Source organism: Meleagris gallopavo, chromosome 1, assembly GCF_000146605.3.
Source record: "Meleagris gallopavo isolate NT-WF06-2002-E0010 breed Aviagen turkey brand Nicholas breeding stock chromosome 1, Turkey_5.1, whole genome shotgun sequence".
NCBI lineage: Eukaryota > Metazoa > Chordata > Aves > Galliformes > Phasianidae > Meleagris > Meleagris gallopavo.
Genome location: NC_015011.2, coordinates 108349555 through 108410041, shown reverse-complemented (window position 1 = coordinate 108410041; position 60487 = coordinate 108349555). Strand labels below are relative to the sequence as shown.

The window sequence follows — 60487 nt, the reverse complement described above, 5'->3', positions numbered from 1 at the left end:
AGACTGGCAGGCAGGAAGATGAAAATAAAAGGCATGGAAGGAAAAAGCTTTTAGTCATGCTTTCATGAGGTCAGCATGAATCAGAAAACCAAAAACTTGCACCCAATTTTTTTCCAAAGGATTTACTAAATTGTTGCCTTGCTGTCTGTGAGGCTGAGCTGCAGCATTTCTCCATGGGAAGTTGTGTCTCCTTATCACTGTTGGAGCTGATGATGGAAAGGGATTCCACGGACCCTCAGTCCAGGAACCAGCAACAGGAGCTGTTCTATGAGAATAGCCACTTCTGTGGTGGTGCAGCACTGATCATCGCTCTTTTTTTTTTTTTTTGTAATACTTACTCAAATGACTTAAGTTATCCAGTGTGCCCAGTGACCAAGGATACACTGGCACAAAATGGCAGAAAATGCATTCTGTTGTCTGGTTTGGGGCAGTTGCCATATCTTCAGATTATACCACACTCTGCATTTCCCAGGAGAAAGTAGAATTCTTTTCTCAAGAGGTTTGCAATTTAAATAGTGAAGAAGATGTAGTAGAAAATAGCTACTGATCTCATTTATTGACAGAAAATGGGGGGAAAAAAGAGAGACTGGCTGTCTTGTGGGGATAGATCAGATGTCACAATTTTTAATATTGTTCTTTGACAATGTGACAGTGGGAATTGCTTAAAAATTCCCATCTGAGCAGACAGTTTCATGCTTAAAGCCATAGTCATTTTCACTGTCCATCTTAGTCCATTTTCTCCCTTGGATGCTTTTACATTTCCCCTTATGCTTTAATGGGTAATTCTCCTCACCCCTTTTCCAGGTTGCAGGTGTCATTATTAAATAAGCCAACAAATAAAAGAATTTGCCTCAGCCCACCAAACATTTTTCCTTACAACTCAACACAGCATGATTTGTTGCTGCACCACATTTATGCTCCTCCAGTGAGAGTTTGGTCTCTTGGTCATTTCAGGTACAATGTGATCTGAACTTATTTCTCCCCAAATTCCAGCACATGGCTTTATTGAAGGCTGGCTGAAGATTGTGCATACTAACAACAAACACATAAATGATGTATGGCAAATGGAACAAACAACTTCAGCTGTAAAACTGTATTACACATTTTCATTTGGAATATGCAGAATAGAGAATTGCAAAAATTGTGTTTTCTGTGAGATGCTTTTGCTAAAATTATAAGCAACTAAATGCAAATGGACTGTTGTGAACAATGAAAAGATAATGCTCCTGATGTTTGAGTAATTAAAAATGCATCTTGTGTTCCTAACAGTAGAGTTGTTACATCTCCTTAGCTTAAGCCACTCAAAGGTCTTCCTTGGTAAATTTCTCTGATGCAATAATGCTGATCTTCAGTACCCATTTCACTTTCGTGTAGACTGATTTAAACTGAAAGGTTGATGCACCGTTACCAAGAAAGTTTTGTAAAGATTAATGTTGTATTGAGCTTTGAAGGAATCTGAAGGCTTATGTAAAAAATGAAAGGAAAGCCTTGTGTTTTACTGCTGGTTTCATTAGTTGGTCTGTTTGTTTCTGAAGTCTAATTAGTCATGGGATAGAGCTTGTTGTGCTCTTAAACTGGATTGCATCCAACAGTATATCTTGGCTACTGACTGAGTAAATTTGAGCTGATAAATTTCCTTATTTGTAGCTTTTTCAACATCTGAAAGATAAAAGTTTCTGGTTGTCTGTTCCTCCCGAACACTACTGAGTACAAGCTGCTGAAGAGGGCAAAGTTGTTTCAGGTTCCTTCTGGAGCCAACTAGCCAACACCAAATGGCATCTGCAAATTATGACACTTTGGTTATTCCCAGCCTGTGTGTCGAGTCTTGAGAAATGGCAGCATACTATTTTTTGGGGGGGCTCACTTCTAATAAGCACTGGATTCTTTCCTCTCCCACTTCTAGACCCGGATACAGAAGTTTGTCTTCACGTTCTGCGGCTCCTCCAGTCTGTGGTTCTGGAGCCAGAAGTATTAGCCAAGTCAGCCTGTGAGATGCGTGATACTTTGCCATTTCAACGTATCATTACACTGTCAAAGAGCCGCAATGCGGAACTGCAAGCACTTGCAAAAGAACTACTTGAAGATCTTAAAATACTTGAGTATGAAGCATAGAAGAATCTATGACACCAACTGCTTATGTCTTTCCTGTATTTCCGTGCTGCGGGAGTTATTGGAAATTGTCTTGACTGAAAAGTTCTCTACGTAAGTTTCTCTGACAAAATTTCTTTATGAAATTAGGCAATCCAGGTACAATAATGCTGAGGAAAATATTTTGGGTTGTAAATGTCCAAGTAGGCAATCTGGTAGAGATGGGAAATGCTTCATTTCTAGGAGCAGAGTTTCGTTGATGATGGATTTCCAAAGTGCTACAGGTTATGTTGTCTATTTATCACATACAGTAGAGTGGTCATCTCATCTGTTGATGACGTGTTGTTTATTGGAGTAGTAAGTAATCATTTTGGTCCACCCTTAAGAATTATTATACTGGAAGAGAACTTTGTTGCTTTTCATAATTCTGTGTCAGAATGCATCCCAAGTTCTAGTTTTATTGATGTTATTGCTCCTCTCTTTTTGCATTTTAATAAAATAAATTTCAAATTCTTTAGCATGTGATGGATTCTGTTTTGGAAATCTGCATTCAGACTCACTGGAACTGCAAGTCAATCCATTTTATGGCTGCCAAGCATATTAGAAATTGAGCCATTCTTTTTTTCAAAAGCCCTGAAAAAAGGATATTAATTACTGTTGTTTGTGTTGTGTACCCAGTGTGCAGAAGATGCTAGAATTAACAGCTTCTCTGTCATGAGCAGCATAGCATTCCCTCAAAATTGTGCTGTTAGAGCTGCTTTGTATAACTTGCTTACCTCAGTGCTACATACAGACATTTGTGTGCTTTATACTGGTAGAAGTTACACGTGTATTTTAGAAAAAAATGTTGTCCATTTCTTTGATGATAGAAACACAGCCAGTTAGGTGATGCTACTTGAAGGAGTAGCAAATGAGAAATGCAATGCTGTGGTATCAAAATACTAAAGTTATGGCACATCAACTGTGTATCTGACATACCAACAAAACACAGAGTGGACATCTTTTAATCCAACTGTACAGAAAACATATAGGATTTAAATATTGCCTAAGTATAGGTATGAAAGCATTTCTATTAGGCTTTTTGCCGAATGATGAATATTCACAGTTGGAAATGTCATATACCAGCTTAAAATTACTGGAAGCAATTGGCTCAAGCATTACAATTGATTACTGATTTGTGACTGTTTCACATGAAGATACAGGTCTCACGCAGAAGGATTGCATGGGGTTCTGCAGTGTCTGATTCAAGGGTACATTGAACTTGCCAGGTGCCCATTTTTGGAAGACTTTAAATCTTTTTTAAAGTGTGCTTTCTTTGGATTTGTTTCCTTATCTTGCTATCCTAACTATATCTCCTAGAGTTTAATCCTAAAAGGATCGGAGTGATAACCTGTAATTTCCCAGAATATCAACTCATGAAAGCGTTCTGTTTTAAGAAACACTATGGGACGTCCACTTTTAATTTAATGGATATCTGTTCATAAAAGTCTTTCATCAAACTTTTGGAAGCCAATAAATAGCATTAAAAAGAAGAAAACTAGGTCAGTGAGCAGAACCGGTGAAGCCTCACGTCCTGTAGATTTGAGACTTTCCTTGAACATCTTTCCATCCCTTCCAGCCCTTCCACTATGAAACCACATCCACCCAACTGACTGCATGGAGTGTGCTAGGTGAGGGTGACGTGGATGCTCATGGTCAGGTTAGTAACCTGTGGCAATGGGCTGTCAGGCTGCTGCCAAGGTGGGTGCACCCCAGTCTGCCAGCTTTGCCTTTAGAAAGTTTTTATAGAGATCTCTACTGCTGTTTACCCAAACTGTTCATGGAGCTCACAGGAGCTTCTTTGAGAAGTCATCTCCTCTGTCAGATTTGCTGGGAACTGACCAACAGATATAAATGTTGTAAGAGGGACTGGCAATGCAATTGCACCTCAGTTCCCTATGAAATCAGTAAAACCAAACAGTCAGGACTTTTCATTAGTTGTATGCCCACTGAAAACCTCAACTGTGCTCAGCACTTAATAGCCAAGTTAAAATAGATGATTCCCAGCAGGCTGCTCAGATCTGATAAGAAGTTTTTAACTGTATCTCAGATGCTTTATTTTTCAGGCACAGCTCACCAGGACCGTTTCTTCAAAATCAAGCCATCAGTGATCCAGCTACCTTAAGAAGGTCATTTTTTTTCTGTCCTGAGGGTTTTATTATGCAAAATGGATGAAAAAGAAAGACTCACTCCATCTGTGAAACGCTTCCAAGTTGAACATGGAGCACGGTATGACACTGGCGTGGTCCAAGATCAGTTAACACAAGCATTATAAATCTTAGGTTCTATTTTGCTGAAAAGTTTCAACTTGAAACTGAGAAACTAGGAAGTTTGACTGGTTTAAAACCAGAGTTCAATTTATGGTTTGGAAATGCTGGGTTTAGAATGTTGCTTTTTCTGCATCCAACTGAAAAAAAGATGTGATTATTCTGAATAGTAACTAATCACTCTGATCACCAGCTTGCAGGAGAAAAGGCAGTTCAGACAGCCAAAGCAGCAGTTTCTGTAGCCCTGTTCAAAGTCTGGAGTTATTCCATTGAGCATTTCCTCCATTGCACAATCTCAGAGTTTCAGTGAAGAAAATACGAGTTTGGTGTTGGATTGAGATTATCCGAGTTACTCTAAATTTATAAGTGATTTATAGATTTATAGCTGAAAGTAAAATTTGACTCTTACGCTAAGCTGTCCCAAAAGATTAAAAATGTGTTTTAAAAGTCTTTAGAAGAAAACGCCTGTTTACTCCACGGTATCAGCTGCACAATTAAAATTGAACTTTACTCCTTTGAGTTTTATATACTGCGTACAAAGCTGCTGAAATTGCGTCAGTTCACTGACACTCCTGGGAAATGTTCACTTTTCTTATTTGATGCTGATGATTGACGCAGAGGAGAAAGAAATGAGGATCCCCTAAACATATCGCCTGCAAGTTAAGAAATTCAGCTATGCAACATCCTGCCCCACGGTTTGTTTGTGGAGGTTTTTAGGTAGGTTTTAAAAGGAGCTGGAAAACCTCGGTAGAAGAAAGTAAGAACCAGTCTGAAGGCAGGTCTCTGACTTTCCTGGAATCTCTGTGCCTTGTGCTGAATGGCAGATGTGGCAGCATGAGTGCCCTTACATCTCTCAAGGGGGGACTGCGATCTTGTATGAGAATGGCAGCCAGTTGCCTGGTTCCTGAGGGAAACAGATGTGTGGTTGCATGCTGACACTGACCTCTCACAGAAGTTTATGGTGGATTAGGGTTCACAACACATCATCTTGTTACGTTTGTTTAAGAGTGGAAGTAACCAGTAGGACGAATGGCAGAGGGTGGTGATTTGTTCGTGTGGCCACGAGTGAACTTTCAGATGATTAAATTTCATCTTATTGCACCAGTAATTTGGCTGCTCCTTTGGGTTAACATTTGCACTTGTGATATGCCCTGATTAGCACAAATTGGACTTCAGAATTGATAAGATTTTACAAATCTTGCAAATGCTGTATGAATCATCTCTTCTACTGCTTTCAGTCTAGAAGGATTCTGGAGGTGAGAAGGAAGGAGTTTTATGGGGGAGTAAGAAAACTCCATTTCCTCTGTATTTGCATGCTACCAGCTACAGGTTGTACTCCTTCCATACACAACATCAAATGTGCAGCTGCATTGTGCCATGTGTACATTGTTCCATAGGCAATTCTCCTGATACATATGCAAGACCTTTTGCAACTGCTGATTTCTTATGCATATGAGTTACAAGATACCGCTGATAAAAGTCATCAGAAAACTCTTGAGGTCATACAGATTTTAACTTCTCCAGTGCTTTTATGATGACCTTTACAATGTATAACTTGCTAGGTCGGAAACTTCAAAAAGACCTTGACCATATTATAGTTCCACATGTAATTTATAGGACTATAATTTTTACTGTGGGCGCGACTGCGGTTAAAGCACTTCTGATGCCAGGTGCTCAATCTCTTTGAATATGTGTGTTTTTCATTTTCTGTGCTGTTTGGCTGCAGTCATAAGAGGCAGCAATCGCTGAGGGAAGGGGAGGTGAGGGCCTCTAAAAGGGCTGGAGAAGGCAGGATGTAACACAACCAGCCAGTTCCAAATGAACAATGGTGGTCAGGTCCTACTGAGCTCCTTGAGTGGCTATCGTGCCACTTAGGTCTTGATTTGAGCTAAGGCAGAGAAAAGGGTTGGATGTTGAAAAAAGCAGGTGAGTGTTTTGAAGCTTTCTGCAGAGAGAGGAAAGCTCGCTTTCATTCTGTAGTTGTGTCGCCAACGGTGCCAAAGAGTAAGAGTTACCTTTTATTACCATAAAGCAAAACTGAGAGTGCAGGAAAAAAGCCCAGTACCTGACTCTGCACCCTTTTATCCTGTGCAGGATATGTCACTGTCTGGAATCAGTTTCACAGGAGGCCACCTGGCCCAAGCCCTGCTCCAGGAGGGACACCCAGAGCAGAGTAACCAGGATTGTGTTCAGGCAGTTTTTGAAAATCTCCAAGGAGGGAAATATTCACTTTATCTTAGCTATAGCATGTTTGAAATCTGTTCATCTCAGTCAACTCCAGGGGACTTGTTGCTGTTGTTCCTGGCATTTTTCCAGCTCCCCTGGAGCTCTCTGGGGCCTTTAGTGCAGCACAAGGTTAGGTCTTCAAGAGAGCTTCTTCTGTTTGCTCAGCCTGTAGGTTTCCAGGAACTGCCGGAATGAGGAGGGGGGTGGTAACTGTTCAAAGACCAAGGACAGTCATCTCTGGGTCATAGTCTCATAGAATCAGAGAACCGTTTTGAGTTAGAAGGGACATATAAAGGGGCCATCTGGTCCAACACCCCTGCAATGAACAGGGGGCACCTACATCTACATCACGTTGCTCAGAGCCCCGTCCAGCCTAACCTTGGATGTCTCCAGGGATGGGGCACCTCTCTGGGCAACCGATGCCAGTGCCTCACCACCCTTATTGTAAAAAAACTTTATATCCAAACTAAATCTCCTCTCTTTTAGTTTGAAACCATTTCTCCTTGTCCTGTCACAGCAGACCCTGCTAAAGCGTCTGTCTCTTTCCTTCTTACAGCCCCTCTTCAGATAATAAGAGATCACTGTGATGGGAGTTCAGGACAAGGGGAAATGGTTTTAAGTTGAGGGAGGGAATATTTAGGTTAGATGTCAGGGGGAAGTTCTTTACTCAGAGAGTGGTGAGGTGCTGGCACAGGCTGCCCAGAGAGGCTGTGGATGCCCCCGTCTCTGGAGGTGTTCAAGGCCAGGTTGGATGGGGCCCTGGGCAGCCTGGTCTACTATTAAATGGGGAGGTTGGTGGCCCTGCATGTGGCAGGGGGGTTGGAGATTCATGATCCTTGAGGTCCTTTCCAACCCGGGCCATTCTGTGATTCTGTGAGTCTGGATGCTGTAAGTTCTGACCAGACATGTGCCAGAACATTTAATTAGAAGCGGAATATCTTTGAGGTGAAACCACAGTTGTGGCAATAGAAGAAAAACAGAGGAAGGGTCTTCAGTCTGATCAAAGAGGGAAGCAAAGCATGGGGGTGCTAACGGGACAGGCAATGCTGGTCCTGCTGGCAGTGTTCCCAGCGGGGCTTGATTGGTCTGGCAGAGGGGATGCTGAAGATGCTGCAAGAGACATGTTTTTTTGTGGAAGTTCCAGGCAGCTGTTGACAGCACTTGGAGGAAACACTGGGGCAGCTTTCTGTCAAAAAGACAGCTTGACAGGCGGGCAAGCTGCCTGCAGCATTTCAGGCCAAGCATCCCCTGCCTCTGCAGTACAGACGTGTCTGCAGAAGATTGTAAGAGGAGGCTTAATCAGCCCAGCAGAGCTTAGTGAGGTCTGCAGCACAAGGCAAGAGACTCCCGCTGTGATACAAAGCCAAGGGAAAGGAGGCAACATGCTGCTTGGAAGCAGGCCCAGTGCGAGCGATAAAGACAGCGAAAGCTCTGACGGCAGCAGCTGCAGGCAGGGCAGGGCAGCAGCTTGAGGTGAGGGACAGACATCTGAGCAGACGCTCCTTGCTCTTCTGCCCAAGCTGCATGAGTTTTGACTACAGGGAAGGAATGACCAAAGGCACCAGAACTTCATTTGTGCCAAAAGTAGCACTAGTGTTGTGCAAGATGTCTTTACTGACTAACAAACCTGATGTGAAGGATGGTGTGGTGAGGAAAGGCTCCCCTGTCTGCCGTGCTTGCCCTCAGCAGGCCCGCTACCTTGCTGCCACTGGAGATGTGAGGGCAGAGCTGCTCACAGCACCTGGCTTTGCTCCATGAGGTGATGCTGGTGAGCCGAAGAGGGTTACACTGGCTTCCCTTGGGACTGGCTCAGTCCTTGCCCCTTTGGTGCCTGCATCCCTTGAGGTATGTCTGCTTGTGGTCATCCTCACAGTTCAGAACTTGTTTCCTTCAGCTTGTGAGGAATGAGGCAAGAAAAAGCCAGTTTAAAACTCGCTTAAGAGTGTCCCCACAAGAGTTTGCTCCTTTTTAATCGAGACAATTTTAAATTCAGATACAGTGTGAACTGGGGCTGCGTGGAGGAGCTCTCATTGTCTGCAAGCCTGCATTTTATGGACATTGCCTCCAATGTGTGTGTGTGGGCATGCCATTAATGCTTGTTGGATCCCCGGTACACATGTGCAGAAATACATGCGCTTCTGTGAGTGCTTATTGCATTTTGCAGCTTGGCTGAGCACAGCTGTGCTTTGGAAGCTGCAGTGGACACTTCATGCTGTGACTGATGCGAAGCAGCACAGAGCTCTCCATGCGCTTGCAAATTGCTCAGCAACAAGAAGTTACCGATAGCGATTGCTTCTCTTCCCAAACATACAGTTTCTCTTCTTTTTATTCCAGTAACAGTTTATTCCTGCAGAGTGATTTTCATGAACATCATTACTACCCTGTTGCAGCAGAAACTTAATCTCTCTGAACAAGAGCAGCTGAGCAGCAATGAGTCACCCTCTGCTTCCAGTAAGGAAGCCCCTTCAGGAAGCCTCTCTAGCAATGATGTCCTGCGCAGCCCTGACCAGCCTCTGAGTTATTCAGCCCTAACAATGTTGACAGCATGTAATACTGCCTCGGAAGCATTCAGAGATTGCTTGTCAGGCACAGCCAGTGTCTCTAGTACCCAAGCAGCTAATCTAGTAGCAGATAGATCTTGGGCGAGGAAGCCAAGGGAAAGGAGGAACCCTCTTGGCTATCAAAGAAACCAAAAGGCACAGGAGTCATTTCTTGAGCACCAGTGGCAACCTGGCATGCAGTCAGAAAAATTAGAGACTGCTTCTGGAGACTGTGAAGTCAGCTGAGTTGCTGAAAACAGTGGTGCTGCTAGATGTGGCCTGGGAGAGAAGAGGCTTTAAGGGCAGATTGTGAGCATGAGCGCACAGTAGAACTGATATGCGAGTTGCCACAGAAGAGCATCTTTGGAGTACTGTACTAAGCCTGTAATGAAAAAGGCTCGGTATCCCAGAAGCCTTTTATCCCAGGATGATTCACATTTTTCAGGATGGAGAAAGGGAAAAAGTTCATTGGTCATTAATTTTTAATTATAATGGAGTGTTCTGTAGCGATAGATAGTTTCTACTGTATTGGCTGCCTACAGCATGCAGTGGCTCAGTGGAAACCTGCTCACTGATAAGGCTTTCACAAGAGGAGTACAGAAGAGAGTGGAAAATAAAATACTGTTACACAAGCAAAGCATTTCTGTTCAAGTGCTCTGCTGCTACTAAGTCATAGGTTATTAGACGTGCATTATAGTTTATTAGAACCTGCATTATAGTACAGTAAGGACCTCAAAGATCATCTAGTTTTAACCCCCTGCTACATGTGGGGTCACCAACCACCAGACCGGGCTGCCCAGAGCCACATCCAGCCTGGCCCCAGGGCTGGGGCATCCACAGTCTCTCTGGGCAACCTGTTCCAGTGCGTCACCATCTCTCAAAACTTCCTCCTTACAATCTTCTCTGACTTAGTTTAAAAACATTCCTCCTTGTCCTATCACTATCAACGCATGTAAAAAGCCGTTCTGTCTCTTGTTTATATGCTCCCTTCAAGTATTGGAAAGCCTCAATGAGGTCTCCTTGGAGCCTTCTCTTCTCCAAGCTAATCAAGCCCAGTTCCCTCAACCTTTCTTCATAGGAGAGGTGCTCCAGCCCTCTGACCATCTTAGTGGCCCTCATTGTGCTGCTCCCACCTTCCTGCAGTCCAGCTTGCACCTTGCAGTCTGAATTTGGGCAGTGTGAGTTCTGGGGTGCTCGTGCTGTGAAAACAGGCTGCAGGTACTAAGAAGAGCAGCCCCTATATTCCTAGAACTGGTGTTGCTGCTCTTATCACTGTAGTTTGTGAGAGAGAAATACTTCATCTCTGTGCTGCTCACACTTCCAGATGATTTAGGACTTTAGATTCTAAAGTCCTAAATGGGAGAAAAAAAAAGAAAGAATTTAAGCAATGCATTCTGGATTCTTTGAGGGAAATCATAAAGGGCAAAGGGTATCCTGGCACTGAGAAGATTCAACCTTTAAGCACAGTGACATAGAAAGAAGGATATTCTGTTTATGGAAGAAGGGAGGAGGGAAATTAAAGACTGGGGAGCAAAAAGAAGCAGCTCACTAATGAAAGCCTGTGCTTTGGGGTAGGACAGAGAGGCCTGTTGCCTCCCAGAAGCAGAAGCCACCCTCTGTGGTACACAGCCCATTGCACGGCCTGTTGCTGCTGGTGAGGAGGCCTGCATGGGTCTGGCCTGGCTCCCTTCCCCCCCGGGGGTTTTGGGGCTGGATACCTTTTGAATATCTGAACCATCCATTTTTGAAGGTCTCTGCTTCCTTGGAAAGTAAAGTATATGATCAAGAAGTGTGTGACCCAATCCTTGGAGGTATCCCATGTGCCTTGTTTCTGCTGCTAGTAGAAGCCCAGAGAAGCTGACTGGGTCTATGGCATCTTTCTGGCTGGGGATATCTCTCATGCCCAGCATGGCCCCCACAGCTCTCTTCTCCCTGTGAGCTCTCAAAGAAAGTCCTTCCTTCATTTCGCAAGGTCTCAGAGCAGCCTCCCCACGCCACAGAGCCTGCTGGTGGCTCTGGGCATTGTACCTAATGAGCTGACAGCAGGTTAGCTGCAGCAAGGCTGTCCCTGTGGGGCTGCGAATCCTTCCTTAACCAAGCTGACTGGTACTTCTGCTTCTCTGCATCTGCAATGAGCCCTGGATTGCTGCAGAGGATACAGCGGAACTGAAAGGAAAACAGCAGCAGCAGTGCCTGGAGTGCTGCAGGATGTCACCAGGAGCTGCCTAGGCTGGGCTGATGTCCTCTGTCTGCTGCATGACCATATCCTGCAGAGAGGAAGGGAGGCGGGCAGGTAGGTGCCATGACTTTCTGTTTGCCCTGACCCTCCCTAAGGACTCTCTGTGATTTCCTTCCTTCCTCTACCCTGCAGGGGATGGTTTGTTTGTTTGTTTGTTTGTTTGTTTTACTCTGAAAATGTCATTATCCTTGAAATCAGAATGGCCTAAGATGCAGCAAGGACAGGGCAAAAGGTCTCCTGGGTGTCTGTGACTGAAGATGGCAATCTTTTTTCATGCTTTACCCTTTTCACTTCTTTCCACAAAAACAGGCACATTCCTCTGTTCTACCCTCTCTGCGCTTCCAGAGATTAAGCACTAAAAAAGCATACAGGCCTTTGTACTGAGAAAAGACTGGAAACTGCTGTAGCCTCTAGAACCTCTCTGTTATCAGCAGCGCCAGACCTGATGCTTGCCTGATGGGAACTACTGCAAAAGGCATGCAAAAAGCACCTTCGCTATCATGCAGATGATGCTATTGATATCAGGGCTTTGGGTGCCTGTGCCACTATGGGAAGAGATGAAGAGATCAGTACCAATGAAACGTTAGGGAATTAGCAGCATTTATGTATTGTTTAACAGATTTTCTTCATAAGGCCAGAACTAATTTGTAGCTGAGTAGCAGAGGAGCTGTCTGCGGGCAGCTGGCTGGATTCATGGGTGACTCAGCTTGCTACGCATGTGTTCCCTCAGATCCAGTCATTTCCCTCATCCCTCCTGGCTTTTCTATCTTACAGAAATATTCAAAGAACTAACTGAAAGTGTGTGCCTAGCAGTATGATACAGGGTATGGATTTCTATGAGCATCTGAGTACTTTTCTTGGGAAAAGCAACGTGGCAAGTTTGAAAAAAAGTTGGATTAGATTTTTTTTCTTTCTTTGCTTTCATGGGGTAAGACTCATGATATGGAGCAAAAGCAACAGTACAAAAGGACAGAAATGGGAGTTGATACAAAACATAACCTCTGTGCTAATGATGATATTTTTCATATGAGGAGCAGTGCAAATGCACTACTCTTTGTCTGCTAGATATCTGGAGTCAGCCCCTTGTGTGAGCATTCCTAAGCAGATCTCTGCTTGCGTTTCTGAAGTACCTGTGTCTCTGCATTTGTTCATGTATGCTTGGAGCATATCTGATGGCTCTTTGGGTTGAGATGCTCTTTCCCCAAAAGGAACTTGTTCATCCTTTTAAGAAAATATTAGTGGGAGACTTTCAACACTTGATTGAACTTCCCCACTTTCTCTGTGAAGGCAGGTAGATCTGTGCCCTTGGCTTTGCCAGCTAGCAAAGCTTCCCAGACCAGAGTTCTTCCATGTGGAAGGCTGGAGGAGTAAGAACAAAACTCACGTAGCTGCCAAGAACACAGTTAACGTTCATAGACCCAGCTTATGATGGCCCATGTTCACAACAGCTGACTCCTCAGAACTTTTCATAGTACGTAAAAACACGTCCTTGTCCAATGAGTGGAAATGGGCTTCTTGCACCTGTAAAAAGATAAGGCCTCTTCTTGCAAGGCAGGAAGAATTAAAAAACTGGAAAAGCTGGTGTAGCGTACGGAACATCTGGTGTACACCAGCACTCATCTTTGCTCCAGCAGAACTAATATTTGCTTCATCTGTTTTGAGATGAACAAGAAATTCCAGCAGCTGCCATCTCTGAGGAGAGCTGCAAAAGGGTATGGTTAAATCCAGCACTGTGTTGAGCTCCTGGGATTGCCAGGCAAGGAGTATCTCCACTGATGATGACATTTTTTAAAAACATGCTCAAAGTTTGATCTTGGTCCCATTGGGCATTTTGCCATAGATCTTAATGGCTTTGTGGCTGATCTCTTAATCTCTAATGCACCTGTGCAAACTTGACAGTTTATTGCAATTTCATGCTTTTTGGAAATCGTCTCACACTAATACCATCAGAGAGAACAATTTTTAAGGTCATTAGTTCAGGACATATCAAATAAGTACTGTGAGAAAACAATGTGTAAATGTCATATTTGTTTAACACACAAAGTAGCTCCTGAAGAGCAGTTATCCTTATGTCTGGAGCCAGCATGAAAATTACATTCTGTGCCTAGAAAATGTGGATCTGATGACAGTGAAGAGTGTAACATGGTTGCTTGTCTTCTCTACTCTATTCCCCTTCTCCTCATTGCTCGCCATGCATGCATTTGTTTGACTCATTCACCCATACCTTTAAATTCCTGGACTGCAAGCCAGGGCTCAAAGCATAAGACTTCAGGTTGTCCTGCAGCTGAATGCTGATAGCTGTGTTTTGCTCTTAGGATAAACACTGCTTTCTAGCTACTATTTCCAACAAAAGGAATTGTATTGAGTGGGCAGTTATTCCTTTTCCACAGCAGTAGAAAATGCACAGGCCCACTGAGCGTAACCTGAGGCAGAAACAGGTGAAAGCTTTATCATTTGTCTGTTCTATTGATAGTTACACTTGAAACTCAGTTCCAAGTCTGCCAGCATTTTGCTTATGGAGGCAACCTTGAACCCATAGCCAAAAATACCACTGGACTGTCTGAATCAATAGCAAGACACATAGATATTCATTTTTCTAGGGATTAGGATGGGGAACAGGATGAGTGGAGGCAAGAGGACTGGAAGGCCTCTGCCTTTCTGTGTCCCAATAATATCTGCCCAGTGGGGTGCTTTGGCACATCTTTTGATGAGGAGAGGCCACTCACCCTAGCCACTGCTGGAACAACATCAGGAGCCTTCAGCCTTTGAGATGGATCCTTAGTAAATAGTCTCCCTGCCCCATTTCAGGCATCTGACTGAGTTGATAGCTTTGTCAGCTCTCCAAAGATTAAGCAGAGCCCCAGGTGAGTCATTCAAAGCACCCAAGCGTTTCTTGGTTTATGCTTGGCGTACAGGAAGCTGGACCTTCTCAAGCAGTAGTGGATTAAGTAAGAGTGGTATCCAGATTAGATGGGGTTAAATGCACAATCCTTTATGTGCTCCAGGAATGCCAGGCTATCAGCAAGCCCAGATAAACTTCAATAATGGATAACTACTGCAAGACATTATGTCAAACTTGGGTTAAGCATGACAAGAATTTCCCCAGTGTAAGAAGATGACGTTTGCTGAAAGTATGTAGGCTTTCTTTTTTTTTTGCTTGCTTAAAATATTTGCTTGTTCATTCTGGAGAAAGTTAATACTGTGGATTTACGTTTTACAATGTAAATGTTAGTCTGTTAGCTAGTTTTTCTTTTTGGCCAGGTTTCTCCGGGTATTAGCAAAATGTTTAATGGTTATTTAATTAACTACAATTTGATATGTTTCTCTTATTGATCTTGTAACTCAGCAGAGTGGCAGGGGCTTGAAGCAGGGCTTTGCTCTCTTTATGATGACGTCTGTTTACTTCTATCAAGCCCAGTGACTCAATTTCAATTGATTTGTACACCCAGAGTTTCAGCCACGCTAGTGTGTGGATATAATTTAAAATAAAGAGAGGTGAAACAAAGTGAATATAGAAATGCTGATGGTTTCATTATGTGGGAGTATTTGATGTCTTTGGTCCAGTGGAAATGTGAAGTGCCAGGATTTGTGTCCAAGTGGCAGGTGCAAGATGTTGGGAGCCTTCTGGGAGCCTACAACACAACAAACTGCTGTAACTCATGTCACTGTTAATCCAGACATTCAATCAGCACTGAAGAAACAGCAAGAATGGCATCTTCTGCAGACAGGTCATTTCCACTTTTGTGCAAAGAGAGCAGTAGCTGTATCAGACAATCAAAATGACAACCCTTAATCCAAAATCTCATCTCCAGCCATGAATACTACCCAGTGAGCTCAAGATAAATGCTGAAGATCCTGAAAATAGGTACATTTCTCTAGGAGGATGATGAACACTTCTTTCTGAGCTTCTTGTTTACTCTCATCTGTGTTCTGAAGCATGAGTTGTTCCCCTGGCCTTTGCCATGCTCTCCTTGGCCACTACCCAGGGAGAAGGCATTGTGGTTTCCCTCCTGCCTGATAACTCCCCCTTACCATTATGCCTGGTGCAAGGGGCCAGCCTGACCCATGGTCTAGGCCATATTGCCAGGAGGCACACGCTCCCTGGCTGTGGCTGTGGTCCTCCTCCATCCCATGGCTGGCTGGTTCCATCCCATGCCCTCACAGTGGAGCAGCTCTCTCCCTTTTGGTATTGTTGATGCCAAGGGAGCTCATACATATCTAAAAGAAAGTTAAACAAGTTTGTGGTGAAAAATCCACTAAGCATCACGAGAAGAGCTCAAAACTGGCTCAAGAAATCCCTGAAATGCAAGTGATTGGAGGCTGGAAAGGCAGGCTGCAGAAGCAGCATATAGACTTGCCCTGGAGATTTATGGTTGCTCAGCAAGGCCAGGCATTCACAATGCTGTGTCTTGATGCCCTCAGCTCTCAATCTCTGCTTTGCGTTGGGACTCACTTTCCCTCTACCGTGCCTCTCATCTACTTTTGGCCAATGCTGTCAGGCAGGTGGGACACGTCAGCTGGGTTAAACCCAAAGATGTTGTGTCTTTTCTAATGACTTATCTGCTGAATCCATTGCCTAAACCAGTTCAAAACTTCTCTCTTCACTCTGTGGTGCTACGTAGTGCGGGGGAATGGCACAGAGGGAAAGAAGGGAGGACTGTGTTAACTGCCTGAGCCAGTGTTGCTACTAGTGGCTTTGTGTTGTGAAACCAGAGCCTGTTAGTCCTGGCGTTACTATGCCCACAGAAACCTTTGCAGCTCAAACCTCAGCTGATGGCAACAGCTCTCCGTTGAAGTGAGAAGTGTGCCAATTTGAAGCAGTAACAAGTAATTCTAGAGAATACCCTGTGGCTCCAAATACTCCACATCAATCTGACCCAGCTTGTGGACACATTGCTGTGCTGTGACAGTGAGATACTTAGGCTGCTGGTACCATCCTGTCTTTGTAGTCAAGCAGGTACAGAACTGAGAACATATTTTCTTGTCACAGTTCTCATTAGTAAAGGTACAAATCTCTCCATGTCGTATCCAGAAATTGAGTTTTTCCATATTTGAATCAATGTTTTCTAAAATCCCTGGGCTCTTCTTGTATTTCTCTGTTAGGAAAGAAATAAATTATATACCTGTGTATATAATTTATATATCTATGTATGTATGCATCTATGCATTTATGTAACTGCTGAGAAGAGTACCTCTTGCAGTCTCACTTTTTAAGCAAGAAAAAGTTCTATGAAAAGCAATGAGTACATCGGTCAGGGAAATGTTGGCATAAAATAATAGTGGCCAGAGTTCCCTGTGTGCTCTGATTGCTGCACAGCTTTCTGGGAATTCAATATAGCCCCAAGACCCAGCTTAACTAGCTGCTCTGTGCCACTACAGTTGCTTTGAGCATGTAGCTGGATCTGTAGATTTGTTCCTCTATAAAGCGGAGACCTCTCAAATGCAAAGTGCATCCCCCTGCTGCTTGTGAAACCTTCCTCTGCAGCCTTGGAAGGCCCCAGCAATCAATGCATGATACACAGAAGCAATCAATACGTGATTACTGTCATTGTCTATTGCACTATTGTATATCCACCCCTTTCCAGCCTGGCATCCCATAGTTTCTTTTGGAAGCGGAGCAGCCTTTTGTATCTCCCAAATCAGCAGTCACATTGGAAACCTTAGAAAGCTGGTGTCTTTGAAGTGTGTTTTACAGCTGAAAATCCCAAACCAAGCAACCTTGTGCTGGCTTGCTTTCCGCAGCCATGGCCCAAGTGCAGGGGGACAGGGTGGGGACTTGCTTCCTGGTGGTGTATCCCTAGCTGAATTATGGGCCTATGGCAGAAATCTCATTTTCTCCAGATGGCTCTCAGGAAATACCCTCCCCATCAACTATTATTGCTTAAATAATAGGGAGGGAAGCGCAATAGATTTGAGCAATATCTGAAGTACTCTGTGGGGGCACATCCCAGATCTTATATAGGGCAAGGCTGCTCAGACAACTGATTATAATGTCACTTGGTGGGTGTATGCACTTCTCTCTTTGCCCCAGAGTGATGAGGTCATGCAGAAAAATACAGATACTTGTTCAGAAATTGGTAAGTTGGTCAAAAGAAACGTTACAGAATCTCTTCCTAAGCTTGGACCCGTTTATTGCAAACATTCATGCATAGATTCGACTTTAATAATAGGCTCTGTAGGTAGGAAAATATGTGTATAAACGTTTGCAGGATTAGAATTTTAAATGTTAAGTTTCCAGAAAGTCCAGTCCAGGAAGGGAAAAGTCTGTCGAGGGAGAGGTCTGCTGGGATTTGATTTATGTACAGGACATCCTGCTCAGTTCCAAGATCTTGCAGATATGATTCTAGTTGGACCGCTGGGTTATTGTGATGGCAAAGAAAAGAAGCTTACCCTCTCCCTTGTCTGCCAGAGGCACTCAAACCTATCTGGGCATCATATCAGTGCTAAGCATTTGGCTTTCTATATCACATTTCATCACCACTGTTCACTAAGCAATGTTAAAAATGCATGGCATGTGTTCAGCCCCATGCCTGTCGTTAATTAACAAGATGCATGCTGTCATTTGTGTAATGAAGCTCATTGTCTGTTCCATGACATACCCATGGAAGGAGACTGTCCAGAAAGTTGGGGAAAAAGGAGAGGGCTCTTAACAGGTTGCTTCCCAGTTCCTCTGCAGCTGCATCTATGCTTTCCCCAAGTGGTAGCCTGAGTTAGTCCTTTGTGTTGGGAATGACAGGTAAGAGAGAGGATGCTGAACTCACATGTCACTCTCTAGTAGGAGAAGCAAGGCATCCTAGACCTGCTCTGGGGTGGTGATATTGACACATCTTCTGTGACTTGAGTGACTCATTCACAACAAAGAGGCTTTAGAAAGCTGCTTTGTTTGGCTACTGTGGGTGCTGGTACTCGTCTCAAACCATGAAGGGCTGGTTGTCATGGCTGCCAGACTGTCCTCTGGTTTAGATGGAGCTGCAGGGCTTCAGCACCTCAAGCTACTTTTCTGCTACCCAATTACTTGGTGCCAGGGGACATTCCCAGACATTAAGACTGAGTCATCCATACTCTTAAATTGTTAGGATGTCTGAAGCACATCTGTGGTCCTTCTGATGTTTCCCAGGCATGGCTTGGAAGCCAGAAGGGTCTGGAGACCATTCTTGGTGGGCATTCGAGATGAAGCTGACTTGGTTTGGCAGAAAAGAGAGTTGAATAGTCTGGATGTGGAATATCCCATGCTGGCCAGACTCAGTGCCAGAGGACAAACCTGGGCAAGTCTAATGCACTGTTATAGACACAGCCTTGGTGTTTCCAGCTGCCTGTCTTTAGCATAGAGGGCCCTTTTATTTAACAGAGGGGTTACAAAGAATTGCACAGTGCTTTAAAGGTCATTACTTCTGTTGACTGTTCAACTAAATATAATATAGCGTGGCTTGATGAGAGCTGGTAAGGAAGGAGGTGGGTAAAATCACTCCTCTGGTTGCTTCCTCATGTGTGAAGGAAGGAAGTGTCTGAATTAGAAATGGGTAAGCTGTGTTTACCTGAGTTGCCTTCTGGCCATAACACTGACAAAGCTAACTTTTACCTTGTTCTATTCCTGACATGCCTTTCATTCACATCTTTATCAAACATCCCCACAAACTAATGTTGATTCTCCTACTTTGTTAGGCACTGCAGAAAACCTCAAGCCCACCTTGTTGCCCGTGGACAAGTTGGGCACGTTACCAGGAGTAGTTAATCCAGTTGCAGACTAACAGTCTGTTAGTTAGTCTGCAGTTTGCTCCCTATCTCATTACTTTGTCACTGACTGAATTCTTGCAGTAAATCTTTGTGCTTTGTCATTTTACTGAAAGTCATGTTACTTCACCTTTACCTTCAGAGACAGCAACGCCAGCCTCAGAGAGATGACTTGCAGCAACCTTGCAGTGATATGTATCTTCCACTTGCTGATATCCAGGTAGCTGTGCCATCTCCAGAATGAACTCTGTACCAGGCAGGCTGCCCGTGGCTTTCACTTGGAAATCCCCCCATTCCTAACCTTGTAAGTAGCCCAGAAGGTATGTGAGGCTGCTAAAATTAAAATCGGAATGGGATGGATAATATGACAGCTGCGTGGCCTTTGAATCACTTGCTAATCTAAGGAAGAAGCCCTGTGCCTCTGCCCCACAGCTGTTCCCACCACGGGCACATCCCCAGTGAGGCCAGGGCACAGGAGATGGCCAGTCCAGCTGTAGGGTGTTTTGTCCTGGCTTTGTTCTGTCTGCTTTTCCCCCCTCAGTTCTCCAGGGCTGTGGCCCCAGGCGTGACCTGATCTTTTAAGCAATTTTGTGCTCATCTATGCTTCATTTTGTTCCGACGCTCCCAGCTTGTACAGTTCTCTGCTGCCAGCTGTCTTGTGCCAGCATCCTCTGCAGCCAGCAGCTGGGCTCAGTAGCATGAGCAGAGACTCAGCAACCAGCCTGCCCTCCCTCTGTTTGGGCTCATTGTACTCAAGTCCTGGACAGGAGTTTGCTTGGAGAAAGCAAATGCAGGCAAAGGGTGCAACCACACAGTGAACTGGCATGGAGCTGGTCCTACTGGTTCCTCCAAAGCTGTTGCACTGGCCAGGGGATGGATGAGAGGGTATGCTGTTGTGCTGGCACTGGAGATGAGCACTGAGGCACAGAAAGCTTGACTGGCCTTCCCAGATTGATGCAGGGAGCCCATAGCAAATTTGGGGTGGGATGTTGGGGCTGGATCTGGCCCCAGGAAGAGCATCCTGCAGAAACTGGGAGGGAGCAGCAGGCAGTGGGAGTGGTGCACGTGGCTGGTGACGAGCAGAGGAGCTGCCCCTTATGTGCTCACAAAGCAGCAATTTCAAGGTGACTTTGAAGGGGTCTGCAAGAATAAGAGCATTTTTTTCCAAGGGTAAACCTGTCTGTCCATGGAGAATCTAGAAATGAAGTAACATGTCTGACAGCAAGTCTCACGAGACAGATCCTCTACAGGTGTAAATCAGCAGCTGTCCCCTGGTCCCATTTATTGCTGCGTTTGCTAATGGTCCATGCTCCCATCTGTCCCCCCAGGATGGCAAGAAGCAGCAGAACAAATTCAGGTGTAATTGCTTCTCGCAGAAAAAAAACAGCAAGGGAAGGCAGCTTGCTTAGTGGGGATAAATCTAAGTCTGATAGTTTACTTTTCCATGAAGGAAAGCAGAGTTATGATGCAAAGACAGAAAGACAGGAATACCATAAAACAAGTGAACAAGGGTGGATGGGTTTCAATCTGATTGCCCTTTTTCCTACACCTTCCTGCCACATCACTGCTAGCATTGGAGACCTGGAGAAAACCTGAGGGAATGGCTACTTGAACAGCCTTCTAAAAAAGCCAGGGATAATTCTCCTTATCATTACTTTGCCTTTTTTTCACCAGTGCCACTCCACTGATTTTCTCTGCAGTGACACAGCTGTAAAACAGGCTTAATGTAGTGCAGAATCAGACCTCACGTATCTAAATTTATTTTTCAGAAATCTTCTTTTCTTATAGGGAAGAAGCAGTGCCCTAAGTTTAAAGGTAAGATCTGTATGTTCACTGCAGCATGAAGATTTGTGGATATAAATCCTGTTTTGATGAGTTCATAAAGTACCGATGTACTCCATGGCACCAGGCTTTAACCTTGGGATGTTCACTTTCTGTAATGTGATTAAGGAGCTTTTCCCCATGCACAGCAGATACCAAAGCAATTTTTTGTGTATGGAAGTGGGGCAATTGTCCGGCTTTACGCAAATGAGGAGCTACTTCAGTGCCTGCCCTGTGAAGAGACTTCAGTTTCAATGGGCTTCAAGATTGCACTTTTGTGTTAAGTGGAGCTGTGATCTTTTTCCAATGAGTGTTGCTATGCAGGGCCAATTTGTGACGTCCATTATTCTAAAATAAGCAACTTCTGTACAGCAGAAATATGCTCCACTTGCACTGCTAATCTGTGTCTCACACAAAGGCGTGTTTGGAAGAAAAGTTATTTATTGCAAGTAATAAATGCAGGTTCTCAAAAGCATTTATAACTTAGTTTCCAGAGTCAGAGCACTCCAGTTTGAAATAATTTCCTTTCAATTTTCTGTATTTTCAATCTATTTCCTGGCTGTTTTAGACCATATGTTGCATACTTAATTATTCTCCAAAGGAGAATCTCAGCCACTGAAAATGAAATATACTTACCAAAATTGCTTGTGCTTAAGTTTGTTCTTCAGGTATCAGCTATTGCCTGTTTTAAGAGAGAAAGCCTGGCTGTGAGTTGAATAAGCACATCACAATGAAGTTCCCTGCCTCACCTGTGCAGAAGGTTGTAGATCTCCTCCGTGTAGTTTCTAATGTTTTCTCACTCATTGGTATGACAGTCCTCTGAATGTCCTCTACTGGAGAAGGGAAATAGTAGTGAACACCTACCCACTGTCTGAAATCACAGAGGAGAGGCCAGGGTGCTGTGGGATTGGAAACCAGTTTTTCTGTGGTTTTGTACAGTATCTTTCACCCTAGTACTCTGCATTGCTGTAAAAGCTAAGCTGTTGAAATTCTTCCTCAAAGGACTCAGACGTTTTCATTACATTAGAAACCACATGAGTTACTTGCTGTTCAGGGCTTTGCTCTCTTGAGGTTAAAGGGCTTCATATGATTTTTATATGACTGTTCTCAGGAAGGGGAAATGTAAATATAGACCAGTATTTGGAAAAGTTCATCAGGTTAGTCTGGAGCTTCCTTGTGGCTTTGGCCACGAGGTACCATGGGACCAGGAAGTGCAACTGAATAACTCCACATCAGCAAAAAAATGTGAGGTTTGCACTCCTGTTGTGCTCCTGTGTGAGGCTGGTTAAGTAAAGCCTGGCCCTTTACCCTACCAGCAACAGCCAGCTGTGGTCGTGCAGCTGCATAGCTCTTGCAGCAGGACAAAGGCTGACTCCTGCCTGCTAGTGTAAAGGGTTTGCATAAGGATGAAGCACAGCTGCATCCCGCTCTTGTTCAATAATCACAAGCGTATTTAGAGCTGCCCAAGTAGGTATGGGAACTATAAACCAAGTGGAAAAGAATCTTTACAGCAAATAATTCATCTGCTTACAATCCCTATCTGTCTGCTGCATTAGGAGAGGGAGAAACTGCAGGTGTTCCTGTTATCTGTGCCTTTGGAGGGAAGAAAGGAGTTACGGTTCAAAGAGGGGTTACTGCTCCAAGGTCACACAAAATCTCTGTGGATGCTCTGGAAGTACCCACATTTCATTCTCATTTTCAAACTCCTTCCAATATTTCATCCTTTTTGGCAGACTGTGTTAGTCAAAAGAGGCTTCTCCTGTTTGCTGAGAGACCTTCTGCTTGACAGCTTTGTCTTCTGAGGAAACATTTCTTTACAAGAAGAAATCAGTTTGACTTGAATCAGTTTGGCTTGATTTTCATGTTTTCTTATAGCTGACAGCAAAACTTGTATCCCACTATAATTAATTTCCACAAACATCCCAATAACATGTGCAGCAAACTGTGTGTTGGCCACTATCCATTGGAGTTGAAAATGGAAGACCCAGCTGCACTGGGCAGTTCCTGAGCAAGGGGCAAAGCACATGCAAGACCCCGGCTAAGCCACTGAATTCGCTGAGTATAAACTACTTGCATATGAATCATGGGGTCACATGCAGGAAGCAATATGTAGCTGGTAGTACGTGAGCTTGCATATGCAAACTTCTTTTTTTTTTTAATAGAATCATAGAATGGCTTGGGTTGGAAGGGACCTCAACGATCATCAAGTTCCACCCTCTCTGCCACAAGCAGGACTGTCATCTACTATATCAAGTACTAGACCATATTGCCTAGGGCCCCATCCTACCTGGCCTTGAACACCTCCAGGGATGGAGGTGTTCCACAACCTTTCTGGGCAGTCTGTGCCAGCACCTCACTGCTCTCTTGGTAAGAAAACTTCCCCGACATCTAATCTAAATCTCCCTTCCTTTAGTTTAAAACCATTCCCTCTTTTCCTGTTACTATCTACTCATGTAAAAAGTTGATTTCCCTCATTTTCATAAACTCTCTTTTAAATATTGGAAGGCCACAATGAGGTTTACCCGCAGCCTTCTCTTCTCCAGGCTGAACAAGCCCAGTTCTTTCAGCCCATCTTCATAGCAGAGATGCTCCAGCCCTTAGATCATCTTTGTGGCCATCCTATGGATGCACTCCAACAGCTCCACTCCTTGTGTTGAGAATCCCAGACTTGAATACAGTGCTCCAGCTGAGGCCTCACAAGGGCAGAATAGAGGGGGACAATCACCTCCCTTTCCCTACTGGCCATCCCTCTTCTGATGGAACCCAGAATACCATTGGCCTTCCAGGCTCCAAGCACACACTGCTGGCTCGTGTTCAGGTTTTCATCAGCCAGGACCCTTAAGTCCTTCTCAGCAGGATTACTATCAAGGAGATCTTCTCCCACTTTGTATACAAATCAGGGATTACCTTGATCCAAGCGCAAAACTTTACACTTTGCTTTGTTGAACCTCATTTTTATGGTATTGTTGTCACAGCCCATATTAAATGTGTGGTCTGCTGCATGGCTGGCATTTGCTATTTCAAAGTACAGCTGTACTTACATCACTTACAGAGCCAGCCAAGTGACTCTGGATGGCAAAGCTTCCTTGGGATCTTTCTCTCCCCTTAAGCCAGGCTGCTCTAAGCACTGTTTGAAAGGAGACTGCTAAAAAACCTTAGCTCATCTGTAAAGGCATGGCTTGTCAGGGGAGGTTCAAGTTGGATATTAGGAAAAAATTCTTCGCAGAGAGGATCTGTGAGGTAGTGGCAAGGGCTGCCCAGGGAGGTGGTGGAGTCACTGTCCCTGGAGATATTCAAGAAATGTGATGATGTAGCACTGAGGGACCTGGTCAGTGGGCACGGTGGGGGTGGACTGATGGTTGGATTAGCTGATGTTAGTGGTCTTTTCCAACATTTGTGATACTTTTATGATTCTCTTCTCTGGACACGGCACCAGAGCTTATACTTACATATATATACTCAAAGGGATGACTGGAAAGCATTTCAGACACCATGCTTTGGTCAGTACTTATCCCAGGAGTGGTTTGAATCCAGCTCCATGCTTTCCTGAAAATGTGTGGGGGGCTGTTGGATTATCTCATTTTTATGAGGCTTGTAGATAACTCACCACAACATTTTTGGCTTGTCCTGGAGGCTGGCAATCAAGCGTCACTTGCAGAAAGCTTGAGCTTTTACTCTTGGTTTTAGCTAGCAAATACAAACGAGGGTTCAAGTTAGTTTAATGATCCATAAAAGATATGCTTTATTTTTTACAGCTATATATACACGTGCGTGTGTGTGTTTATGCACATACATAAAAAAAAAATATGGGCTGTTCCCTTGGCTTCATCCCACTTTCCATGAAAAGAAGTGTTCCCCTGGAAGCTGTAGCCATTCACGTCCCACAATCTGCCACCTGTCAAAGCAATCTAAGATTTACTAGTGACAACTGAGTGCTAATGTCTGCCATCCTTGCCCTGCAAATAGCCCATGCATTCCCAGTCCCGTGGCTCTTACGTCAGCTCTCCTCCCCAAGATTAGTTCAATCCCAGCCAGTCACCCAGTGGCCATTTGAAGTGATTCACTCTTAGAAGTGCATATCTTTGACACTCACTAAAACTTCAGGGGGAAAGTGAGTCATTTCACGTTATAGAAAGTCATATCTTGCCCTTGGTAATTTATATGTATATATGAGTGATAATCGTTTATTTTTAGACATCTTTCTCCAATATAAATGCTGCTTCCTTCAATAAAGGTCGCCTTGAGAGCCACATGCTAATATTCAGCTTATTGCACAAATGCTACAATAGATTATTTATTTATTCATTCATTTGCAGCAGTGCAGTGGGATGACAAGGAGCTACAGAAGAATCTTATTGTTGGGAGTCAGCCTGGAGACAGGGTCCCTGTTGCTAGGCTTATCTGTTGAATATGCTTTCAATAGTGCAGTGAAATCATCCTTTTCCTGGCATTTTCTTGCTGATTTAATCACTTTGACCATTTGGTAATGAGTGATTTCAGGACTCAGCCACAAAACCCTGGCTTTTCAGGGAGGACCATCAGACCATGTATTTGTCATGGCATCTTGGAGAAGCCTTGGGCCTAGTTAGGTCTCATCACCATCCCAACAAACCAGCATTGCACTTGTGGGTAGACATGGACATGGACATGGACTGCCAACTACAGCAGCTTTATGTTGGGACCTATGGCAGTCTGGGGACATGCCACCCCTGAATTTCACCAGTGTTTGTTCAGTCCTAGGGAGAAGTGGATCAGTTGAGCTGCCAGGCTTGGCCTGTGTCTTTCTCACTTGAGCCTCCTGCCCTGTGGCACACATCTGGGGGGAAATCCCAAGTGTCTCTGCCCTCTCCTACTGATGTGCCTTCCCTCTCCTCTCCTCTCCTCTCCTCTCCTCTCCTCTCCTCTCCTCTCCTCTCCTCTCCTCTCCTCTCCTCTCCTCTCCTCTCCTCTCCTCTCCTCTCCTCTCCTCTCCTCTCCTCTCCTCTCCTCTCCTCTCTTGTCTCCGCTGCTGCTGCTGCTGCTGCTCAGGCTCAAGGCCAGAAGCAAGGCATAAAACTCGATCCAAACCATGACTCTCTTTCCTATCCCTCCTCCAGCAGTTAAATATAATTTTGGATATAAACTATCCAGATTAAAGAGATATCTGGGATACTTTACTATCACACTGGCTCCCAAGTTCAGTAAACACAATAAATTGTGGAGCCAGATAGAGTTCTGCCTGAACTTTCACATCAAGTTTTAGTTTGATGTTGAAATATGGTGACATACCAATTTCAAGAGTACTGACTTTTCCCCTATTGGTGCTAATGTAAAGAGAGTTCAGCACATGGGCTTATCCTTGCACCCTGGAGGTGCTGCCAAATGTAACTCAAAGTGGTGTTTTCTTATTCTATCCTGTGCTGGTCACCAAATGTTCAGAGGGAGAATGGGTCTCAGCATCTGTGCAGATGCCATGTGAGCACAGATGTTATATTATTTTGGAACATAATTATCAGAAAACATTTCTCAGGCTCCTTGTTTGCTCTGTTTGAAATCATTTGGGGGCACCTAATCATATCACAGGCAGGAGACCAGCCATCTTCTTCTGGCAGAATGTAAGAGCTGAGTGAGAATCAAGTTTGTGAGACATCTGTCTACTTACAGTGAAGCTTTCTCACTACTTTACAGAGAACAGATGGAAATCCAAGGGAAAAGGCAGAACATACATGATAGGAGATGCAAGTCCTAAATCTGACATTCAGTAGTTTGACTACTTTCACCACAACAGTAAAACATATTCTCAACTGGCAGAAGAAAGAGAGGAAGTAAGGCATGCACTTTGCGTGCCTCTGCTAGGACATATTTATGTTTTGTATGAGTGGATGACATTAAACAGAGGTTCTCATCTCTTTCTGTAGCTGAGAAAGCTGGCAGGGCTTTACTAGACCTACTGGAGTCAACACATTAGTGAGGATTTCTTTGTTGTTTGACAGTCCTGGGCATAGAAATCATCAAAACAGAGCAATGTAGTGCTTCTTAGTATTTTTTCCACCTGTGGCTCAGCTGCTCTCCCATCTCACTGTGTTTCTGACAGGTACAGAAACTCTTCGGAGCTTTTTAATGAATGAATTCTTAGTCTTCAATGTTTTCAAATCATTTGTGATCACCTTGTTTGATCTCTATATGTTGGAGGACTTAGAATTTTATCCTCTAGCTCCTAAAATCAAGCAAAACAGTTTCTGGTGGAGTAATGCCTGCTAGGATAGTTTTGCTAGACTGGATGTAAGGGCATCAGGTAATGGAGGTTGCACGCTGTCCCTCTGCACAGTGCGTCTTTGTAATGAGTCCCTTGATTGGGTGCTCTCACTACTAGATGCTTGCTAGCACAGTGCTTTTCTGCATTCAGTTTCCAGCTGTTCATCTTACCACCCCATTTCCTGCTTTGTCAAAGAATGTTTCCACTTTATATGGTTTCCTTGTCTAGGCACCTGGGCACTTCTTTGTGATGAGCAGAGTAGAAATCCCAGCTCAGCTCTCGACTGATGACAACCATCAATGGGCACTAGATGGGAAGTTGCTTCCTTTCCAGAGGAACAGACTGGCAAATTGGAACTATGTATGTCCCTGTGGCCATGAGTGAATTCATGCTCTTAGACTGGCCCCTGCAAGGTGCTTGCCATATTTACATGATGCTGAACACACTTACTTCCCATCCAAATCTTTGGTGGTGGAGGTTGTTCAGCATCTCTCAGCAACCTGGTCACCTTGGATGATCAATTGGTATAAATGACGCTTACTGACACCTAGGCTTCCCTGTCCCTGACAATTAAAGGGCTATAGCAGTAAATCAGCCATGGGGTTGCCTTTTGACCAGTCAGCTATTTGAAGGTGACTTCCTGAATCCTGAGCATATTGCAGAGGGTTTGTTGGGGATATTTCAAGAGTCATATGAGGGAAATTAAAGGAGGGAATGAGGACAACATATATCTAGAAATTATTCATTTGTTTGTGGTGATGCCTTTTTTTTTTAAAAAGCACCCCCTGACAGTCTTCTACTTGCAAAGAAACATAATGTACTCAGCAGCAGTGAAAACACAGAACTGTTTGTTGAGCTGTGGCATTTTTAGCTTCTGCTCCCTGGAGCTGCTGCTGAGAGATTGAGAAATAGTTGTTTAGTGGCCTTAGAGTTGTGTAAATCATTTTAGTCAACAAACTTGGCTGCTCTTTCAAGTTAATGTGCCCTTAAAATGTAACACTATTAGACTATTTGTTTTTGGAATGTTAATCTAAATACTTTTGCTTATAAACAAGAAGCATCTATAAAAAGAACTCCACAAAACAACAGCAAGACCAGAGTGTGCAATAGTGTTCTTACACAGTGCCAGCCCTTCCCAGAGAAGTCACCGTCCTGCTGAAGTCTGGGGAAGTGTTTCCACTCACTTCAGCATGATCAAGTTCTGGCACAGTGAGAAAACAAGCTCCAGGTGTCAACATACTCTACCTCTTCCAGATACATAGAGGCATTTTGGTCCCTTGACAGTGATCATTTTACAAGTAAATACTGTTTTATTCATGTAAATCCCAAATGGCTTTCTGAGTCCATAGGGAGAAAATGAAGATGGAGATCCCCAGAGCTCTCCCATCAGGTCAGAGCTTCCTTTCTCTCATCAGTGAGAGTTACCTACCCCATGGAAGCGTGTCGGCAGCTTTCCTGCTGTATAGGGTCCATCCTGTATTTTGCAGCTTGAACTTCACTTTTTTTTCCTATTAAAGCCCTTCTGGGAGTATTCAGTCATGCAAAGTCATTGAAGTCTGTGGCAAGATTTGTTACTGACTTCAGTGAAGTTTGGATCATGGCCATTTAATTAGGCCACAGAAAAAGCTGTTTTGCTGTCATATCTTTTCCTGGATTAACAATGTTACCTGGATAGGATCATATAATCTCCATCCTATGTGGCTAATAAAAATGGCAGCAAAAGCTACCAAATAGCCTGTTGCCAAATAGCTACTGAAAGATTACTGCTGATATTGGTTGTTATTGGTGTTGCCACTTCAACTCATTTTGGGTGAATGATTTTTGCCAGCTGATGTACTGGCTACAGAAACTGCACTTATAGACACCTGAAAGAATGGCCTTTGGATGACCTGTATCCTGTTTCCCATCCATCTCCTACCTCCATTTTGCACACTGGACCTCTCTGATGACAACTACGAAGAGGCTGTTTTGATGTGTCCACACACAGGAAATATCTCCAGCTTCAGAGGCATTAGCTGTGCTGGAGGACAAGATGGTTGCTTGAACCGGGGAGGGTCTGATCTCAGTGGTGGTCTCAGACCTTCCCTGAGGACATGGTATGGTAGCTCCTAACCCTGATGTAAAAGAATATGCAACCTTCTGTATTGTAGCTGTCAGCTGTTGTAGTATCTGAGTGCAGCCTGCTCCTCTGAAGTGTGTTTCATCCATTGTGGAACAAACCAGCTTCTGATTTGAGAACTCAAATGCTTCAAAGGAGCCCCAGCTCCTCCTTGAAAGACACTCGGTACCATTCCTTGCTCCTCTGATGTTCATCCCAGGTGTTTCTGAGCTCCCAGCCACCTGAGCAGAGCCAGTGTGAGGAAGAGATGTGCCTGGTGTGAGTGGCGTGGCTGGGTGCAAAGGCAGAAGAGGAGGGGAGCAGAAATGCCTACAGGGCTGAAGAGCTGTCCTGTCCTCTCCTTCTCCTTCCTTGGGAAGGTGGGTTGTAGTTATGTACAAGCAACATGCCAACAGCGTTGCTGCAATGCGGTAAATAACGTGTATAATGTTACCAATAATTCCTGGCTTTCACACCTTGCGTACACACTTACAGCTGTCTTGTGTGTCATCCTACAAAGCATGAGGCACAAAGAGGCTTTTGGAGAAGCTTTTCTTTTGTGTCACCACTCTCCGTGAGCAGTCCTTCCTTCAGGGCTGCCTCTTTCTAGGGGGAGGTCTTGGGACCCCTGTTTCTAGAGCGAAGCAGGGAAACAGAAGCAGAAACAGAACAGGGAAATCTATTTCTCATGGACATTTATCAGAACAAAGGGTCACCGAGCCCATTCCTACTGCATTGCAGTGACTGTAAAGGTGAGGGTAAGGTAGAGATTTCATACGAGGGAAAAAGAGACAAGAAGCTTGGGAGGACATCTGAGGAAGGCATTAAAATGAAGAGCTAGCAGGGGAAAGGGGCAGACATCATCTTAAATAATGCAGGCTCGAGATAAAGGAGAGAGAGAGAGAGAGAATTCAGAGAGGAGGTAACAGAGGGGATTGAGGGTAGAGATGCCCCAAGCACAGACTGCTGGGTGGATGTGGGAAGGAGGAGTGAGCAACCCTTTTAAAGGAAAGCACTGGGTGGATTAGCAGAGGGCTGGATGCAGAGGGATGACTCAGTAGTGATGCCTCCAATATGAGAAAGGCTGAGGGGGAGTCTTGAAATGCTAGTGCAGAGAGGAAGAGACCAGGCATAGGTGCAAGGAAGGAGGAGGAGAGAATTAATGCAATAAAACCTTCTGATGAAAAGAAAAAAAAATCGAACAAAACCAAACAAAAAAAAAAAAACCCAAAAAAACACAACAACACACCAAACCTCCCTACCTAAACCGTAAGCAAATTAATTCAGAGCTATTCGTGGCAATGACATCAATTCTTTGCTCCTGAAACAGTAATGGGAATAGGGAGAGAAAGTGGGAGGAAAAAGAGGAAATGAAGGAAATTAATTTTTGGCAGTAAAATTTATCATGAGCACTTAGGTATTTCTGGAAATGTTATTCCAAATTTCCCAAGTAGCAGAGGCCGTGGTTCAATGAGGCAGTAAATCAGCTTTCAGGGCAATTAGCACTGGCCCAAAATGATTGCAACCATTTCACACAAAACAGTGAGCTGCTATTTTCAATCCCCCCACTGTCTCATGTTCAGCGGACAGCGCATTTTTGGATGTGTTAACACTATGACAGAAGACTGTGTGCTAGATCAGGCACTGCATGGCATCCTGGAACTGACATAGAGCCAGTGTGACAGAGACAAGCTGCACAAATGCTGGACCATGTGCTGAGGCCAATTCAATGGAAACATGGCCAAGTGAGTATGAGCTCTCTGCTGCAGTGCTATTCATTCAGGGGACTGGCTGGCACAGAGAGCTGGTGGTAGGGATGTACAGCCACAGCCTTCAGGGCCAAAAGCCTGACACTGGGAAGCACTGAAAGCTCTCTAACGCCAGACATGTAACCAGCTTCAGGTGACAGGGGGTGATGGGTTTTCTTGAATTCCCTTGGTCCCCAACTTTCATTAAAATAAATGGGTTGGGAAATGGAGGTCTTCTGAAAACCCCACTTGGTATCTTTAAAAATGCTCCTCTAAGTCCAATTCTCATCCAAGTCCACAAGAACCATGTTTTGTCTTAGTCACCTCCACAGGCTCAAGCATCTCTTTACCCTGCATGCCTGGGCTGTCCCCTTCTTGGGATGCCTCTGGCTCGCAGCCTGGAAGGCACTGCCAAAAATACATCTGGTTTTTCCAATTCAGAAGAGCTCTGAACTGTCCACTAAGCACTTCCCATGCAGATAGGGGACACAGCAAAGCCACAGCAGCAGCAGTGCCTGAAAGTCACTGTTCCTTGGCCAGCAGCCAGGGTTGAGCAGGCAGGAAAGCCCTTGTTTGCAGAAGTTGCAGCCATGCCCTGAAAGCAGAGGTGACCCTCTGGTCACTCACACACGGAATGGAGTACATCTTCAGTACCAGGTGGTCAGCTTCAAGGTTTCCTTCAGCAATCCATGGTTCTTAGAAACCAGAGCTGTATTTTTTAGGGTGCTGTGCAAGTGGCAGTGCAAGCAAACACACCTGAAGGTAGAAGTTTGGATGCCATGAGAAAATCCAAGCATAGTTTGGAACACAGAGAAAGCATCTCTTTTTGAAGGATTTCTTATCACAAAGCTGGAAAGTTTCACATTTGCACAAGCCAAAGATCATTAAAGGAATATGTCAGGGCAAGCAGAGAAAGCTTCTCCTAAATTGCTCTGGGAAGTGAGCCTGGGTCTATAAGAGCCATTGCTAGCGCTATGTCAGTGTGACAGCAATGCAAGGTCAAGCGAGGTCAGCCCTAATGGCATTAGACTGGGAGGATGCCTGTGGAGCCAACTGAAAGGTGTATTCAGAGTTACTAATGCCTACATCAGGGTCAGCTGCTAACAGCCAGGTGCTGATTCTAAGAGCTCCCCTTCCCTGAGCAGTCTGTAAGCATACATATGTTTTAAACAGCAAGGAAATGAATGGCCATGCTGAGGATGAAGTGCTCCTAATGCCTGACACCAGGCAAGCTGACTTTGCCTCTGCCAAAGCCGGCTGCTTCCAAGGGCTCCTCTTCTTCTTTCCCAGCACGTTCCCCTCAGCCTTTCCCCTATCTCTTCTCCTCCCTTCTCTCCCTATAAAGAAGTCATCCAAAACTAAGATCCTGCTCTGGCATGGAGCAGGGAACAAGTGTTGAAATCCTGTTCCTTGTTTCTTTTCTGCGAAATGTAATTCCTGTTCACTGGTTGCCTTATTCTCAGTACATCCCTGCAGGACCCACTGCCCCTTTCCCCATTCTTAACTCTGCACAGCTGCAGATATCCCTAAAGGCATGGAAGTAGATGTCTTTGCTCAAACAGCCTCCTCTGGGTCTGGGGAGGCCCCCAAATGCTCCTTGCTGGTGCCTGTGTTGGAGCAGCTCCAGCTGGCTGATATGGGGTCTGCTCAGCCTGCTTGCACCCACCACCATGGTTTGGAGATGAGCCACATGGGTGCCCAGGGATTTGGTGAAACCCTTTAACTGAAGAAATGCTGTTCCCCTGCTATTCTGGGTCTCTCAGCTTCTTTCACATCCCTAGTTGCACCAACCTCCTGGTCATTTCTGAGGAGGACATATCCTTCAGGACTTTCTTTTGTACTCTGTGACAGGATTTTAGCATAATTCTTTCTTTGATAAGCTATTTAGCCTTTCTTTTTTTACTTTGAGTTTTGTCCATAACAAAAATGATTTGCCATTGGAAACGTGTTCTTGCCTGTTTGTTTTTTTTTTTACCCCACATTTCCTGCCTCTTGCAATCTTCATATTTCATTTCTGTTAGGCTGCCCAATAATATGTTTCTGCTGCTGCATTGGCCTCTTCATTCAGACTGATGTTCAGAAGTTTTGCTGTGAAAAAGAGATTATTTCCTAAATCAGGTTAGATAGGCAAGGAAAAGCTGCACAGTAAGCAGAATTTAGACCAGCAGAAGGATACAGCTTATTTCATTCAGAGAGGACAATAAGATAAATCTTCCAAATCACCCTCTTCCACATACAAGCTTAGCTCCTTTAGAAGCTGTCGCTGGCATAAATCAGGCAGTTTAGCTGCTGCAAGGGCCCTGCAGAGTAGACAAGTGCTCCTTAGTGAAGCCACCTGAAGTACTGGTGGTTTGACTCCATTGCAGCACGTCAGTCAGCTAAGGTGGCATTATTCGTGCAGCATTTTGGCAGGCTCGTGCAGGTGCCCGAGAGAGTGATGCTCTGAACCCAGCCTTTTTGCATTTGTAATGTTTGTGGCCCGAGCGACTTGCTGCAGTCATTGTGTGTGTTGCTGCTTCATTCCAGACTCTCTGTGCTCTCTGGTCTTTTTCACATGTAAGATGGGAGTGGACTTGAAGAGCCCTGGAGGGCCTTTGCTTGAATGCAGAAAATTATCCCATCCCCTCCTCAGCAAGATACCCAAGCCACTTTTTGGCTCCATTTCTATTCAGCAAAACATTTGGCTGTGTGTTTGGTATTAAACTCATGTTCAAATCCGCTGGCTTATTGTCAGATTGAAGTCCACCGTGTGTAACTGAATGCAAAGGGAGCCAATTACAAGGAGGGAGAGCTTTGCTGAGCTGAGTTCAGACTGAAGAGCATCCAGTCTATCCCAGGCTTCTCCTCTCCATCAGCTGCTGAATGTGTGAAGCATGGCGGGCTGTTGTGGATGCTTTTCCATAACACAGGCTCAAACAGGTAAAAACTGAAGTAGGAAGTCATTGCTAAGGAGGTGACACCTTTGCATATGGGGTCTTCAGGAGCAGCTCAGGCAGGGCACTGCATGCCCATTGGTCTCTGTGAAGGGAGAAAAAGGGCCAAAAGTGATCCTTCCCTCCCTGTTAACTATTCCTCCTAGAAACTGATAACCCGAGTGTGATTTTAGAAGTGCACTGTCTTCACAAAGTGCCATGATTCTAACAGATCATTTCCTCTAAGACAGGAGGTGACATTATATTCATGAAATGCTTCACACAACCCTATCTTGTCCTCAGGAGCTTGCCAAAAGAACGACGATCCCTTGCAGAACTGCATTTCTGTCACTGCAGCTAAGATGAACATAACCTGGTGTCATGGGAAAATGATTTTGTACCTGTCTCTAAACCAGATATCAGAAAAAGCATGAAAACATCTGACGAGCTGAGCAAACTGCGGTAGGAGGAATGGGGCCTGCAGGAGCTGAGCAGGCCACAGGAGAAGAGATGAAGCCTGCAGGAGCTTATCTGCTCAGAGAAAGAGAATGCAGGTGTTGTGAAGGTCCTGCTAATGGGACTCAACCAGTTATAACAGGATGCTATATTACTCCACTCTTCTGTAAGCAGTATGAAGCCCTGAGCAAAGGCTGGGTTCTGTACAATGACTGATGCTGACAATCTCCAGATGCTGAAAAAGAGCCCAACTCTATGGTCACCAACCAAGACACATTCTTTGCACCTCTCCTTAGTCTTTAAAGTGAGAATCATAACAGTCAGTAGCCTCCCAGAAAGATGGCACTGGCTATGTTTAGATAGTGTTTTATGAAGAAAGTCTGAGCACGCTTGGGGAAGCTCTATTCAATTGCTTATGGACTTAAATTTAGCAAGTGTTATTTTTCTAGTTCCCATTGCATCTGCTGGCCTGAGTAGCCTGCCCTGCTCTGACATGCTCTGGCAACACGGGACTGATCTTTGACTTGTGAGGGTGCAAACCAGAAGCCTCTCATTTATTCAAATGCAATTGCTGGCCCGCTGTAAGCAAGAGGATACCTTCGGCAGACCATTGTGATTTGCAGAGAAAAAACATAGAGCTTAGTCATCAAAAACTGGTGTTAGTCATCACGAGCAATATATCTTCCTCTGAAAACATAAAAGGGAATAAAAGTTTGGTAAGGTTTACAGGGCATTACAAAAACACTGCTATCACAATTGCTGGCATTAATCCTCATTAGGTAGCCTTCCTTCCCAGTGGGATGCAGAGACGTCGCCAAATGCTTTAGCTCTGGTGCCCATAAAAGGTTTCTGCTGTAACTGTCTCGTTATCAGACCATCAATGTCCTGACACTTCCTAGTGATTAATCCTGTGTTGAAATGAAATTAAGTTTCCATATATTTGGCAGAATGACCCCAGGACTTCCTATTTGGGGAATACAAAGAATAAGGCCTCTACAGCCTACAGGAAGCCAGAGTCTCTGATTTCCTGCAGAGGCAGAACAAGAACAAACAGGGAACACATATTTCACAGTGGCAGTCGAAAGCTCACGTAAGAGCCCTGGTGGCCCCCATGATGAAAACAATTAGAGAGGGGAACATCCCTGGTCCCAAAATTCTTTGTGGGTGTTTTGTTACATGCACAATATACCATTAGAAAATAGATGTAAGTCAAGTTAATGCCTTTTCCAGGTGACTACTAAACTTTTACTTGGCTTATGTTTTATGGTTTACATCAGCAAGATTGTACTTGTAAGGGAGTTTTAGGTTGTTATTTGCTATGCTAGACTCTCTAAATCCCTTTGTGCTTAGGAAAACACAGTGACATTTTCTTTGATGTCTTTGTTTAAATGAGCCAGTCCAGAGTCAGGCTGATGTAAATTCCAGTGAAAGGGGCAGGAGGAGGTGGTAAGGCTGCAAATCCTATCTATAGCCCAGCACTGACTTAGAATGAAAAGCATACAGGGAAATGGAGGCACCACCATCCAGTCTTCTGGGACCTTGCAGCACCAGCCCTGAAGAGAGAGGCACTGCTATGTCTACGGTGCAACTTAGTGGCTCTAACCCACAAAAAGTAATGCTTCAAAATGTTTCCAAAATGCTGGCTTGCACTCATGGGCATCATCAGCTTAAAATTTGACCTCTGTTCTGAATAATACTTCTGCATGAATACTATAAATGAATACTTCTACTTGTATGCTTGCATGTGTTTATGTGTAGATTGTGTCTGAAAGTAATGCTTCTAACTTATTTCCACGGAAACTACAAGAGATACAGAGATTACAGTAACGCTATTTGACAAAAAGTTCTCAACTACGAAACACTTTTTTCAACACAGTCACCACCACGAGCTATACATTTTGTCAGCAATGAACAAGAGCCTGCATGCCACAAAATCTGCATGGTCATCCAGAAATTGACTTGCCTTTCACATTACTGTCACCACTGCTGAAACGCATCTACCACCGCCTCACTGTGCTCACATGCACTGCTTGGTATCCATAAATGTTCAACAAGGATTGATGTATGTCAGCACGTACCATCTTTTCTGCACGGAGGAATTCAGTGACATGTCTTTGTTTCATAAGTGCTTTCATGTCAGATGCCACTGGGTCAGAGTGCCCCTCTGCTGCCATCTGTCACATGGCAACAAAATGTAAGAGGTGTACTGTTGGGAAGGTTCAGCCTCTACTGCCATACTACCAGCATGTGCTTCTGATGTCATGGGCCAACAAAATAAAATGGGAGGCACTACTTTTAGAGCAGCCCTCAGATTAGCGTGTGTGTATTCATAGACAGAGAAAAACCTGTTCTGGTTGCCTGTGACATCCTTGGAATTACCTTGGTTATTCTAGTGTATTTACTTAGCATGTTGACAGCGTTTTGTCAGGTGTCTCTTTCAGTACAGCCAGTTTTGCCAGTGTCTCTGGCTGTTTTTATTGGTTCTTCTCATAAGAAATTGACTTCTTTCTATCCTACACAGGTACCATGTTACCATAACTATGACTAAGAATGTCTTGTTTTCTATCTGTAGAGTCCCTTTCAATGCTTCCTAGCTCAAGCTGGAGTGAATGATGGGAGACTCAGATGCTATGCGACTCAGATGCTATAGGCTTGGTGTTCTTCCATGGAGAAAGGTTAAGACTTCTCTCCTGCAAGCAGAAACGTGTCTAGTGTGGCTCTCTGGAAAGGTACTTGTCTCTGACCATGCCTTTGTAAGGGGAATTGGTGTTGAAGCTCCAGACCTGAGAGAAGTCTCAACGTTTCCCACCATGACATTTTTCTGAAAAGGCATCTAATATTTTCCTTGAGCTATTGGAGATATTATTGAGACATTAGCCTTGCAATGGTTGTTTCTATAGCCTGAAAGTATCAAATGCATAAGGAACACAGGATGTGGCTCACAGGTCCTTACTATGGTGAAATAGAGAAAATCACATTATATCAAATATATCCCAAGAGAAATACAGAGGCGGTGTCTGGGTGAACTGAGGACAAGTTGATGCCACGAAATGCATCTGGGGGCACAGCAGGAAGCAAGATCACTCACCGTGAGCAGCTAGATCCAAAAGACTCTTGTGCTATACTTCTGCATCTGTGGGGAATTGGCCAATGCTACCTCTTCACTTGTTCTCTGCTCTGAGCTTTATGAGGCACTGTGTGTCCCTGAGTCTGCCAGGTGGGTGCTGGCTGAATCTCTCCTGGTTATTCTGATGTTAGTAATATACAGACAAATCTGCGTAGTGCTGCCAGGTCTCATGATTCTGTGAGCCCTGCATTATTTGATTTTTGTGCTGTTGTCTTTTGCTCCTGGATTAATGCAGTGGAATTCCTGTTTACACTAGCAAATAAGAGGGTTAAAAAAAAAAAAAAAAAAAAAGCACTCCAGGTGTCTGGTATACTTCTTAGAAAGGAGATCCAGCACCTGTTGACACAGAAATGTGTCCCAGCTGTTAGCACTGGGCTGAGACACGTTGAACTCTGAAAGCTGCCATTCCATCCATCACTGCACAATGGATATTGTTGTAATAATCCCTGTTTGAGAAAGCAGACTATAAAGTGACCACCGTTTGCTCTCACTGCAGACCACCCCTGTCCATGCATTATCTGATCATCCTTTTCTCTTACAGCTCTTACCTTGCTGACAGCTGCTGGTGATTTTCCACTCTTCCAGGGGAAAGCCTTCATGGAAGCTGCTCAGCAATCTTCCCTGAGGAAAGCCTGGTGGAGACAGCAGGGATGTCCTGCAGGATCATTCCTTGGAACACATGGGGTGCTGCCTGGAGGTGGACAGGCTCCTAGAACAGAAGTGCTGTGTGTGAGAGCTGCAGCTGCACGTCACATGCTATGTGGGTGCTATGCACCTCTATAGTTTCCAGCAAGGAATAGATTGTGCCCACCAGCCTGGGCTAGGACTCTCCCAGTGTGCACTTTCAGTGCGGGTTTCATTTATTACATAATAAAATCCCACTTCCTGTATGGGATTTACTTGGGACACATCTTTTTTCATATGTTTTTGCTGTCTGGCCATTGGCAGCAGCAGAGGCTTGCTTCTACGCATACATGAGTTAGCACAGCAGATGTCCTCCATTAGCAAACCTTTTGGGCAGCCTCATGGACAAGCACACCACCCTGGATACCCTGAACACGGTACTCTTCCTTCAACAGCCTCAGAGTAATCCTTATCACAGCCACATTTCATTTTTGTTAAAGGGAGTGCTAGCTCTTGGTAAGACGCCTTGATCTAAAGCCAGTGATTCTTTAAGGAAAAGGTCACAGGATGGCAAAGGTTGATATAATTGAACTCAGATTATCTTGTTAAGAACATTTCTACTTTTATCTTTTTATTTCCTCCCAAAACACACCATTGTGAGTGAATCAGAGACTTAAGGCAGATCTGGAGATCACAGAATCATAATATCCTGAGCTGGAAGGGACCCACAATTATCATTGAGTGCAACTCCAGGCTCTGCATAGCACCACCCAACATCAAACCCTATGTCTGAGAGCAATGACCAAACTCCTCCTGAACTCTGGCCTGCACAGCCTGTTCCATACCCACCGCCCTCTGGTGCAGAAGCTTTCTCTAACCCCCAGCTGTCCCTTCCCTGACACAGCTCCATGTTGCTTCCACTGCCAATTGTACGAGTAAAAAACTTCCTCCTGTGCGCACACCAGTTATTAGCATGTCCTCTACAGTCTGACTCACTGGTACCAGGCTCTCTCTGCTGGGTCTGCATGTGATGAGAAGAGGTAGCTACCTTTGGCATCACTGTGGCTGACACTATTTGCTTTTGTAAGCTGTAAGGTAGTAAAGGCATCTCAAGGTGCTGAGCAACTGGAAGTGAGGGTAAAGCTGTGTGTTGCTTTGGTAAAATCCAGGCATCTGAGCACTGCTTCTTTACTCCTGCATGGGACACCTCCGTGGAAGTCATTATAACCAATATATAGCGGGCACTGCAGATGGAAAATGCTGGTGTTTTTTTTAGTGGTATAACTCTACTGAGATAATCACTATCTAAGAGTTTCATCAAAATCTTTGTGTTACAAAGGTGTGAGTGAACAGAGAACCTGCCCACTACATTAGAAATGATAAAGTTTTCCTGATGAAGCATACGAAGTGCCAAGCAATTGCTCTTTTCATTTACACCTCTTTTATTCCAATATAACTCCATTAATTTGACAATTATAGGAGAAGTGTGGTTCCCCTGGGAGGAATTTCACCTTTATGGTTCTTGAAATTGATGACATGTATACCTTTCTTGTAGTGTAGCTATGATTGTTCAACAAAAATAATTTCTATACAGATCAGATGAAACCGCACCTACCAGGGTCATTAAGAAGCAGTGAGCAGCCAATTCTTGTTTGCATAGTTTCAGAGACTGTTAAGAGTTGGAAACCCATAAATGAGTGATTAGACCCTTTGAGGAAAGAGAGTGTTCAAATTTCTTAGCCAGACTCGAGCCTGAGTGAGGATGGTGGTAACAAGAAGAAGCTTCTGCGGGGTATCTCCCATCAACTCCCTGCTTGATGGCAGAGATCAGCTCAAAGGAAGGCCTGATCCTGACTTCTTATCTCCTCCCCTTGGCAACTGCCTTCAAGAGACATTTTAACTTTCATCCTCATCCACCTCAGTCAGTCCCTCTTATTTAGACTGTGGGACCATATCTCTTAGATCAATCTTCACGTCCCTTGGGTCTGAAGAGAAGCTGGGATTTTCTGATTAGTTTGAATTACAGTGGATGATTTTAAAACTTTCATCCTAGAAGAATGTGTTTCAGGAGCAAAAGAGATTGCTGGATCTTGTGTAACGTTTCACGTACTTTATACAATGCCTGAATCAAGTAAAACATGTTGAAGTTTGAATAGGGAAGCTTCTGGTCTGCTCTGTAGGTTTGGCTAATTGAGAGCCTTTCTGTGCTTCAAAGCTTTTCTAAGATGTCAAACATTTTGAGTTAATTAGGGTTAGGAACCGTTTCACTGTTTGAATTTGTGACAGCAGAGAGTTAAAGCTTTGCTTACAAGTCTCTCACTTGGAAATACATACAAAGCTGCTCAGTCTTAATTCCCAAGTTTGCTTTAAGTTTTTTGGGTAAGCATTTTATCTCCTCTCAATCTCTGTGAAAGGTCTCAGGTCTTTATGTGCCTTTCTTTCACAGCAGAGTTTGTCTAGACTTGGTGGGGACCGTGCTAACTTTGCCATCAAGTCTGTAGGAAGACAAAATACTTCCCAAGTGTGTGCTGGCTTCTCAGGATGATGGCTAACAAGGGTAGAGATTAGAATATAGTCGCAGTACTGATATAAGTTATGGGTTTGGGGATGAATTCTGACAGAACATTCAGAGAGAATATTAACAGAGGCACACCACTTTCAAATTGAAAAAAGAATCCAAGTCTGTGATCTGAGTTAGACAACAGTGTCTTGGCTAGGTTTACTGAAATTTTCACTAGCCTCATAAAAATTTTACAGAGAAGATCTACAGTCCTTATTTATTACTGGGGAGAAGACACTAAAACTTCAAAAGAAAGATGTTTCTTGGGGAGATCTGAGCAAGCTCACTCCTCTACACTATCTAAAAGGTTAGTTGGGATATTGTAGGCCTCTAAGACCCACAGTTTGCTCCACAGGGCTGTAGAAAGGCAGATAGGTCTCCTTTGCACTTTATGGAAAGGAAACCACTTGGCCATTCCCAGTTGTGTCATTCACTCCATCAAGAGGCTATGGGACTGAAATCCAGCACCTTGCGGGAAGCCGTCTCGAAGTAGTCCCCAGCAGCTCTGCCAGCTCCTCCTCTTTGCCCTGACCACATGCCAACACATAGCCTTTAGCTCATGTGGCTGCCACTCACCCATCCGTGGAGAAGGAGCTGCCCCATCCCTGCAACCCACTGTGGCTGCCACAGCACAGGGTTTCCGCAAGGCAGGCCACACATCTGCTGCTGGAGGCTGTGGTCCAAGGCTTTGTGGTAGCTGAGAGCTCAGCCTCATGCAGCAGACCCCAGACCTCATCAAGTCGTGACCCTGGTCCCATTTGTGGCTTACAAATCACTAGCAGCTGCCGAGGAGGTGTAAGTGGATTTGCATGTCTCCTTTGAGACATATTTGCCCCAAGGCACTCACGTGGATGGGTTCAGGCTGTGACCCACTGGCTGCATCTCCCACTGTCTGACTGGAGGCATCTGCTGCTGTCCCACCACATGAGAGGACATCCCCCATTCATGTTTTGATCATATACCCCAGGGGCCCTTCAGGCAAAAAGAAGAGACAGAACCAGGGACCACATCAGCCGGTGAGTCACACAGGGAATATTCATAACAGCCCCTTCACTTACACATCCTGTCTGAGGAGCATCTTTAGACCTTTACAAAGCACTTATCCCATGATAAGCTTAGCCTTCTCATTCAGGATGTTCTAGCTAAAAGAAGTTTTCCAAGAAACAGATTTATTTCCACAAAAATATTTCTGAAAGCCTGGCCTAGGAGTGAGAAGCCACTTTCAAAGATGTGGGAAAGTGAATGGGTGAAAGTAAATGAAGATCATTTATAGGCTAGTAATAGTTCTTACGATATTTGAATAGCCTTTCAAGGCTAGAGCTGAGGATTTTGTTAGAATGTAGAACATTCCTCTTCTGTTTGCCTTTTTATTTAAATAATCACTGAATGAGATATTAAGGTCGTCTCATTTGGAACAAAAATGTGCAGTAGAGTGTTTTATATCAGAGTGGCAAAGCAGGCAGCTTCAAGCAGACACTACTACGTGACATTAAAGTCTCACATTGATTTCAATTATGTCTCTTGGGATTAGCTCACATTTAAAATGAAATCTAAAAGGTCATATTTTATACTGAAATAGGGGTATTTAGATAGGGAAGAGAGCATGGTGTAACTGCACAGTATACCTGGCTTCTATACGTATGCATAATGTATACGTAACCACAGAGCTTGTTATATGCAACTGCTAGTACTTTCCTGTGTGTACGAGATCTTTAAGTTTGCATGAAGGAGTGATTCCTGATCTAAATCTTTGCTCCGTCTGCAGGCTTGAGGCTTCCTCGTACATATAAGTATTGGGGCCCTCATCTGGAGTAAGCTGATGCCACTCTATTGATTTCAGAAAAGCTAAACCAATTTACAACAGATGAGAATCTGCTCCAGATTTCCCAGCTGCCCTATCAGAAATCTTCTCAGAGCATTGACTGAAGGGAAAAAAAAAGGTCTCAGTCTGATATCAAGGAACATAATAGACCTTTAATTTAATTGACTTAATTTTATTGGCAGCTATTGTATGATGAAATGAAAACAGATGATCTGGACAAATAAGAAAAGGTTAGATGGGAGTAACCCATTAGTAAATATCAGGGCATCATCCTATTGTCCTCATTTAATAAAGAAACGGGTCAGTAAGTATAATCATAAACATTTTTACATTTTAGAGAAGATTTATTTGACATCATTACTAGCAGAGAGATTCTTGGAAGAGCAAATGATGAAACAGTCTAGCAGACGAGAAGCTAGCTCCTTTATCTGGCATAAAATGGCACATCTCTTCAGATTGACTTGTTTAATTTCACCTTTTATAGCAGTTCAGCTATTAGTTTGGATTGCTGTGGGATACTTGGTATATTTTAACATTCATTTGACAATTTTTCTTCACTTGCAGCCTGTTCTGAGCAATATCTGCATAGATCTAACTTTATACACGTTATACCTTAGAGAGATAGTCTAGGAAAGGGAACTGAGTTTCTTTTCCAGGGCTTGATCTTGGGTAGAGCTTCAGGTTTGTGATCATTTAGCATACAATTGAATCAGTGCACAGGACAACACAGGATACAGTTCAGCTTAATCACCAGCGTGGTCACATCTTGACCTGCCAGCAGTCATAGTGGCTGCCAAGATCTCCATGGGCATATCATTCAACCATGTCATTGTGGTCATCATCCTTCTTCATCCCTAGGTCTCCCACCTCCCTCCCAGTCCAGGCCAAGTTGGGTGCTGCCAAGTTCTGCTGATCCAACAGATCATTCCTGACAGCTCCTGACTGCCAATAGGGCCTGGCTGAACACACTGTAGGGCAGGTGTGTCTCTGACGACCTCTTGGAAGGTCATGTAGGTGAGTAATATGGCTGTACTTTGGGCACTGTGAAGTGGGCTACCTGAAGCTATCCAAGTCCAGGAGAAACCTGGACTGCATTGGAAACCTGACTACTTCTCCTTATGTCTGCTCAGTGGTGTGACACAAAAATGATCCAACCTCACATGCTGAAAAACCAAGCTTTCAGCTGTCTGTGTCGCACTGGAAGTCTGTCCAAACAGCATTTAAGAACATCACTGAAATCTCATCCAAGGACAAGAGTACCCTGAGGGAGAGAACAAATATCACACACTGTAAAAGAGAGAAAATTCATATCAGATGCAGGGAAACCAAAAGTGATTCCTTACTTAATTCTTTGCCAGTATAACTGGCCAGTGGTGAATGCCATTTGTGCAGGAGCAGGGAAAGCATTAAAAAAAGGCTGTCCAGACCAACCTTGACAAAGCCTTTTCTGAATCTTTACCTGCAAACAAATAATTCTAAAATGGTGTAGATGGATTAAAATCTTAGGTTTTTTACTTAAGCTGAACTCAGTGAGAGATAAGTGTTGTGTGAGTGCAGCCACTTTTTTGTCTTCATGGATTCTGGGGTTTGGCTTAGCCCTGCAGGAGCAAGGCCTGCAGGCTAAGCCATCCTGCAACAATGGGAATAGTCGCCCCAGCCTGGAGCTGGGGAAAGCCAGCATCACACAAGCCCTGACATGCTGCCTTTCCAGAACAGAGTGCCACTGAGCCCCAGAGGGGATCTCCAGCAGGATTTACTAGGAAGGGTTGCCCTCCTGTCAACAGCATCCTTGTCCCGTCTGCAATATCTCTATGGGCCTGCCACAGAGGAGCACTAAGACTGCATTTCTGCACTGATTTTCTCCTCCCCCTCCTTTCCCCAACTCCATTGAATTGCGCAAATCCTGCTCCGTGCTTTAATGCACCATACCCAACTGAGCCAGAAAGACACGTCTGCTACTGATAATCCAAAGCATTACCAACACAGTCATGCGGTGACTCCATGCTTGACCACCACAGAGCTGATGACGCAGCAGCAACTTGTTTTTCCAGTGCTCCTGCCCTTTCTCCTAGTGTTCTCCCCTTGGGCCTGAGGAGGCTATAAGGGCTCTGCTCACAGAGATCACACTGGAAAAAAAGAAGTGAAAGGGGGCAATGGTGGCTCTTCTGTGAGAGATATTGGTGGCTCCTCTACTCTCAATGCAAAAAAAAGGCATTTATTGGAACAGGCTGCTCAAGGACGTGGTAGAGTCAGCATCCCTGCAGGTGTTCAAGAAATGTGGGGATGCAGCACTGAGGGACATGATTAGTGGGCATGGTAGTGGTGGGTTGACTGTTGGACTTGGTAATCTTAGTGGTCTTTCCAACCTTAACGATTCTATGATTGTGGTCCTCTCCTCCTTGGTGAGTGGGATTTTGGAAGACAGAGTTGCATAATGCTTGAGTGGTCCCTGAATATCATATTCCTGCAGGGGGGGAGTCCTAAGCACTGTAGAATACACCAGCTGCTTAGGAATCAGGTGTCAGAGTTAGCTGGAACACGTCCCTTTCTCTTCGTGGAATAACTGCCCCTGGGATGGATAGTTCAAAACTAGGTATTTCCATCAGAAAAGCCAAATACCTTCTCCAAAGAAATGTTAAAAGCCAAACTTTCCAATTATTTTCATTTTATGAAAAGAAAAGAAAAGAAAAGAAAAGAAAAGAAAAGAAAAGAAAGAAAAGAAAGAAAAGAGGTGAAGAAATGAAGATTTTCCTGGGAAACCTTTCCTTGGTGAAATTTTTCATTGCGGTCCACAAGAGAACCTCTTGCAGCTGACTTCCCCATTTCAATTAGGGATGAAGCTGGAGCCAGTGATGCAGAACTAGGCCCACTTGCTGGAGTTCCTGAGGAGGCTTTCCCGGGGTGGGAGGCTGAGCACCATGACCCATACTGGGCACAGGGTAAGCTCCGCAGAGGAGGGCTGTTCCCTGCAGCGCACTGCGAGATGGAGGAAAAGCAGCTTGTATCTTAACATGTTTGGCCTGGCAGGCATTTCAAAGGCTTCTCCTCTGAATCAGGACTGCAGGCACTGCCTACATTTCCTTTTTGCAGAAATTGGCAGGTTGAGCTGTGCTAAATTCCCTAATCCTGTTTATCTGCTGCCTCCTTCCCAAGAGGCACAAGGCTCCGGTGGACTCTTCGAGCTTTCCTTTATGCAGTTACTGGAATTATATTTGCCTGTTTGAAGGCCAAACAGAGGCAAGGTGAGGTGAAGGCAATGTGGGGCCTTCGGCACTCCAGAATGCGGGATTTCAGTGAGCAATAAAAAAGGTAAATGTGATGGCCCTTTCCCCTTTTTATTTCCCAGAATAAAAAGCCCTACAAGAAATGACTTGTGTCTAGGGCAGAAGTTAGACATGTAAAAATAACCCATTGCCCAAGGCTTCCAGTAGCAAAATTATTACTTCAAAGCAGGAGCTGATCATGCTTTCTCTTGCCTTTTCCCTACTGCCCTGCTCTGATGGTGACATGCTGTCCTGATGGGAGAGGAGGAGGTCTGGCTGCACTGGGCTAAGGGTGGAGGCAGAGAAGCTACATCTTTTCTAGGCAAAAAACCTCAGTCTCAGTGCTGCTTGGTGTGGGGATGTGCTTTATGCTGTCCAGCAGCTGAACTGCATATCCCCAGAGGGAAGAACAAAATAAATCAGGTCTGTCCTTAACCTTTGTACAGGAAAGTTCACTTCTGTGCTTTCCAGAGTCATGTGCCAGCCTTCAAAATGGGTCTGGCACACACACAGTGCTCAGAGAGAACGGGTGCCGAAAACTTAGCAAAGTTTGTATGTGTGGGTATCTGCTGGGCAGGGATCCTGGCTGGGTGTGGTTCACCTTCCATCCCCTTCAAGAGACATACTTCTGTGACCCTGTCACCAGACTGGCAGCAGCTCTGCAAAATGCCGACTGTCTTCTTCTGGGGCTAAATGGGGAGGCTACCTCAAGCACATTTCTAAAATCAGCCTCTTTCTCTTATTTACGACATTATTTTGCGTAATGAGAGTTGCTCGTGAGCCTGTTCTCTGGAATGGCATACTGGAGGACCATATGTCATGGTTTAGACTGCCAGCACATCAACATTACAATCATTTGCAGACTGTTTTATATTTCTTTGATTTGAGAATCTGTGTAATTAGCTCCCCAGAACAGCCGGGGAGAGGAAATGCAGTCTGTTATTTAGGCAGAATTAACATCCTTGTTCTCCGTATTGTGATCCTTAGTTTCCTAGTGCTGCTGCCAGAGCAGTGAAGAGATCAGTGCTGAGATATTCGTTCCCTGATCCTGCCTTCCTTGCAAGACTATTTCTACTGCTTTTCAAGGCTCTCTCGAGGATCTGCAGACTGGTACAAGATGTGCTGCTGCTGTAACAAACAAATGCATACTGCAAGTTGCATTGAAAGATCTGTAGTAACCAGAAGTGGTTTCAGCAATGAAAAAAGCCCCAAAACACTTATTCTCACCACCAGCACATCAGTTTACCGCTGCTTACTGCATTTTCCTCCAGCATCCCAGCAGGACCCAGCTAGAATTTCCTACCCTTTGTGTTTCAGACCTGGTAATAAATCTTTTCTGACCGATTGTGGCAGAAGCCATCTATGGATATGCCAGTGGGGAAAATTTACATTATTTTAGTATGTTAACAAGCCTCGTTAGGCTTCTTTTCTGTCAGCATTTGGCCTGCTACCAGGCGTGTGATTGTTGTGTTAAGCTTTCCGTTTCTATTCTGCTATTTTTCTGCAAGCTGATTGTTAGCACTGAACAACCAGAAAGCAAGAGGAGAGCACTCCTGTGAAATGGCTCCCACTCATCTGGGTGTTGCACTGGGAGGCATGAAAAGGCCCTTCTCCCACAGGGAAAGGGCAGGCAGGTGCGTGCAGATCCACCAGGTAGCATGGTTAGGGGTCAAGGCAGTGCCCCAGTACAAGCACTGACCTGACTGGAGGGCATAATTTGATATACGTGCATGTAAAAGGAGAGCTTGCTTTGTATCATTAAAAAGAGTATGTCTCCCAAACACATTATCAGCAAGAAAGTGTGTCCAGAGCTCAGTTGGCCTCAATTTGTAAGACGTAAGATTGGGCAGAGATTTTCCTCATGATGGAACACATCTCTCTGTCTCTTTCTTCCTCACCCTTGCACTGGCATGAGAACCTGAGCTGTCTGTCACTTGATAAATAGTAAGTTTAAGTTGGCCAAAAGATGGTGGCCAGCAGGGAGAGGGAGAGGATTGTCCGCCTCTGTTCTGCCCTCATGAGGCCCCACCTGGAGCACTGCATCCAGGCTGGGGACAATCAGCACTAGAAGGATGGAGCTGTTGGAGCGGATCCAGAAGGCTGATCATGCCAAAGGTGATCAGAGGGCTGGAGCACTTTTCCTATGGAGACTGGTTGAGGCAGCTAGGCTTGTTCAACCTGGAGAAGTGAAGGCTGTGGGGAGACCTCATTGTGGCCTTCCAATACTTGGAGGGAGTTTACAAACAAGATGGAGATTGACTTTTTATATGTGGGCAAATAGTGGTAGGACAAGAGGGAACAGGAAGACAGAGAGTGCTCTGTTTCTGTAGGAAAACAGTCAAGAAAGTGTGTGAGGTATAACCAGCTCCTGCTCTGCTCTGTCTGCTGGATCGTGTCCACACAGGGTCAGCCTGACTGGGTTTTGGGAGCAGGCTTGCAGCTGACCCCCTGCCACGTTGCATTTTGGCCAGGGAGGTGCTATTTTTAAGACGCTTCTGTGGATTTAATATCATTTTGGCCCTACTTCTGCTGACGTTGTGACAGCAGCACCAGGCTCTGGATGTCAGCTGGCTCCTTCTCTCCTCATGCTTGTCTTCTCTCTGCTGAATTTTGCCTCACTGACCTCAGGGCTGGGTGGTTTGCTATGTGCTCTTTGTGGCAAAACAAACTGCTTCTCCCTTTGGATATGTCCAGCTCTCTTTCTCATCTCCACATTGCCTGCTCTGGCTCACAGTTTTGAGGTGTTTCACACTGCCTTCAAGATACTTTTCTCTTACTGCTGGTTGCCTGATTCAATCCTGCTTCTGCAGGTTTGGGGAGCCCAAGACAGTCATTTCTACTACTCCTGTGATTCCATCCTTCCGCCACCATCCTGGTTTCAGCCCACCTCTTCGCCATTTTGCTGCCACTTAACCTCACAAAAGATTTGGTTGGCTATAGTGATAGGATCAGCTGAGATTTGACTCCTAATGGGGCTGGGGCAAAAAAATTGACCCCAAGTTAATCAGGAATGTGCTTGATCAGTGTAACAAAAACAGGAGTTGCTTGCTCTGACCCAGAAGATGGCATTGTCTTTGGAGACTGGGTAGAAGGCAAGAAGGCCTTGTCATCTGTTAATTTGCTCCATCAGTATCTGCTTGGAAGTTTGCAAGGTTTTGATAAGATTTTATGAACTGGGCAGCCATTAATACCTATCCCTTAAAGGCTCTGCTAAGATATTTGCGAAGTTGTTGTATTCTGTGAATATATAGGTGAAGGAATTTATATTTTACCGAGAATATAAGACCAAATCCAGCATGTTGCAAAGTACTTGCAAATTAATACAGAAAATAGATATTTGAGTTCCTAAAGGAGCACATTTGTTTCCAAGGCTTTTCCAAGGGTGATACACTTTGTAATCTGTTGGTTAGCTTGATCTGTCAAGAAAAAAAGGCTGCGAGCACAGACCCGATAACAACTCTCTAATAAGAGTTGTTTTGTAAAAAAGCCCCTTTGAGTTAGCAGCTGAATTGCTTTCTCTTCCTTTGACATCTGCTGGAGCAAGCCTGTGACTTTCTGCAGTCATTTTTATCTCTCAGTCAAGCATTGAACCTAGAAAGTGTAACTGGACAACACTAATTAAGCCTTATCTCATCTCCATCTAACTAAATGGTCAACAAACAGGACTATCTCAGTGTAAGTATTCCTTGAGTTTACATGCTTTACAGCACAGCTTCTCTTCCTGTGTGGAAGGGTTTTCCCCAGCTACTTTGTGGTGCACTTTTTGAAAGAAATTCATCCCCTCCTTCTAGTTTATTTGTGTCGACCATACGGTCTCTCTGAGCCTCTTCGCTCAGGAAACATGCATTCCAGAAGAGATCTTTTCAGACAAAACAGCATTTCCAGGATTTGGCACCTGAAGTAAAATGCTTGTTCTGTGAGATCCAGTCTTGCATATTTAGATTTCCCTCCTTGCTGTAACCACTAGCTCAATCTGGTGCTTGCTTGAGAAGGATTTCCATTTCTATGATAGCCAAACTGGAAAACATCACCAAGCCCATGTCTCCCACAACATTTTTCAAATAGATTTAATGGGTACATGTCTAAGACTGGTCAAGACTGGAGCTAGGACCTGAGGAAATGGCTACAAGTTGCACCAAGAGAGATTTAGATTAGATATAAGCAAAACTTTTTCTCTCAAAGAGTGGTCAGGCACTGAAATGGCCTGCCCAGGGAGGTGGTGGAGTCACCACCCCTGGTGGTGTTCAAGAGGCGTCTGGATGAAGTGCTTGGTTTATGGTCTAGAAGCTTAGTGGGTAGTAATGATGATAAGAGGATGGTTGGACTAGATGATCTTGTAGGTTCTTTCCAACCTTGTGATTCTATGATTCTGGTTTGCTACACTGAAAGCAACATAGACCAGATGCACATTTTGAAGTGGAATTGAGTGAAAGACAAAAAGTGATGTACTGACAAAACACATGCATAGAGTATGTACAGTGGGTGTCATGTCTGTGTTTTCAGGGGCTATCAATGTGCTACCAAAAAAGTTTTCCTTAAAGTGGAAAATCACCAGAACTCTATGTTTTTACAATATGATTATAATTATTTTCTTTCTGAGGCAATCTCACATGTTCATTGTACCAGAATGTGAATGTCCCTGCCCAGCCTGATTTTAGGTCAGAGGGTGAGTTATGAAGGATCTCGCTAACCGTGGAACTTCTCATCATTTCTGGGTTTCAGTGAAGCAAAAGCATCTTGTCTTCTCCTGGTCTAGAGCTAGAACTTAGCAGCCCTGGTCCAGGAACAGGGAAGGGAGAAAATAAAAGGAAATGTGCACTAGAAGGGTGTTAAGAGAGCTGTGAGGGATGGTGAAACCACCAGGCTCAGCAGCAGATCATAGAATTATAGAATCACAGAATGGCTTAGGTTGGAATGGACCTTAAAGGTCATCATATCTTTTCAAGGTGTTTTCACCCTTGAAACCTTCCAAGGGAAGAAATGCAGACTGAACAATCCTTTTCACTTGTACATGACAGGATGCCAGCAAGTGGCAGCAGCTCCCTGCACGACAAAGAGGCTGTCCATATCTCACGTCAACTGCCTGCTCAGCCACTTATCTGAAAACAGAGCAACAACAACAACAACAAAAAGCCTAATCACAAGCTTTTCTGATATTGCTGGAATAACAACTCAGGACTGACTGGAAGAGCCCTGCTCTGTTCCCCATGTCTAAGAGAGGTCTAAGGAGAGTGAGCAGTGAGCTGGAAAGGAGAAATGTGGGTTTTAGGAAATGTGGAGTTCCATGTTTTGCAGGAGATCCCATCATATTCTGGTTTCTCTTTGTCTTCAATCATCAAATGAAGCTTTTGTCTTTTGATAGGGCAAGGAGGAAAGCAATGTACAATAGCTGTTCTGACAGTTTGGCACACCCCAATTCAGTGCTTTAAAGCTTTCTTTGTTCTGAGTTGGTTCTTATAGTGCTAATGACCAGGTTGCCATAAATAGGCACTAAATAGGTCTGGATGCAGTAAAGGAAAGTATAGGTCAACGTTAGCTCTTATGTTGTTCTTTAGATCTCTGTATCAAAGAACTTCATAAAGAAAGGGAAGGTGCCTTTTCAAATTCTGCTCCCTTTTAGATAGAGAGAGAAACTGAGGCATTTGAGTCTGCAAGTCACACGGCAAATTGCTCATCAGAGCATGATGGGGACAAGGACAGCCCTGGGCTCTGCCAAATGTCCTTGCTGCCCAACAGCAAAGCATCATCCAAAGGGGCAAAATTAACCCCCACTAAAACCATAGGTTAATGGATTTGTGTGAAGAAGAGCTGGTACCTGCAAGGATACACCCATTTGAACCAGGTAGGAAGGACACAAATGTGACTGGTTGTATCTGTGGAGGCACTGCCAGAGCCACTGTGCCAGTCCCTGAGAGAAGTACGTGGGAAAAGTCCTGTAGGGGATGTCAGTGGCCATTCTCCATCTGCAGGCAGTTCACCTGGGTCTTGCATTTGTGAAACACCCAGTGCTGGCCAGCCATACTCGGAGCATTGTGTTCCTCCTCTTTCTAAGAAGTAAGCCCTGCTGCCTGTGCAGAGATTACCAGCTGGGAAACAGCTGCTGCAGGGGACTCAGGTGACATCTGCCCTGTGTGGTGGACAGCTGAGCCTGGGCAGGCATTCTTCAGAACGAAGCAGACACAGTGCCATGTAGAGAAACCTACTCTGTCACTGCGGCAAGCGGGTATGGAGGGTATGACCTTTTTTATCTGGCATGCTCCCATGTAATGTGACCTGGTCTCGATTCATGACCATGTGGTGTGGTGGCAGTGCTTGCTGGCCTTTGAACTGTTCAGGAAGTTGCATCCCTCCCCCAAACCAAGAGACTGCCGGTAAACCACGCAGGATGCCATCCAACTTGAACTATTCTTTATTTTATGTTTCTTTGGATGAAAGTATTTGACCTGAAGTCACTTTTCTCTTTGAAAAGGGAGCTTGTTTCTTAGGAAAGATTGATTGGATTCATAGCAATAAATCTGGTCTGAATTCCTGCAGTGTTTGGGGCTGCCCGTCCTTCCCACTCAAACAGGGCCGCTGCTGTGGTGGCTGGGTCTAAGCCACGTTCTGTGCTCCCATGATTTGCCTCGGCAGCAGCCCGGGGCAGAGACACTGCTGGTTATGGCACTGTGCAGGCTGAGTGCCCAATGCCAACTGACTTAACACACATGGGTAAGCAGCTCTGTTCTTTAATACCTCAGATCAAGTCAGAGGCAATTTGGTGTGAAATTCCTGTGTTAAGATGAAATCACTTATTTTCTAGTATCCCACTTCACCTTAGTCCTGCTTATCCTGATTTGAGTCTGTGCTAGCCTGTAGAGAGAGGGAAATACAAAGAGGTCAAAAAACAGTTCTGAATCTGCTGCTGCAGCAAGAATTATCTCCCTGGCTTCACATCCTCAGCAAGCTTCTTGCTACCAATGCAGAACAGCAATGTTTCTTCCTCTTAATTCTCTTACCTGCACTTTGACTGTAACAAGAACCAGTTTGTTCAAGAAGTGATAGAGAAACAAGATGGACATGACAATACCTTTGATAGATAGGTTGATAGATGGGAATATCCAGTAAACAGAGAGAGTAAGTCAAAATGTCTTCCAGAAAATTGAAGTCAAGAATTTAGGATTTGTAATTACTTTAGTCAAAGATAATAAATTCATTGGCCCAATAAAAAAAAAAAAAACACAAGAGGGAGGTGTACAAATAAAATAGCATGACTTCCAGAGTCTAGATGCTCAAATAATAGGATTCAGTGATAGCACTGTGATCTGAAAGAAATTGATCTCTTAGATAGTGAATTTCCACTATTTACATGTCTTACTTTCCTTTGTAAGCACAGCACTTGGGAAAGGAATTGTGTTTTGTTGTTTTCTTTTTTAAATGTATGCCTCTTGTCATTGTCTAAACTATATCTGCAGCTTTTTAGTTATTGGTGATAACACTGAGTCTGTCAGTAGCTTGTCTTGACTCTGGGATAGCAGGCTAGATTTGCAATGGTAGCACTTTGGAAAACCTTCCCTTGGACCTCCCGATGCAATTAGCTGTGTTATCAGTGAGAGATTCACTCTGCACAAAGCATCACCTCCAGGTAAAGCTGCAATGAACAAGCAAACGTTTCTGAGACAGCACAAACTTGTAAAGCCTTCCACAAGATTGTTGAATGACAGCAGGTTGAAAGTATGTAATGAGAAGCAGAGAAGCACGAGTTCACTGACTAAGCATCCCTAAAGGGACTGACGCTTAATCTTTTCATAGACTGTGCCCTCTCACCCTGCTCTGAAGCAGGAGAAATGACATGCTCAAGAGGAATGACATAATTAAGAGTAAGGTTGATCTACTGCAAAATTCAGAGCTTGCCTTCTCACTGACCTGCCTAGAACAGGCCAGTTCATCAACCAGGCCATTGCACACAGTCCTTGCTTTGTCTCTAACCCCTTGCTCCTTTTTTCTGGGAGGCGGTGAAAGCATCCACCACAATGCAAATTCAGTCTTGAGGCAGGTGAGGCTTCCCTGGCCAAAAGTCACCTTGGGTCCTGGGTCAGCTTTCTGCTGCCCTAATACTTGTGCTGAGATATCTTAGATGAGACCTCGTCTTCCACAGAGCTGCAGTACTGAAATCTTAACTCTAAAACAAAATTGGAGTACGGAGCTACAAAGTGTGTGTCATAAATCACTGCATGAACTACTATTCACTTGGCTGAGACAGCTAATTCCTGCTGCCACAAGCAGTACCAGGAGCAGCCCAGGCTGAAGGAGGTGCAGGGTAGCCAAGCCAGGTATAAGGAGACTGAAGCCATCTCCAGATATCTCAGAAAACTCTTCTCTGGAAGGAACTTAGTGGGAAGAATAAAGGTTCTGTGCAGATGCAAGACCTTCTCTCTCATGGTTAGCAGCTCAGGCTATCAAAGCTCTGCCTCAGGAGTTGCATATGGAAGTACCAAGGTAACCCTGAGGGTTTGTCATCTAGGTGCCACATGCACAGCTGCGGGAGAAAAGTGGACAGACTGAGTACCAGTGTCCTGCGTGGGTTTGTACAACCCAGGCTAACAATCCAGTATCAGTGTTTTACTGATTCAGGCTGTGTTGTATGACACCAACTCCCGCGTATGTACCTGAATAATATCACATGTCCAGACTGCACCCACAGGCATCACCCCCACATTTCCTTGGCATCATCCTAGCACCACCCTACCACCACCCCTGCACCATCTTGGCATCCGAGCAACTGCAAATGAGTGCATGCTCTCCCTGACTGCTGGGGCTGTCCTGAGAGCTGAACAACTGGCAGCTGGTGTGAGGTGCTGTGAATACCCTGTGCCAGCATTCCTTCCAGCCTCCCCCCTGCCTCTGTTCCCATGCTTGTGCTGTTTGCCAGGGGAGGCACCATTCACATTTGTCAGGTGGGTTTGTGATGAGAGGGCTGTGATAAGAGACCCTGCACATTCATCAGGCGCTTATTCTCAGGCTGGTCCCATCTGCAGTGTTTTCATTATTTTCTTTCCTCCCTCTGCTCAGCTCAGGCTGCTCCGGGAGAAGTGGCACGTAGGCACATACGTCCTTGCGCACGCTATACTTGTATAAACTCCATCAGGAAGTCATCTGGCCAAACTTTCCAGGCGCTGCTTTTAACTCTTCCCTAGGCAGGCTGCACTGGCAGCCTGGGGATTTCCAGGGAGCACGAACACATGCATTCATCCTCTTGCTCTGTTTATTGCTTCCCATCGCTCTCCTTCCTACAAGCCCCAAGCATGCAGCAGCGCAGTGTTTGAGCCCATCCTCCTGAGTTCCCACCAGAAAGCCATCCCCCTCAGCTGCACATAGCTGCAATAAAATGCTGCCTTGGCTTTCCTGGAGGATGGATGAGGTAACAAAAGCCACTTCCCACAGAGCTGCCACAGCAGAGATTTGCCCTGGCACAGCAGTAGGAAGGAGCGCCGGTGGGGCAAGGCTGTCACAGGGGCAATTGTTCTTCCTGAATCGTGTCCTCTCCAGGCACAGAAGTTGTGAAGAAAGTTCTCACAGCCCTTAAATGTTTACTGTGGTCAAGGAAAGATAAAAAAGTCCCTCATGAGTGACCTTGTCTTTAATAGAGACGTGCCTTGCTGTATATCTCGCTCTGAACAAAGGCACGATTACACACCCGCGTATGCACATCAGCATGCATATAGACATTTCGAAAGTCTGAGAAAAACCTTCTGAGACTGTTCATGTAGGATAAAGGCTGCTATTCCTCCCCAGAATATGTGGATAAATAGATCTCCTAATGATAAGTGCAAAATAATGGCCATTCCATTTGGTCGGTGCCTGTTAACTGACTGCTGCCAGATTTCAGGAGCTCTTACAAGCTTTTGGAGCCTACTGCACTTAGGAATGAAATTGCTGGGGATTTTATCCTGTGCAGGTGGATATGGGTTGGGGATGTCCAAGCTCATTTGCTGTTTGGCCAATAGTGCCAGTCATTTATTTGTTCCAGCTGACCTTAGTGCAAATGTGAAACGTGTCAGACCAATAGATCTCTGTTGGAGAGGTGCCACCAATGGTGATATTGTCTCTTTTGGTTCACTGTTGTAAACCAGCTCAGCACTTGACTGTTTGTGCATAAAGTTGTTCTTCCACTCACAGACATTCATCCGTGGTTTTAAGGGTATTCATTTATCTGTTCTGTTGTTATAAAACTATAACATGGTCGAATAGATTCTGTATAAAGGTTTTGGTTATTCTCCTGGCTTCAAGGGAGTAAATCAGAAGGATTAACTTCGTTAAATTCAATTTGAGTAGGCTGGTGTTAATTTTGCCTTTTCTATCAGATTTCCAGGTTTCTGTGTAAGACAGGGGAGTGTGCACTTGCATTCAGCTTTGCTCGGACAGCTGCAGAATAGAAAGTGAATCAACTGCCAGAAATTCCCAAAAATCTAGGGATGACTTTTATGGCAGACTCACCCACTCCTTCTCTTCTTGAACAGCTGTTCATGCATCGTAGACAGCAAATGAACCCTTTGTTTCTGTCAGGCTCCTCCTGAAATTCATAAGATTCAAATCATGACTGCTGAGCATATGGGGTCAGAGGAATTAAGAGTGCTCTCCCCTCACCTGCTCTCTTGCAGCCAGAGGAATCAATCAGTCTCTCACAGTCCTTCAAAGAGGTAAAGAAGCACTGATTGCTGAGGAACATTCAAGTTTTTGACCATGCATAACGTTTCTCTTTTCTCTTAGATTGTTTATTCAGATCTTATATTGGGCCAGGTTATTCCTCTGTCTCCTGATAGAGGATCAGTATTTCTCTGGCTCATAATTCCCATCAGAGCATTAAACAAAGAAGCTGCCATTTGTGCAACTTAATTTTTTGCTTTTTGAATCTCAGAGCTAGAAGACAGCATTTTTACTGGAGGTGAAATGACTACAGAGACTCAGCTGCTCTGTGTATGTTGGACAAAGGGTGGGCTTGCTCTACCTTAACCTAGCTGTTTCCCAGCCTGGCTGGGGCTGTCATTACTAAGGCCAAGGCCTTCTCCCTCAAACAGCAGCAGGAGACAGGATCTCACCTCCTGAGGCACCTTACTGCTCCTATTGGAGCCACAGGGAGGTTGTGTGGGCCTTTCTCCTTCCCTGGGAGGAAGGACAGCCTCCTTGACACTATATTGCACTCGAACTGGTAGATGTGTTCACCACCTACGTTTGGCTGACAGGACAGAATAAAGAAAATGATTACCTAAATCACAAGACTCCCCTCCATCAACTCTCATGCACTGACCACCTAAGTGGAGATTCACCTTCTGGATTTAGCAGAAGATTGAAATGCAGTAAAGTGAAACAATGTAGATTATTTCCATGCAACTACTGTGTGGTTCAGCAAAAGAGACAGTCCTGTATGCCTATGGGAGCAAGAACACTGGGCAGTGGATCGACAGATGCCTCATGCAACCCTTGGCCATGCCTGAGTCCATCACCAGGCTGCTCCAGAGCTTCACTTGCCTCGGCTCTTCAGAAGACCCAGGGACAGGTCCATGTGAGGATAAATCCCTCTAGCCAAGCTTTAAACATCAGCCTAAAGCAGGAAGAAACTGGCTTGTTTCTGCCTGCAATCATACACAAACTCATTCTTGCGCAGCAGAGCTCGGGGCAGGCTTCCAGAAAAGGCTTCCAGCATGGCCAGCTATGTGTGCAGAAGGTAACCTTATGGGCAGCCGGCAGAGAAGGCATCCTTGTAGGTGCGTTTCCCCCTCTGTGACAGAGCCTTTGAGACTGAATGTCCGACATTCAGGAGGTGAAAGGATGTACAGTGCTAAGTCCTGACCTTGCCGTAACCCACAGGAGGAGCAACAAAGATCTCCTTTAACCATGTACGGCATAAACAGCAAGGAACGCGTACGTAACAAAATTAGAAAGGAATCTGATAGATAGCCCCAAAGATAAATGCCACTTTAGGCAATGTTACTTTAAACTGTTGACAGAAGCACCATTCAAAGAGAAACTGGGAGGTGTAAGTGCTCCTCTGCTTCTGGGTAGGATAAGGTGTCATGTGAAGCGCGTTTTGTGTTCTTGTTTTATCTCCCTCTCTCCACTCTTCACCAGTAAGAACATGCACACTGAAAGCATTAAAAACAGACCACAGTGAGTTTGCTTCACTAACACATCTCCACATCAAAGGCATTGCTGGAATCTATTGATTCTGGCAGAATCACAAAAACCGGTGATGCTGTTAGTGAGAAATCATGCACTTTTCAGTTGATTTCGGGGAAAAAAAATAAAAAAGAAAAAAAGCTCTGGAATGTGCAAATATTCACCCTGCAAACTGGCTGATAAATAGCAAACTATTTCGGTTGTTTACTCTAGCATCAATAGTCAAGAATGCCCGTATTGACAAACAGTAGAGCTTCAGCTTACATTATGTTACGAAAAGCTGCCCTATTTATTTTTTAAGTTTTGTTTTCACTGTTTGTGGATAACATGTGACAGCTCTTATCTGACCTATTGTTTACTTCCTATTTCTGAACAGAAAGCATCCTATGCCAGTGAATGTTGTTGGTACACTGCCCTGCAAATGTTCTCAAAAAGCCAAGAGCTTATCAGTGACTGGGCAGGACCCCGGTTCAGGGGGGGTCCAGGAGCAGGCCAGGCAGATTCACCTCCAGTATCGATGTACCTTACTTGCAGTGTCCTTGGAAAATCTACTTCTGACCAAAAGAACCAGTAACTATTTTGATCAAAACAGCATTTCTCTTTTAGCTTTGCCTCATAAGTATGAAACCATTGCATTTGTAGACTGCTTCAACGTGAGAGGCAAAAGTTGCTGCTGAAAATGGCTCTGTGATTTTACACTTGTGATTCAGAGCAAAACCTGGGAAGGACACAGAAGAAACCACACACCAGGTGTGTGTATCTACATTCCCACTGCAGATGTGGCTAACATGATGGCTTCATAAACATAGAATCATAGAATTGTAGAATCATTAAGGTTGGAAAGACCTCTAAGATCACCTAATCTAACCATCAGCATACCACCATCATGCCCACAGACCACATCCCTCAGTGCCACATCTCCATGGCTCTTGAACATCTCCATGTTCAAGAGGGATGGTGACTCCACCACCTCTCTGGCTGGTATTCAATGCTTTCTGCAAGCACTTGACAGTCCTTTGCACTGCTGCCTATATCTGCACTCTGGAGGCCAACCTGCTGCTTGAAAGAAAATCACTCTCAGAATCACAGTGCCAGGGGAGCCTCCTCCTTAGGAACACCCTATCCAGGATCCTTCTGCTCCCAGTCAGTGATTTTCCAATGCACAGGAATGCACACAGAGGATCTGCCTCTTTTGGGCTTACTGCTCTCCAATGCAAGCCTGCGGCTGCAGTCCTTGGTTTCAGCTCTGCTGGTGGCAATGCACTGGCTGCTGACCCTCCCAGGCAGTCCCTTCTTCCTGTACCCCCCTCTCACCACCTTGCTTATGAGCCCAAGTCCTGACCTACAGGATGCCGTGACGATCCAGCATCACCTCCACTGGGGTAAGAGTATTTGCCAGGGTATCTAATTATAGAGGGATGGAAAAATGCCCACCAAAGGCTGAGGATAAGTTTTCCAATACGTAGCACAGGAGTAATCAATACTTGCATCAATACTTAATTAATCTATGTGAAGTGGAACAGCTTCAGCAGGAGGGAATGAGATCATCCCTTTGAACCCCAGCTGTGCTCTGCAGTGTCATGTGGGATGGGAGACGTGGGTTTAAATCCTTTTAACTTGAGGTCTAACTTCTCAAACCCTTGGATATGAGGATGCTGCTGCCAGGAATGCTCTGACAGGTCTGACCTACCCTTAGCATATGAAACCTTAATCTCTGAGTAAAAGCACACTGGGATCAATACAAGCCTCCTTTGATCTCGAGGACCTTTCAGGCTGGTCTCTGATGAAAGGTGTTTGCCTCAAGGCCATTGAGGCAGGCCCCTAGAACAAAGAACTGCGATTTCAGCCAGAGGCTGCAGCATGCCCCAAATCCCAGCCTCCCGGACTATGTGCCCCCTTGTGCCACAGTGACTTCAGCCACTCAGTCCCCCAGAGAGATGCTCATTTCTGGGCTCCTCCCCAGGGGGATAGCAATGGTCTGACTCAGTGGCATGGAAAGCTTGCTGGGAAGTGGGGGAGAGTTGTCCGCCACAAGCACACGGTGACATAAGTGGTGGGCAAGAAAAAAAACAGCAGCTTCTCTGTTGCAACAAGAGGAGAAGGTTTCAGCTTCGGGTTCCCCTAATGGTGACTAAGCTGTTCCCTCATCCAGCCCCCAGCTGCTGGCTAATGGAGAGGCCCTGCTGCACCGCGTATTCCTGTAAGCTTTGGGTCATCCCGTTTCACGGCTTCTCAGAAGGCATCTGTCAGTGTGTTGGTTTCATGAAGTACACAGAACGGAGATTAAGTTATATTTCAACCACTCTTTCCTTTCTTATAAAGTACTTTGCATAGGAGTGGCAGTCCCTTTGTTAACTGATGGAAGGTAAGTGTGTCTCACTCCTCTGTGTGTGCCTAAGCTTAAAGCTTGGGCTTGGCTCTTGCTCGCAACCTGTGGTACGACTTAATACCCCTTAGCTTGCAATGAGATGCTGAAAATCCACATTTTCACTTACTAATCACTTGTAGATGATTAACAGTTTCAGAACACTTTTTTTT

At 44.7% G+C, this 60487-nt stretch overlaps 1 long non-coding RNA gene across 2 annotated transcripts; it reads left to right on the top strand.

Moving 5' to 3' along the window:
- The first annotated feature begins 10211 nt into the window (after positions 1-10211).
- On the top strand, positions 10212-40717 carry LOC109370401. Of its 2 annotated transcripts, XR_004162077.1 has the most exons (4): positions 10212-11453; positions 19273-19434; positions 36973-37129; positions 38069-40717. It is a non-coding gene; the product is annotated as an uncharacterized LOC109370401 (long non-coding RNA). The 2 variants fall into 2 exon arrangements; XR_004162078.1 differs by lacking the exons at positions 19273-19434; positions 36973-37129 and having other exon boundaries at positions 10220-11453.
- The last annotated feature ends 19770 nt before the right edge of the window (positions 40718-60487 follow it).